Source organism: Diabrotica virgifera, chromosome 6 (genome assembly GCF_917563875.1).
Source record: "Diabrotica virgifera virgifera chromosome 6, PGI_DIABVI_V3a".
In the NCBI taxonomy this organism is placed as follows: Eukaryota; Metazoa; Arthropoda; class Insecta; order Coleoptera; family Chrysomelidae; genus Diabrotica; species Diabrotica virgifera.
The window spans coordinates 118,902,120-118,974,208 of NC_065448.1; the positions used below are offsets into that span (position 1 = coordinate 118,902,120).

Sequence of the window (72,089 nt, forward strand, 5' to 3'; positions counted from 1 at the left end):
ATGCAAAAAAAAACAAAGTTATTAACATTTATAAATTACTACAAAATAATTATTTTTGCGATAATCTCGGTCAATTTTTTATATATTTTAATTTAAATCTCGATAAACTGAAGAACTTTTGACGCGACGGATTCACAGTTAACTTAATTAGTTGGTTCCGTGTTGAATTACTATATTCTGTATGAGTTTTATCGCAATTTGTGAGAACCAAAAAATGCACACACAATGCACAACATTTACAGATTTAAATAGTCACAGAAACAAGTTATATTTTTATGGAGAGAGTAAAATGCATAAAGTATCACCCTAGTAAATTTTCATCTGTTTTTAACATGAAAATAAAGGAAGGCACATGTAATTTATTTACTAGCGCACGGGGAATCTTGTTCGATTCCCTGTTGTAATTCGATAATTGGAGACACATTTTAACGATGGTATTTCGAAATAACTATAGCGTTAGAGTTATCTTTACATAAAAAGTATTTCTTTACATCCCAAAAAAATTGTTTATAGTTCAAAGTTAATACTTAATATTTATATATAAATAACAATATTGGTACTTACATATATCTAGACTATACAGTATAAACTATATTATGTACTAAATTTACAATCAAGATGCAGTAGAAATAAACAAACCAAGACACGTTAAATGCTACTAGGAGCACTCCCGAATCATAATTTACAATGTATATAATGTTACCGGCCAAACCTGATTTCAAGACAAACTAGTATGTCCTATCACGCGTAGGCCAAACTAGTTTATCCTGATATAAATACACACACTTCAGGCCAAACTAGTTTATCCTGATATAATAAAGACTCACACTTCAAGATAAACTAGTACGGTCTAGTCTAAACCAATTTAGCAGAGTCGAAAATAATTTAGCGAACATGTAAGGACTTTTACATGCGGGGAATTCCCAAAACACGTCCCAACAGGCATGGCAAAAAAAATTATACATCGATATATTGTATCATATATGATTATGTTACATCGAATAAAGATATTGATACATGCTATAAATTAATATATTCTTGTATAATTTAATAATATAAAAAATAATAAATAAAAGGATGAGGTTTTCTCCAAAAATTAAAAGAAAAGGTGCGCTGACGAATATAATCGAATACGAATTAATATTGTTTTCACCAATTTTGCCTGAAATCGGGGTTTTTTTTAGCTTTATGGCATAGACTTGGGTGTCAATTAGCCAGTCACACCTTTTTTGTTTTCTATTCATACATAAAGAAGGCAATGAGGTCCTTAGAGTTTCATAGCAAACTCTTCCACAGCTCTCTACAGAGTTCAAAAGCTGCAGCTGGCCGCTATGGACTATCCAAGTTGCTCACCACATTTTTCCATTATACATCTTCTTCTTCTTTTTTTTTCATATATACATAATATACAAAATTATCATAATATAATAATATACATTATGTTATTATAATAAATTATAGGTTAATTTTAGTTTCACAGATAAATTTCATTAAAAAATCATATATATATATATATATATATATATATATATATATATATATATATATATATATATATATTATAATGATATATTATTTTTGATATTTATAATGGATATTATTGTGAAATAGGGTTTTTGTCGCGGTTCTGAAAGAATTAGTGTGTTAAATAGTTTTTTAAATGTTTTTATTATAATCTAAATTTAACATAAAATTGAATATTTAAATGTGATAACAAAAAAAAAATAGAAATCTAAATTTGAAAAACAATAATTTTAACTTGAAAAACTTCCTACAATTAAATAAAACAAATTCCAGTACCTTCTAATTTCTGTCACTGAATGCCTTCTTATTATTATTTTATAAAATTTGAATTGTTGGATGGCTGAAAAATTATCGGATGTAAGACCAGGTCAATTGTCACTGTCAAAACTATCAAATAAAATATTTCTTTTCTTTCTTCTCAATATTTTAATTCAACTTTCAACTCCAGGATCAGGAACCAGGATACTATTGTTAATATATTATTTCAAAAATTATAAATATTTACAATTATGGATACTTCACAAATTCTTCTTTATATTTCTAATAAACTATCCACACTATGCTGGTTCAAATTCAAGATACATAGTATTTTTATATATTAAAGGATACTTTACCAAATTATAAGTAAGTTTTCTTCAAATATTTATCTAATTTCTTTTCGATTATACCAAATTTATCATGTTTATGCTAAGTTATTGTATTTTCTGTTAATTTTCAAATCTTTTTCTCTATCAAGTTTATAGCTTCATTTCTAATTTCTTGACTGCCTTCTTTTGTCATTGTGACACCTCTTTTTATCCAATTTTTGTTCCAGAACATTCCAAACGAAAAACAAAAACATTATGCTAAATAGAAAACTTCAATTCCTTCTTTTTTTTAACACACTATGTCAAATTAGTATGTCATCCACCATCCTATAGAGTTCTTTTTGTTTTATTATTTATTTTAATTGATTTTAAGGCATTTCAGATCAGAATTATTACTTCTGTATAAAACTAACATCTTAAATGTTAAATATTATTATTTTAACCTATAATTATTGTTTGAAATGTTCATTTATCTATTTACATTATCTCAATTATTAAAAAAAAACAAATATAAGTCCCTACATAAGGTTTTAATAAATTTCTTATGCTAATTTTGAATGTCCTCATATAAATGATATGATCTTTAATAATTTTTATACTATTCTATGGTATATTTTCTATAAATTACATCTACAATCGCCATTTCAGTCCATTTTGGTTTCTAAACACTTTAATCGGATACTACGTTCTCTGATCGATCTTCGACATACTCTGTTTTAGGACATAGTCATATCGTTACAATTACCCCAAAATAATGTTAAAAAAATTGAATGTAATTAAAATTTTTTCGAACATTAATTTTCCTTTATTCTATGCAAATTCTTAAATCTAATATTAATCTAATAAAATAACTGAAAAAAAAAATTCATAAACAAACTAATACATTCATCTGCTATCATCTAATACTCTTTTATGTAAAAAAAATGCCTCATGACGTAACACAAATAACCTGACTACTAACTGTCACTCATGGAACTTACTGAACATACCTTAAATTATTTATCTATGTCAAAATTGTCAATGTCAATTCAGATGCCATTTTGTGTTTAGTATTTAGTGTTTACATGTTTACATTTACATTTTGTATGTATTTACATCTTCTAATGCTTCTAACTACTGTATTTTTATATTTATATCAATGCAAATATGTGATATTTTAAAACCTATATCATTCTGTATTTTTTTAAACGCTGGACTGTGTCGTTCTTAGCAGTTGGAATTACAAATTTTATACAGAAAATCTCTTCCAAACAATGTGATTTATAGTAAGTATTACATACTTTTAAAAGTTATTCAGTCTCATCATGATAATATTTGAAAATATCATTAATGTGGAATATGCCTCTAATTTTATTATCTGCATCCATCAACACATAACTATTTATTGCATTCTGATTTGCTTTGATATAAGGGCCTTCAAATAAGGGTTGAAATTTTTTACATAGATTTTCTCTCAAATTTCCTCTTCTGAGATTTCTGACTAGTAATTGTTCTCCTCTTTGAAATGTTATTGGTTTCTTTATTTTTCGATTATGTTTTCTCACATATTTTTCAGCTTTCCTCATGATTCTTTGATTTACTTTTTGTAACACTGCTTCATACTTATCTTTATTATATTCACTAATCCATTTTCTGTTTCCTATATGTCCAAACATTAAATATTCTGGTATTTCTTCTGTATTTAAATTATGGGTATTATTTAAAAAATATTCTACTTCATGTACATGCTGCTCCCAAGTTAGATGATTTTCATAACATACAATCCTTAAATATTTAATTACTTCTTTAATATATCTTTCTGCTGGGTTTGCCTGTGGATGCCTTATACTTGTAAAATGCATCTTGATACCCTTTTTCTCACAAAATGTTCGAAGATTTTGGTTGTTAAAATAGGTAGCGTTATCAATGATACAATTTCTAAATGGTCCTATTTCTTCAGAAAATTGATTAATATATATCTTTAATGTTTTAACATTTGTTCTTGAGCATGGATATAGCTTAATAAATTTTGTATATAAATCAACTATCACTAGTATATGCTTTTTTCCTGTTGGACTGGGAATTAAATTTGAAATAAAATCCATGGAAACTGTGTTTAGTTTTTCATATGAAACATTAGACTTATATGTGTTTTTATTTTTGAAATTCTTTTCTTTATTTAATTGACATACATGGCACTGTGTAGTGATTTCTTTTGCTATGCTCAGATCATTCTTTGTAAAATAATTATCCCTAAAGAGCATCCAAAGCTTTCTTGATCCTATATGCATGTAATTGTTATGTAAATCTTTCATTATTTCCTTGGTCAAACTTCTACTGATTACATATACTTCTATTCCATTGATTATTTTATAATACACCCCATCTTTACTAAGTTGCTTTTCCTTTTCCTCAATATTGATTTGATCTCTCATTATCTGTTCTTTAGAGTATAACCCTGTGCTTTCTACTAATTGATTTATTCCAACTTTTAGTGTTCTTTGTCCATTTTGTGGTGTATTTTCTAACCTTGACAAAGCATCTGCCACTATGTTTGATTTTCCTGAAATGTATCTGATTTCAAAACTATATTCACTTAGTAGTAGGCTCCAACGGTGGACTCGATTGTTTCCATATTTGTTTTTTAATATAGATGTTAATGCTTGATGATCTGTTTCGATGGTAAAATCATTACCCAATAAATAAAATCTTAATTTTGTGACACAGTGTATGATACTTGCTAATTCTAATTCTGATACTGAGTACCCCTTTTCGTGTGGCTTTGTAATTCTTGAAATAAATTGTATCGGGTAATCTACTCCATTATATGTTTGTAATAATACCCCCGATAATCTCTCAATTGATGCATCTGTTCTTAATGTGAATGGTTTTGTATAGTCAGGATGGTATACTTGTAAATTTGTCAGAAAAATATTTTTTATTTCTTGGAATGCTAGTTCTCTCCTCTCGTTCCATTTCCATCGTACATCTTTTCTTAATAGTTCAAGTAATGGAATTTCTTTTTTACTTAGGTCTGGCATCATCCTTTTATAATAATTAATTATACCAATAAATCCTCTTAAAGTTCTTAAATTGTGTGGTGTTTTATATTCTTGAATAACCTGTATTCGTTCTGGATCCATCTCTATTCCTTTAGTGTTAAGTTTATAACCTAGATATATTACTTCTTTTTGAAAAAATTTACATTTTTCTTGATTTATTTTTAGTCCAACTTCATCTAATCTGTCAATTATAATTTTTAAGTGTTTTTTGTGATCCTCAGCCGTTTTAGAAAAAATTAATATATCATCAATGTAGTGAATTACAAAATGTTCATATTGATCCAAGATATCATGAAGACATCTACATAAAGCACTGCAAGATGATTGAAGTCCAAATGGTACTACTTTGAACTGATAGACAACTCCATCTATCTGAAATCCTGTATACTGTCTACTTTTCCTTTCTAGGGGAATTAACCAGAAACTATGCCAAAAATCGATTTTTGTGAAAAAAGACATTCCTGTAATTCTTCCTAATATTCCATCTATACTCATTGGTGCTTCAAATTGCTTTTCGGTGATATTGTTAATATTCCTTGCATCTAGACATAATCTGATTTCACCTGATGTTTTACGTACTACTACTATTGGGTTTATAAAACGTGTATCTGCCTTTTCAATGATGCCATCTTTTAGCATGTTCTTAATTTCTCTGTTTACTTCTTCTCTATATTTATATGGTATTGGGTATGATTTTATTCTAAAGTCTTTTTCTTCCTTAACCTTTATACTATGGGTATAATTTTGTACAATTCTATTTTCTTTATTGATAAGCCCCTTGTGTTGCCGCAATATGGAAACGACTATTAATTTATATTGTTCAGGGCAACTTAAACTTTCTATAACTTCTTCTTCTTTACAAATAAAATTATTTTCCATTATAAAATCATTAGTCCTTCCTTCCAATTTTACGCACTCCGCCCCGTAGACATCCTTCTGCTCAAATTTACCATTCCTTAAATATTCATTATAATTATTATTCTTTTTAATATTATTGGACATTTCCCTATCATAATACATTTTCTCTTCATCAACATAATTATTTTCTTGTAATATTATACCATCAACTCTTATTCCTTGTTCCACCTCTTCTCTCTCCATAAACCCTATTTTTTGCCCTTCCAAAGTTACCATTTTTTCTTCAAAATCTATCTTTACTTTATTCTTTTCCAGTTCGTCATTTCCCATTAAAATGTCAACACATAAGTCCTTGACAATAAATCCTTGCATACTAATTTGTTTATTAAGAATATCAATTTTAAAATTAGCCAGTTTATTAATTTCTCCCAGCTTCTTATTATTTGCACCTATTATTTTAATTTTTGGAATCTTGATTACATCTGTTAATTTTAATGTATTAAAAATAAAATTTTCCGAGACTAGAGTACTTTCTGAACCAGTATCAATCATAACCTTAATCATGTTATTTTGGGCCATAGCATTTATATAAATTAAATTAATAGATTCAAAATTTTTATATTCATCTAAAGAAATAAATTCCGAAGGTTTTTCATAATGACAATGGCCCAACTTGAAACTCAGAAAGTCCTCTACATAAAATTTGGATTATTAGGATTGTCAGATTGTGTCTGATCATTTGGATCTAATTCTCGATGTCTTTCACTGCTTTCACTTCTTCATATTTTCTTGCCATGTACTATTCCGTTGGCTGTCTTCGCAGCTTTGACCCCTTACATAATTTACCTGTCTGTTGTAATTATATCTTTGTGCATTTCTCCTGGTGTTAAAATCTTGCCTATTATAATTATTATTATTATTAAAATTCTCTCTATTACCTTGTCTCTCTTGTCTATTATTATTTTTGTTATTAAAATTTTGAGAATTACTACCATACCTAATATTGTTATATGATCTTACTACTCTTTGAATAAAGTTAATAAAACTGTCAACTGTTTGAATGTTTTGTACTGTGACTGTTTGCACAACGTCCGCATCAAAGTGTCTAGAAACATTCAAAACTGTTTCGTCTTCTCTAAGTGGTGGTTCTAAATATTGTGCAACAGTTATTAATTTTAAAGCATAATCTACCATATTTAAACTTAAATTGCGATTATGCTTTCCAAAATATAAAACTTCCCTAAATCTAGCTTGTTCTAATTCACCCCAATAATAATTTAAGAATTTATTTTCAAATGTTTGCAGATTATCTAAATCGTTTTCAATGCTGGCAAACCAGGTTGCTGCATTGTCACTTAATGTCATTCTAATATAATCTTTTATATCATTAATATTATTCACTGATCTTAATTTATGTTTTAAACTATTTATGTATACTCTAGGATGTAAATTTTTTATGTTACCAGATAATTTTATACCTGTCTCATTTGTTAAATTCAAGTAAGGTCTCCCTATGTCTCTTATTTGTGAAATGTCTTCTATTCTATGTTCTACATTCCTTATGTGATGGTTGTTTGTTTGGATATTTTGTAGCATATCATCAAATTTTTCTTCAGTCTTTCTCCTTTCTTCGTAAATTTTGGCTTCTAAGTTATATTTTTGGATTTCTATGTTCCGTTCCATATCTATATTATTATCTTTAATAATCATATTTATTTCTTTCCTTTCATTTTCTATTATTTTCTTGTAAGTCATTACGTATATCTTTTATTTCACTTGCTAATTTTTTCTCTAAAGCATCAAATTTTTCATCCATCTGTTTTTCTAATCGTTTCACAATTTTAGCATTATTTTCTTCCATTTTTCTGGAATTCTCTTCCAATTTTTGTTCCATTTTTTTCATATCTTCTTTGGTTTCTTTAGAATTCTCTTCCCTGTTATATTCCATTTTTTTCATATCTTCTTTGATTTCTTTAGAATTTTCTTCCAGTTTTTTGTTGATCTGCATCATTAAAGACATCAATGCTATCATAATGACATTTTCCTCTCGTTCTTGTGTTATTCCTGTTGTCTCTTGTAGAACTTGAGTTAAACTCTGCTCTTGTTCCGCCTGCTGAGTTTCTCCGTCCACTTCCACATTTTCTTCCACTTCCACATCTTCTTCGTTCTTTTTGTTTCTTAAACCTTTCCTTCCTTGAGACATTTTTGAGCTCTTACTTGTTAAAATCCAATTTACAATAAAATATAAAATTGATTCTAATCAAAATTATTTCAATTATATGAGAGCATTTATTTTAACAAACTAATTCTTTTAATTAGGAGGTCCTACGTTGTGACGCCAAATTTAAAATGATATATTATTTTTGATATTTATAATGGATATTATTGTGAAATAGGGTTTTTGTCGCGGTTCTGAAAGAATTAGTATGTTAAATAGTTTTTTAAATGTTTTTATTATAATCTAAATTTAACATAAAATTGAATATTTAAATGTGATAACAAAAAAAATAGAAATCTAAATTTGAAAAACAATAATTTTAACTTGAAAAACTTCCTACAATTAAATAAAGCAAATTCCAGTACCTTCTAATTTCTGTCACTGAATGCCTTCTTATTAATATTTTATAAAATTTGAATTGTTGGATGGCTGAAAAATTATTGGATGTAAGACCAGGTCAATTGTCACTGTCAAAACTGTCAAATAAAATATTTCTTTTCTTTCTTCTCAATATTTTAATTCAACTTTCAACTCCAGGATCAGGAACCAGGATACTATTATTAATATATTATTTCAAAAATTATAAATATTTACAATTATGGATACTTCACAAATTCTTCTTTATATTTCTAATAAACTATCCACACTATGCTGGTTCAAATTCAAGATACATAGTATTTTTATATATTAAAGGATACTTTACCAAATTATAAGTAAGTTTTCTTCAAATATTTATCTAATGTTTATCTAATATCATGTTTATCTAATATTTATCATGTTTATGCTAAATTATTGTATTTTCTGTTAATTTTCAAATCTTTTTCTCTATCAAATTTATAGCTTCATTTCTAATTTCTTGACTGCCTTCTTTTGTCATTGGGATACCTCTTTTTATCCAATTTTTATTCCAGAACATTCCAAACGAAAAACAAAAAACATTATGCCAAATAGAAAACTTCAATTCCTTCTTTTTTTTTTAACATACCATGTCAAATTAGTATGTCATCCACCATCCTATAGAGTTCTTTTTGTTTTATTATTTATTTTAATTGATTTTAAGGCATTTCAGATCAGAATTATTACTTCTGTATAAAACTAACATCTTAAATGTTAAATATTATTATTTTAACCTATAATTATTGTTTGAAATGTTCATTTATCTATTTACATTATCTCAATTATTAAAAAAAAAACAAATATAAGTCCCTACATAAGGTTTAAATAAATTTCTTATGCTAATTTTGAATGTCCTCATATAAATGATATGATCTTTAATAATTTTTATACTATTCTATGGTATATTTTCTATAAATTACATCTATAATCGCCATTTCAGTCCATTTTGGTTTCTAAACACTTTAATCGGATACTACGTTCTCTGATCGATCTTCGACATACTCTGTTTTAGGACATAGTCATATCGTTACAATATATATATATATATATATATATATATATATATATATATATATATATATATATATATATATATATATTTGCTGTTCAGAGACAATAGATAGGATATATTGAAAGGTGGAAAAACATGACATTTTATTAAATCTTCGATTAAATTAGGTGTATGGAATGTATTTTGTGCACTCAAAGAAGGTGTGATTCAAATCACCCGCCTTCTGACATTCAGGAGAAAGATTTGAATCAAAAACTTTAATTCTTGCTAGATGTAGAGGGAAACATGCATGTCCAAACTTTATTCTGATTAATGTTAATGTTGTTATATATCTTCGAGGTACTACATAATTTTTAAAGCAATATATATTTGGAACAGAAAGTTGAATCAGTGAATACTGAGATTTGGATTGTTTACAAAGATCTCGCCATGATTGACTCCACTGATTTTTAACTCGATGCTTAATAGTGTTAACTAAATCAGATATGCAAAACTTACGATTATTCATTATGCGTTAGTCCTCTATGAGCCTTAACCCATAAAAAATTCACTCTTCTTTTATTTTTATGAATTTCAAAAATATATTTCTTAATTAGTAGGATATAAATATTGGAATTGTCATTGGGAAATTCTATTGTTTGAATAGCAAGATGAACAGAGAGTGAATTGGAAACAATTGTTGCAGATATATCTCCTGTTTCTTTAAAATATTGCAAGGCCTCTTAAATTGCTATGGCTTCAGCATTGAAGATAGAAAAATCATGGCCTAACTTAAACATTTTTTCTGTTTTAGTAACAGGTATGTAAAAGGCACATCCAGTGCCAACTAACGTCTTAGATGCATCTGTATATATATTTACAGAGTCTGGCCAATTCTCTAAGAATGTTCTTAAGATGTTAGAGCTAATATCACTGTTTTCATGGTAACTTGGTTTTATTAATTTAACTGTATGTAAAAAGAATGAAAATATTCAAGTCCAAAGCCATAAATCACGTTATAATCACAGTCAAAATTTAACAGATCCCAAAAAGCCTCGAAAAGTGGAGGCGAGTTCTTTAGCTTCCAGTATTCATTAGTTAAATCCGCTACATTCAGCTTGTTAACATTTTGGTAAAAACCGATATTTAGGTAACGAACTTCCATTAAAAATTTCTGACTGAGATATTTCCTCTACAATTGAGTGTAATTTCTAAAGCTTCTATATGTAAAGCTTTATTTGGAGTTGATTTCATAGCTCCCAAACAGATACGGAGTCCTAAGTTCTGTACAACGTCTACTTTGTTTAAAATATGTTTAGAAGCTGAGCCATACAGAATATATACATAATCAATTATAGATCTAATATATCATCGATAGAAAATCAAAGAAGTTTCAACATCAGCTACCCACCAAGTCCTTGAAATTGCTTTAAGAAAATTTAGACCCTCATTACATCGATTTATCATAAAGTCAATGTGTAATTTCCAAGTAAATTTACGATCCAAAATCATTCCGAAATATTTAATGGAAAAAGAAAATGAGTAGTCGTAGCCATTAAGTTTTAAATTCTATATTTTTGGGATATTATGTCGAGATAAAATATAGACAGTAGATTTATTTTGAGCTATTTCAAAACCGTTTTGATTGAACCATGAACTAACACAACATTGAATTCGTCCTAAGGTTTGTACCGAGTTATCATAAGTTTTGGCCGGTGAATTCAGAAAAAAATCATCAGCATATTCTATTACTTGAAATTTAAAAATGTCAGTAGGGACTTCATGCAAATCCGCAGTATACCTATTAAACAAAAGAGGGCTCAATACTGATCCTTGTGGTAGTCCTAAATTATTATATCTAGGACCTATCGGTTTATTATTATTAGTTCTCAGATATATTTTTCTGCAGGAATAAAAATTATAAAAAGCTTCAGCCAACTGACGCGGTATATTAAAAAAATGTTTTATCAATTTTTCTCTTAAAATGTCAAGACTGATATTGCCATATGCACTTTCAATCATCATCATCTTCATCATTCTCTTTGCCTTATCCCTATGCGGGGTCGGCTTCCCTAATTGCATTTCTCCACACAACTCTATCTTAGGTCATAGCAATGTTAATCCCCTTTACCAACATGTCCTGCCTTATCGTCTCCCCCCAGGTCTTCTTTAGTCTTCCTCGCCTACTCTTTCCAAGAATCTGCACTTCAGCTATTCTTCGTATTGCGTGATTAACGTCTCGACGTTAAACATGACCAAACCATCTTAACCTATGCTCTCTCATTTTTGCATCAGTTGGTGCCACACCTAGACTTCCCCTAATATACTCATTTCTAATTTTATCCTTCTTTGTCACTCCACTCATCCATCTAAGCATTCTCATTTCCGCCACATGCATTCGTTGTTCCTCTTTATTTTTCACTGCCCAACATTCAGTTCCGTGCATCATAACCGGTCTTAGGGCTGTTTTAGGGAATTTTCCCTTCAGCTTCATTGGAATTTTTCTGTCACACAACACACCACTCGCTTCTTTCCACTTCATCCATCCAGCCCTAATTCTACTGCATGCATCTCCATCTATTTCTTCATTACTCTGTAATACCGATCCTAGGTACTTAAAACTATTGCTTTTCACAATCATTTCACCATCCAAAGATACCATTTTATTTGTAGTGACTCCATCTTTAAATGAACATTCCAAATACTCTGTTTTTGTCCTACTAAGTTTTAAACCTTTTTCCTCCAGAGCTTGTCTCCATTGTTCCAGTTTTTGTTCTAAGTCTCTTTCACTATTTCCTATTAACACTACATCATCAGCATACATTAGGCACCATGGAATACTACCCTGTAGTTTAGCAGTTATGTGGTCCGAAATTAATGAGAATAAATAAGGACTAAGCACCGAGCCTTGGTGCAATCCTACTTTCACCTGAAATTTATCAGTCTCTCCCACACCTCTCCTAACACTAGTCGTTACTCCCTCATGCATATCTCTCACAATCTTTACATATTCACCAGGGACTCTTTTCTTATTGAGTGCCCACCACAGAATCTCTCGAGGAACTCCATCATATGCTTTCTCAAGATCAATGTATACCATATGAGCGTTGGTCTCTTTATTCCTGTATTTTTCCATCAGTTGCCTTACAATGAAAAGTGCATCTGTTGTTGATCTGCCCTGCACAAAGCCAAATTGATTATCGGATATCTCGGTTTCTTCACGTATCCGTCTATCAATTACTCTCTTCCATATTTTCATGGTGTGGCTAAGTAGTTTTATAGCCCTGTAGTTTGTGCATTGGTGTATGTCTCCCTTGTTTTTGTAGACAGGTACTAATATACTGCTTCTCCTTTCGTCTGGCATTTGTCCAACTTCCATAATTCTATTAAATAGACCTGCTAGCCAACTTATTCCTGTCTCTCCCAATGCTCTCCATACTTCCCCAGGAATATCATCTGGTCCGACTGCTTTTCCTTTCTTTATTTTTTGAAGCGCTTGAGCCACTTCCTCGTTTGTTATTCTGGTAACCATTGCTGTTACTGTCTCCGTTAGCTCCACAGGCTGTCTGTCAAATTCTTCATTTAATAAACTGTCAAAATACTTTCTCCATCTCTTTTTGACATCCTTTTCGTGAATTAGTATTTTATTATTTTCATCTCGGATACATCTAATATGATTAAAATCTCTTGCTTTCTTTGCTCTCTGTTTGGCTATTTTATATATCTTTGCTTCGCCTTCCCTGGTATCAAGTTGATCGTATAGGTTTGAATATGCTTCTGCTTTAGCTTTTGCTACTGCTACTTTCGCTTCCTTTTTGGCGACCATAGAGTTTTGAAGATCTATGTCCGATCTGGTTTCTTGTCACTTTTTATATAATTTTCCCTTCTCTTTTATTTTTCCTTGTACTTCATTTGACCACCACCAAGTCTCTTTATCCTCAAACTTCTTTCCTGACGTTTTCCCAAGTATTCCAATAGCCGTCTCTCTAATAATATTTGCCATTTTTCTCCAAATTGTGTTAGGACTTCCTTTGATGTTCCAACATATTTTTCCTACTATTCTTTCCCTGAATAGACCTTCCTTCTCATCTTTTAGCATCCACCACTTGACTTTTTGTGGTCCTCTCCGATATTTTTGTTTAGTTTCGCTTTTTACTTCGATGTCCAGAACAAGCAGCTTATGTTGTTGGCTTACTGGCTCACTAATTATTACCTGCAGTCCTTGCATTCACGTATGTTTCTTTCCTTATCATGAAGTAGCCTATTTGCGATTGATGTTGTTCACTTTTGTAGGTAATAAGTTGAGTTTCTATCTTTTTAAAGAATGTGTTAACAATCGCCATATCCAATGCTGTTGCTAATTCTAGCATGTCATCTCCAGCTTCATTTCTAGTTCTAAAGCCTAATCCCCCATGTACTGTTGGCCCACATGTGCATTGAAATCACCTCCTATTATAACTTTCTCCTCTGCTGGAATATCACTCAGTACGTCTCCTAATTGGTCATAGAAAGCTCTTCTTTCATTCTCACCCAGACCTGTTTGAGGAGCACACACACACACAACATTCAATACCTCTTTATCAATAACAAATTTCACTGACATCATTCTATCACTCGTTCTTACAACTTCTACTACGTTATCTTTCATTTCACTATCAGCAATTTTACCAACTCCATTTCTAGTGTTACTACTCCCTACATACCACAATTTATATCCATCACCTAGTTCTTTCGCCCTTTGTCCTTTCCACCTAGTTTCTTGAATACAAGCAATTTGAACTCTTCTTCGTTTGAGTGCCTCCACTAACTCCAGACTCTTACCTGTAAGACTACCAAGATTCCAAGACCCTATCCTGATTTTTCTAACCTGCAATGGTGTTCCCCCTGAGATAGTCCTCACCCGGAGATCCGAACGGACGCTCATTTTACTTCCGGAACATTTTACCTCAGGAGATGCCATCATTTCAGTATAATTTTTTATTGCATTTGGAGGTCTTTTCATTATTATGGCCTGAAAAGATTTTTGGATATTTGATGCCTGAATGCCTTTTCTATCAGCACCATACCCTGCCCTGCACGTTTAGCCAATACACCACCAATGCAGCCAAAGTGCAGTATTACCCCACACCCGCCTGCATTTTTCTGTATAGGCCAGGATCCCTACTGTAAGGACTGCCCTATAAGCCAATGTATTGTTGCCCGTATCCCGCCACTAGGAGGCACGTACTTTATTCGGGATACCATATGCACTTTCAATGTCTAAGCATATTATAGGTAAACAAATGTTGTTGGAAAATGTGTTTTGAATATCTGTTACTAGTGTAGAGAGTGCATCTAAAGTACCACAACCTTTTTTATAACCAAACTGAAAATCTGGAAGAAGTTTTTTTTTCTACGCACCATTCCAACCTGTGTTTTATCATTCGTTCTAGAGATTTCAACATGCAGGACATAAGAGAAATCGGTCTATATGTCTGAGCTAAATTTGAGTTTTTACCTGGTTTTAATATTGGTAAAACAATTACATCGTGAAATTGATCAATAACTGATTTATTGCTGATTACACGATTAAAAATATCCAACATTAGAAGTTTGGCAATTTTAGGGAGATGTTGAATCATTTTAATATTATCAAATCCTGGACTCGTGTTGTTTCGATTTTTTAGAACATATTCTAGTTCTGTAAGATTAAAAGGTTCTAGTAAAAAATGGCTTTGCTTATCTGGAATATAATTATGAATATTAGGTGGTTTTACAGATGGCGGAGCAATTTTATCAAAGATTTCATCCTCTAAGCTAAGGTGTTATCCAAATTGTATGCCTAATTTGGAATTGATTTTCTATTTAGTTTTCTGGCTTGCTTCCACAACGTTTTAGTTTCAGTATTTTTGTTTAGAGAAGACATAAAATCTTTCCAACTCTTTTTAGCTATCAATTTTAGATTCTTCTTAGTTTTAGCCATGCTAGCTTGACACTTTATATAATTTTCAAAATTAGCATTTTTTTATATACTGCCAGTGCGTCTTGCCTTTCTTTAATAGTTGTATCACATTCTGTATTCCACCAAGGTGGGGAACAACGAATTTTATTTTTAAAAGTTTTGTATTGAGGGAATGAAATGTGCGCAGTGCGCAGCATGATTCATACTATCTATTAGAAAGCTATATTTATCAGATGTACTGTCCATTTCGTAAACGCTATTAAAAAAATTTTCAACTGAGGTTGTGTATAAAGTCCAATTGGCTTTACTAATGTTCCACTTACTTCTGGGTATAAACTCTTCAGTTGTAGTACTATCTAATATTTCCATATTGATAATAAAATTATTAGAGCCTAGTGTGTCAGAATGTATGTACCAGTGGATTTTATTAGCTATGTCAGGAGTAATAAAAGTTACATTAATTGCTGAACTGTTTTGATCTGGTCGAGTTAGAACAGCAGGCTCACCGTTATTTATTACGATAAGGTTGAGATCATCTGCAGTATTAATAAGTTGTGTTCCAACTGTGTCATTGTAACTAGATCCCCAAATAGTATGGTGAGCATTCAAATCTCCTCCTATAATTGCTGAATTATTAACTTACGAGAAGATGTTTGTCCAATCATTTACTGAACTTTTACTTTTAGGTGGTCTATATATAGATAAAATATTCAGATCGTTTGTTTTATATTTAGTTGTTACACCACACCACTTCCACCAACTTCTATTTTCGTATTAAAATTAGAATTTAAAGTTAATTCACTAAAAGTAACTGAATTGTGGATGAGAATAGCTACACCACCGAAGCCGTCATTTCTGTCTTTTCTAACCAAATTATAATTTTTAAAATTATAGTTAATATCTTTTTGAACCATATTTCACTAATTAGGAGGATGTCTATACTTTTATTATTTAAATAATGCATTAAACTACCTTTGTTTGATATAGCAGATCTGGAATTCCACTGACTTAATTAGTTATGAACTGTTCTACTTCATTAATAATTATTTTGTTTTCTAAGGTTTTTATGTCTTCTACTGTATGAATAATTTTTAAAAAGTTTATTATAAATGTTGCTACAGATTTAGCTAGTACAGTTTTATTTTAGATATTAGTATTCGGTGTATAAGAATTAGTTGGCAAGGGTTGAGACGGTCCAGAACTGAAGGGGAACATTGGCTTATGAGATGTTGATTCTAAAATAGGTGAATTTGCTTTTCTTTTCTTTCCTGAGTGTTCATTTGAATTATTTATATTAGAGTTTGATTGAGTCAAAAATTGAAATCTTTTTATTTTTACAGTTGGCCGAGTTGGACCAAGATTTCTATTATTATTATTAATTGGTAGGGATGGAAATTAAATTCTTTTTCATTATTATTTAAACTAGAGAAAAGTTGGGACTGATGAGTGCCGAAAAGGAGTTTTCACATATTAATCTAGCTTCCACAAAAGTAGTTTTTTGTTCTATCATAATACTCTTAATTTTCTTTTGTTTTTCGTAAAATGGACATTTTTTGATATTGTCACATGTTCGTTATTTCTGCAATGTATACAAAACATACTTTTCTCAAAATTATGATCTTTATTTTTAATTTCACTGCACTGTATACATAGTTCCTGTGTACTTCGGCATTGTTTTGAAACATGTCCAAATTTTAAACACTTATAATATTGTACCGGGTGTCCCAATAAGAATGGCTCTCGGACATATCTCAGGAACTGTTTATAGTAGAGCTTTGAAATAAAAAAATTTATAACAAAAGTTGCCTCAGAAAAAGCCCGGAAATTATTTTCATAATTGTGGGACCACCGCTAGAGGGCGTAATTGAATATCAAAAATTAAAAAATCTAAATTTTACAAAATTTTCCTAATGAAGGGGCATTGGAAATCCGATCTTCGTATTCTTCATAAAATTCTACGCATATTTGATTTCACAAGTTTAGGTCTACCTTTAGAAACAAGAGGTGGGGGTGAGTGGGAACCTTGTTATGAAAAACTGGCTGTGAGTCCGGTTCTGCTTAATCAAATTTTGCAAATTTGGTCTTGTTGAAGACAGATCTTTTTCGTCAATGTAAAAGTTATGATTTCGAACCAACTTACTGAGTAATATGCCAGCTAGAAGGCGTTATTTAATTTTTTTCAGAAATCTAGTTTTCTTTGGAAAATATTAACTACAAACATGCATTTTTAATACAATATTACAAAATTAGACAAAATTAGCAACAGAATAGCGGAAACCGCATGTTAATATCTTTTTTCTATCTCGAGATATCTTACAAAACGTGTAAATTTAAAAACATAACTATTACTGTCACCGGTAAACGAAGTTTAGGAAAAGTAGTGTGCTATGGAAACAACAAAGAAACATTTTCTAGCTGTCAACGTATATTAGGTCTTTTCAACGCTTCTCATTTGTTTCGAGCCTCGTTCATATCTCGTATATTAATATTATACACGGATTATACGGCATATGACAGAGGCTCGAAACAAATGAGAAGCGTTGAAAAGCCCTATTACAAAGAAATAAAAACAACTATTTAGTGATGACATAAATGTTCAAATTTTTGGCCATCATTTTCGTTGCAAACATTTACTCTTTCAAGAGTAGATTGAACAGCAGTCTCAATTTCTGCTCTCGATATGCTTTGAATGGCGTTTAGTATTCTCTGTTTAACGTATTCTAGAGTAGTCTATGATGGGCAACAATTTGAATATTTAGGTCGTCACTAAGTAGTTCTTTTTGTTCTTTGTTATATTTAATTTTAATAGTATTGTTTCTCTTTATATTGTTGTTTTAATTAATTATATTTTTATACGTTGACATCTGGAAAATGTTTTTTTGTTTTTTTCCACAGCACACTACTTTTCATTAACTTAGTTTACCGGTGATAGTAACAGTTATGTATACAATTTACACGTTTCTCGAGATATCTTCAGATATAAAAAAGGTATCGACATGCGGTTTTCGCTATTCTATTGCTAATTTAATCTAATTTTATAAAGTATCATTAAAAATGCATACTTGTATTTAATATTTTCCAAAGAAAACTAGATTTCTGAAAAAAATTAAATAATGCCTCCCAGCTGGCTTATTACTTATTAGGATGGTTCAAAATTATCACGCTTACACTGAAGAAAAAGATCTGTCTTCAACAAGACCCAGTTTTCAAAATTTGATTTAGCAGAACCGGACTTACAGCCATTTTTTCATAACAAGGTTCCCACTCACTCCCACCTCTTATTTGCAAAAGTAGATTTAAACTTGTTAAATCAAATATGCGCAGAATTTTATGAAGATTACAATAATCGGATTTCCAGTGCCCCTTCATTAGGAAAATTTTCTAAAATTTAGATTTTTAAATTTTTGATATTCAATTACGCCCTCTAGCGGTGAACCCACAATTATGAAAATAATTTCCAGGCTTTTCCTGAGGCAACTTTTGTTATAAAATTTTTTATTTCAAAGCTCTACTATAAACGGTTCTTAAGATATGACCGAGAGCCATTCTTATTGGGACACCCGGTACAACTCGGCCAAAAAACTGTTCAAGAGGAAAATGTTCTCAATTAAAAGCAACATAATTCGGTAAAATATTGCCTTCAAAAGTTATAATTATAGTTTTTTTTTGTCCACACACTCAATTTTGTCTTCTTTTTGTACCTTACGTTTAGTCCTATATATACTTAAAACATTAGAAGGAGTTTCGATGTTATCCATGAGATATTTCACATCATAATATCTAGTGTCAACGTCTTTCACCACCCCTTTTATTTCTAATAAATAAGTAGAAATATATGCTTTCAAATTTTGTTCTTAAGTGAGCTGTTATTGACGAGATTATTTGCCTCTAACCGAGAAGTAAGCAAAACTTTTACACGGTCCTTCCCTATACTTTTAATTTCTCGAACATTCGTAAGTTTTAATTTTTTAAAAATAAGGTGACCAATTGTTATTGCATGTAATTTTCCCAAATTAAGATCATCACCAATCCTTTCAATATAAACGCAAATATTATCAAGAATATACTTATATGAAAGCAAATTGAATTGTTTAATGTTCGATTTCTCGTTTTGACCATCATCTTGCATATTAAATTCCATTTCACTAATAATATCACCATTATCCGCAGTCACTCGCGTCAAAAGGGATGTCCCTGACTCACTTTTATCCCCCATTTAGGGGGAATAAGTTTTAAACCACTATATACTGAAATGTTTTTGTTTATAAACACTAAATTAATTATTAATCACTACTGTATATTCCAAAAAACACCAAAACTTTTATCTTTTACGGGAGCAGATCAAAATATCAACATCAACTTTGACAGTTATTTAATTGACAGTTATGAAATCGGGTTTGACCGGTAACATATATATTGTAAATCCCAAATCATGATTTCCAAAGTTTATACATTGTAATTATGATTCGGGAGTCCTCCTAGTAGCATTTAACGTGTCTTGGTTTGTTTATTTCTGCTGCATCTTGATTGCAAATTTAGTATAGACTATATTATAGTATATATCTAGATATATTATCTAGTATATTACCTAGACTGGACTGTACAAGAACTGTACAGTATAAATTGTGATGTTATGTGTTAATTTATAAATGTTTTAATTTTATTGTTTGTTTGTTTGTTTGTAAAACTAATGACATATCTTTTTGGTAGGGGAACCCAAGCAGAGATTTTTGCAGTTACTCGAGCGCGTCAGTTTATCACATGGGAAGAAACCTTGTACCCTGTAAATGTACGTCTTCCATATATTGGTTCTTAATACTGGGGAGTTCGTTAAGGGGGTCTGAAAAAAATCTATCCTTAAAAAACTCAAATTCGTCAGATTTTTTTTCATCTTTTAAAGAGGGGGTCTGGAATCTTCAAAAGACATCTCAGTCCAGAACGCCGCCTGACTGACCTTAGTGCAGGATTCATTCCTCGTAGCTCCGGCGATAGTTCCCGAGATACTTTAAAACGCTCTCTCATCGCCATGCTACGCCGAATGCCTACCTGCTAAACCAGACCCTCCTCTGTCATCTACCGCTCCGAAAGCGGAATGGCCGCTGCAAGGAGGACATCGGTTCCGCAGCATTTTACCTTTATTTATCCACAGACTGTAAGCAAGGCGGCCCTTCCTTTTCCCCGTTTCTCCCTTTTTTGGTCCCAATATTGTGTTTTTTTGTTTGTACATTTTTTTTAGAACTTCTTTCCCACAGTGTGTCTTATATAATCTAACTCACCTATTCGCCTCTCATCAAAACTTATTCCCTCTACCTTCTACTTACAATATATTTCCCTCTCCCCCTATCGTTGGTATAGCTGTTTTTCCTCCTCTTCTTTCTTCTTGATCACTACACGGATATAGTTGTGTATACTAGTCCAACCAGATCTATTTTCAATCATTCTCTTAATCATTTCTCGCACTGTCACAAAATTCACACCTGTCTCTCTTTCCATTCTGCTCCTTTCTACTATCCAACTGTTGCACTCTAGCATGGTATGTGTAATAGTGTCCGGGTGTCTGTAATATAGATATTCATCAGTGTCAGCCTTTTCAAACCTAGAAAGGCAGGCTTTAAAACTCCCGTGTCCTGTGAGTACCTGCGTTAGGAAATAATCCTCGCCTGTGACCACAGTCCATCCAATTTTTTAAGTTCGGGAGCAGCATCTTTGTCCACTGTGCCACATGCTTCATGTTGTTTCATTCTTCCTGTTATCTTTCAATTGACCTTTCCATTTCCTGTCTTCTCTCGGCCATAGTGAGCTCAAGATCTCTTCTCTCCTATAGTTCTTTTCTTTCTACTACCAACACATGAAGCGGAACACATCCAGTGATGGCCCAGAAGGCTACGGCAGACACAGTCCTGTAGGCGCATGCCACTCGCAGCAGACTTGTTCTGTTCACTCGTGCAATGATCCCCATGTAGGTCTGTATCTCTACCGCCTCACTCCAGACTGGTGTCACGTAGAGGACGATAGACAGCACAACACCGTGCAAGGCCCTCCTCCTTTCGGATTTGGGTCCTCCAATGTTGGGCATCACCCTCCCCAACACAGCCGCACTTTTTACATACTTCCGGGTCACCACAAGCACGTGCACCCCCCACTTTCCATTCTGGTGCAACGTCACTCCTAGGTACTTTACGTGTTTCTTGGGTATTAGACGCGCCCCTGCACATTGTAGTTCCACATTTTGCCTGTTCTTTTTCCCCTTCAGAATGATGGCTTCGGTCTTCTCTGCTACGAGTTTCAGTCCTTGCTGTGTCATCCATTTCTTCACGACGCCACCTTCGTTCCGTACACGGTATTTAAGATCAGGCTCGTCCCGCGCCATTACTAGCACAGCGAGGTCGTCCGCGAATGCGAAGGGAGTCGTACCCTCTCCATATTTACAGTTCATAATCTCGTCATATGCCAGGTTCCATAGCGTCGGGCCCAAGACAGATCCCTGGGAAACAACTGCCGTTACATCCACGATCGTGCCTTGGGGATAAGCCTCCCAACCTCCCAATCATGCCATCGATACGTACCCGCAGCATTCTTTCATACAGCATACCGACGCACGGAAGAAGACATATGGGTCGATACTTTTCCCCAGCTTTGAGCAGCAGTACCAACTTCGTTGTCCTCCAAGGCTCAGGAAAGTTCTGTGCTTCCAGCAGTGCATTCATGTGCTCCAGAAGAAACGCAGCCTCCGCCCGTCCTAGATACCTCACCGCCTCAGGTGATATCTGATCCAGACCGGTGGACCTTCGCGTCTTAACAGCGCCCACCTCGTCTCTCCGTACTCAATGCCATCTGCCAGGCGGGAAAGAGCTCTCGTGTTACCTAGAGCTTCTTATCCATAGGCATTTCATACGACATGGCGATCCTGTATCCCTGACTCCAGATGTCATCATCCAGTTTTTCACATAATTCTCTGCAGTGCCTTCTTTTTTCTGTACGAATTTTCCTGTAGAGTTCCCTCTTCCGTACGCGGTACTCCTACTCAATCTCCTCGATGACCTCAGGATCGACTCAGCATTCTGTTAACATCTTGGAGACCCATTCTGCTTCCCTCCATCGCTTCTTTAATTAACCTCTCCATGTTTTTGACCGTCGGTGTTTGACCCTGCATCATGCTCACTCTCCATTTGATCAGCTCCTCGTATATTTTTCAATCATTTCCATCGCCGCATCCGCCCCTGACGTACCAGACGCACGGACCGCGTTAGTCGTCCCCTCCCCGACTATCGAGAAACCGATATACTGATGCTCCGTTCCGGTGTCGTCTGGCAAAACGTTCCAGCCTCTTGCTTTCGTCGCTATTCCTTGTGTCGCCATAGTCACGTCGATGTACTAACCCGTACCTCTCCTAACAAACGTAGGCTCCAGACCTGTGTTTAGTACTGCCAGATCCAGAGTACCCACTCAGTCGGTCAGTTCATGCAGCGACTGTCGGTGATAGGAGATCCCCACTCCTCTGATTTTGCATTTTATCTCCCAGCACTACGCATTCTCCTCCTGTGTTCCCAACTTCCTGCATGATTTCGTCCATCTTCCCCTCGTAATCACCCACTCTTATGTTCGGAGAAGCATAACAGCAGACCAGCTGCATCCTCTCCATCCGGACGATCACGTATCCTCCTTTCGGTTTAATTTCATGCACTCGCAGCTTTTTATTGTAGATTCGTACAGCGGCCCTCCCGGTCGTATCCAAAAACTATCCTCTTTTCTTAGCCGCTGTAGGGTTTGGCTTTGCCGTCACCAGCACGTCGATATTCTTTTCTAGTGAACCGCGAGATCATGTGCTAATCTAGCCGTTCCCACGTTCTTTGAAAGTACTCTCAGCTTTCGGATCTTGTTTACTGTGTTCGCCATTTCTTAGACTCGGACTTCTTTCGCGATCTCTTTCATACTATTTCCACTCGCGCGCTCTTCCTGGGACTAGTCCTTAGTGGTCCCTACTTTCAACCAGTTGGTTGAACTTTGGACATCTTCTTGAGTTCGCCACATGCCCGGTCACATCGCAGTTGAGACATCTGATTGTTTCTCCCTTGCATTCTGACGCCCCTCTTTGCCGCATCGGAAGCAACATCCTCTTCTGTTCTGCCCTCTACAGTGCCATTGCTTGTGTCCAAAGGCTAGGCATCTCAAGCATCTCGGTATTTCTCTCCTTGCTTCTATGAATCGACAGGAGGCATACTCTACCTTTATTCTTCTCATTCTTAGGATTTTTTCGGCTGTGTCTTCATCCACATCCACCACGGCATTCATCATATCTCTTACTCCGCTCCGTGTCTCGGTCCAGGTGTTTACGATGTCACATGCCCGCTCTTTACCTGCTGCTTCTTCTGTGGCCTTTTGGATCACCTCCTCCGTTGTGTTGGGTGGGATGTCCTGCACCAAGATTCTTTTCTTTACGACGCCCCCTTTTGCCACTGCTCTTGACACGCATGTGCTACCAGAGAGGAGTTCCTTCACTTCCTCCGATATTTAGCTTCCTCCGCCCAACTCCAGTGATATTCCTTGGTTTCTGGTCTGTCTGATCCTTTTTATGTCGATGGTTTTTCTTCTTGTGAGGTTATTTTTCACTTTTGTCATTAGGTCTGCAAATGATTTTTCCTTGTTTTTGCTAATGAGTACTACTCCACTTTGTTCTCTGGGCTTGGTGTTAATGTTTGCCCACCCTCTTCTTGAATTTTTTTGCATATGAGCGTGATCGTCACACCCCTTTCTCTTGCAGCTCACTCCAGGATTCTCCTCGATGTCTCAACTCCTAGTGATGTTGGCATGTGGATTCCCACTCTTTATCTTCCTAGCTCATTCAGCTTCTGTACCAGTTTCCTGCACGTCTTGAGGAACTTCACCGACTCGAGTTCTTCCTTTTTGTTTGGGAGAAGTTTGAATCCATATTTCTCCTTGTCAATCCACGTTCCATCTATATGAGCAGACATCGTCACTCTCACAGTTCCCAGGCCGCCATCCTCATCCACCTCCGCTGGAACGCCTGGTAGGTCAGGAAACATTCCTTTCACCATTTCCGTGGCTTTGTTGTCCTCGTCGTTGTTGGTAACAAATAATGCCACGTCTGCTGCTATTTCACTCTGATATTTCCTCGTACTCGGATATTGCCATTTTTTTCGTGATGGCATTCACCCTTCTTTTAATGGCTTCTGGGTTCTCTAGGTCCACTTGAACACCCATTGTCGCCATCTTATTTCCTTTCAAGGGCTCCATGTTGGTCTGCACACCTCTAGATGTCGTGCAAACAGACTTCTTTGGAACCTCTTCTTTCTTCTTGCTTTCTTCCTCTTCCTCGGTATAATCGAACAACCGATTTCTCAGGTTGTCGACCTCCTGCTTTATGATAACCTTTGTATTTGTCACCTCAACGATGAGTTTTTCAAGGGCCGCTACACTATCCTGGAAGCGTTCCAACTTTGAGCTTGTATTGCAGTTTGGTGTTTACTCTTCTTCTCAGATTAGTTAAGTACATACATGCGCAAGAATGTAGATTTCAAAAATCTGATGGTTTGAGTGGGGCGTAAGGCAAATGTGAGTCACAAAGTTTCACAAAAAAGCGAATATTTTGCGAAATGAAGGTCAGATCGAAAAACTAAGAAATACACAATATTTTTTTTTAAATCTATCGCATGTCACCAAACACGGTAGTGGCGGCCGTAGCGAAGTGGCTATGTTACTGGCTTGTCAAGCTAGAGGGCCCGTGTTCGAATCCTGGCACTGAAAAATTTTTCAATATCTAATTTAACTGAGCAGCCACCGTGCTTCGGAGGGCACGTAAAGCCGTCGGTCCCGGCTACGTAAGTAGTCGTGTTAAGTCATATTAAGGGCGCTTGTGCGACCTGAAAACCCTAACACTAGACCTTAGCCAGAAGGTTACACGAACTTTACTTTTTACCAAACACGGCCTCCCACGTAGGTGGGGTGGGGGGTTGCTTTAAAATCTTGAATAGTGGCCATTTTCGAGACATTTTTTCGTATTATGGTTAGTTGGCGCTATAATCGGAAAAAACAATTATTGTTGGAAATGGAAAATTTAATTATAAAATGGAAAGTCCCCACTTTATCGAAAACTTAACTTAACTATTTTTGGTTTAGGACCTACTCTTCAAACCCATTAGGTCCCCATAACGCTAGAATAACTGCAAATTTAGCATACTTTCCTCCCCTACTATAAAAATAGTATGTCTGAAAGGATGAATAAATATTATTATTACTATAGTTGGATCTTTCTTTAATTGTTGTTTGGTAATGAATAGATGGGTTGAATTAAATTTCTTATATGGAAGCATGCGTAACTTAAACATAAATTATTGATCTTAGTGCTATGTTTGGTGATAAATTTACCATATACAGGGTGTAACAAAAATGCAGGTCATAAATTAAATAACATATTCTGGGCCCAAAAATAGTTCGATTGAACCTAACTTACCTTAGCACAAATGTGCACATAATAGTACATATATTATTCAACGAGCATGTAATGACAGTTATTACTCACGATGATGAAGTTTGCGACAGGAGCCGTAGGTGAGTGTCGTAATTCATCGGAGTGAGTAATATCCATTAGATGCTAGTAGAATTGTATACTTTTTCTACGACCTTTTTTATTTGGATTAGTAGAAAAATATAATTATCAACTACTAACATTATTTAAAATCAAGGGATTTTATCTTTCCTAAGAAAACATATTTTATATAACTTTGGAAAAACTGTCATAATTACCTTTCTTGAGCTTATGAAACAGTAAACAGTTGTCATTAGTGTCATGGTATATAATGGCGGTGACTTTTAAAAATAAGACATATTATTATTTTAAGGCAATTACGTGAAAAAGAAATTTTGCTCCCAATAAAATCTATTGTACAATCAACAGTAAGTGAAACAGAATTTATTGATATAAATTTCATATCCGAAAACCCTTTTACGGAATTAGTAACCATTGTTTATATTTACCTTTTAATTACGTCAATCTTAAAATGTGAAATGTTGAAATTTAAACGTAAAAAATATACTGATGCATTGTTACAGTTAAAAACCGTTTAAGCATTTTTCAAAGTTAATTGTTGATGTAAATAATTGCAATGATTATTTTATTAAATAAACAAGTTTAAGTAATTATATTTGCTAATAATATGTTTAAAAGTGCCATGCACCACTTGAATCTAACTTCAACCCGTGAGTAATGACCCGTGAGTAACTTCAGCCAGTGAGTAATGAACTATTATTCACGGGTAAAGTATTAATAAAGTAAAGTGTTATTATCTATTCAAAAATAGTGAATAATGAGCATATTATTAAACGGTCGTAGAAAATTAGTATATTATTCAACGAGCTTGTAATGATGGCTATTACTTACGATGATGAAGTTTGCGACACGAGACATAGGTGAGTATCGTAATTCATCAGAGTAATAACCATTACATGCGAGTAGAATACTATACTTTTTCTACGGCCTTTTTTATTTTAATTAGTAAATAATATAATTATCAACTACTCGAGATTTAAAATATAATCATTTACAAAAATTCCTAAACGCTGTTTACCCCCAATAAGTGGCTAAATAATTGGTTGCCTACTATTAATAAATTCTTATGTATTATAAAAAATACAACAAGAAATAGTCAATCCAAGTTCTATTCGTTTCCGAAAATTTATAAGCATAAATTTGTAAATACTCTCAATGAATCTAATAAATAGGAAATGGCTATTATCGGTGGATGTATTTCATTAAAGTTATAATGTATATTTACATTTAACTATAATATAATATAATGATTTAACTATATAAAATATGTTGTAACATATTTTTAACACTATATGATTTAAAAAATGAACACAATATTAGTGAATTCCAACTAACACAAACAAAATGCGCTAATGTCACTGTCACTAAAATAAATTAATGATAAACGTCAAAATTTTTAGTAAACAAGATATAAACGTAAAAAATATACTGACATTTACAGTTAAAATTCCTTTAAAAATTTTTCGAAGGTAATTATTGATATAAATTATAATTTAATAATTATTATTTTATTAAATAAACAAGTTTAAGAATTTTTTTTTGCCGTTTATATACCAATAATATTAAAAGTGGCATGCACCACTTGAATCTAACTTCAGCTCGTGAGCAATGACTCGTGAGTAACTTCAGCCCGTGAGTAATGAAATACTACTCACGGGTAAAGTAATCGGTGCTATTCTCTATTAAAAAATAGAGAATAATGTGCATGTTATTAAACGGTCGCAGAAATAAGTTACAACCCTCTGAAGTTACAAAATTAAAATCGATTTTTTTCAATATATCGATAACTATTAAAAAATTTTTATTGAAAATGGTCATTGTAACACAAAAGAAAGACTTCTGTTGGAGAGAATGTAAATAGAGTGATAAACTTCAACTGAAATAGAAAACGAAAAACAGATTAACGTAGCTAATGGAACAAACAAATGAAGGGAGTCTGGCTAGTAAGAGATGCAAGGACACTCTCCACTTGACACTCAAGGATGGATACGGCCAATTTGCATGCCTGTCAAAGACGGTAGCTCAAAGTAGATAGTGATGATGACTAAGAATGGAAATATTAAGATAATAACACTGTACTGAAAATGAATAAAGATGAATAATTGCTAATGCAGAATAAATTGAATAAAAACAGACAAATCATGGGCGTCAGGAAATGATCTTTCATCACTTTCCCAGGGCCTCGATTTTTGACCCTTCGCTTCGTTATCGAACGTATTCGTTTCGTATACTAAACAGATACGAAGCGAATAGGTTCCATAACGAAGCGAAGGGTCAAAAATCGAGGCCCCAGGTATCTTACACTGCTGTATAATATATTAAGTCAGTAAATGTAAACATAAAGGAATAAAAATAATGAATGATATACCAAAAATAAACAAAATTTATTAAATATAACTACTTATATTTTCACAATCTCTGAGTTACAAAATGAATATTACGTGACTCTAAAATGACAAAAGTGATGTGGTTACAATATTAAAAAATATAATGTAATGTAACAATAATGTTACATGCTACATGTTACAAAATTAAAATACCTCTTACTTACACATAGGGTACAACTCACATGAGACTACCTTTACCAAATGATTATAGTACGCCTGCTACATTCAACTAAATTAAAAACCGACAAATATGAATATATTAATATAAATAAGCAGGCACAAGCCTGACTACAATAAAATGAATTAAGCAAAATGAATGTTAAATAAATTGAAGTGAAGATAAATATACAAACGACTTGAATTGGCCGAATAAATGAAGATAAGCAAATGAACACCAAAATATCTGGGAGAAAAACAATTCATATTACAAACTATATTTACATAATGAAATGAAATCAACAAAATTAACAACAAAATACAATAATACCTTTTTGGCAGATACGCCGAGCTCAACGAAGAGCACCGCAGGATTATACATGAGTTTGGGAACTTACTAAACTTATATATATATATTAAAAAAAACCAAATAAATTCAAGCTAAATCTTAACAATTATAATTACTAAACATAGTGCATTAAACCAAAATGTCTGTGATGTGAAACACCATATACAGAAAGGTACTGTCACCAAAACTCACTGTTCCCAAACAAACCCAAATAACTCATAAAAAGTCCGCTGCTGCATCCTAAAATGAGCACCAGGATGTTGCCAAACCATGCCTTCTGATAGTCCAGGTGCAAAGACGAAAATGGAGCTGGAACGCTCCAAAAACTTGTTCCCCCAAGTGACTATTGGTTGGAACTGGTTGCCTCTCGGTGTTGTGAGGTGTTTTTTTAAGTTTTCACATGAGTGGCATTCTTTGGCTCCTTCTAAACACTACTAAAAAATTGAGTGAACCACATTTCGAACTTCCAATAATTTAACTGAAACGAGGTATTGTTAACCTCCAAACTTGACCTAAATTTGCCACATGTCACTCAAAAGTTCCAACCAAAAGTAAAGTCCGATCTTTCCGTCTGTCACAAGGACGACCTCAGAATACGAAGTAATATTAAGCGATACCAACCCAAGAAACTAACACGTAGTTTTAAGTGTGTTTAGGTATGACGTCATTAAAATAAATATTTGAAAATATTACTCCGATTTGGACGGTAATTTTATAACAAACGTCATTAAAATTAATGGAAAATAATGAAAAAATAATTAACGATTTCAAAAATACTTGAATAACGGGACGCACCGTTACAACATGTGCCATTCTTATGGTAGGAGCACGTTATAAAAAAATAACAGTGAAATTTGTAAACCCCATTAAAATTTTATGGGGGTTTGTTCCCTTAAACCCCCCAAACTTTTGTGCACGTTCCAAATAAGTTATTATTGTGGTACCATTAGTTAAACACATGTTTTTAAAACTTTTTTGCCTCTTAGTATTTTTATCGTATGTTCAAAAGTAACTTCATTTGTGTTGGTATTATTATATTAGGGGCTTGGATAAACTTTTAAAATTCAATTATAAATACATTTCATCTTCTACACTTTCTAAGAATTCCACCACTAATTTGTCATTAAATACTTCCAACAATGTCTTGTTTATTAATATACCTGCCTTTTCTCAGAACATATTTCTGAACTCCAGCTTTCCTCAATTTTTAGACAAGAAACGTCAGAACCATCTTAAAACCCTTAAATCCATCAAAAATAAAGTCAAATCTAATAAGCTAATAATAAGTAAGACAGACAAAGGCAATTGTTTGGTTATTCTAGACCAAACTCTCTATATTGACAAAGTCACTACTTTTCTTTCTGATATAATAATTTCTTGTCACTTCCAGAAGATCCTTCCAAGAAATTCATTAACAAACTCAAAGATAACCTCGAACCGTTTGCCGAATTTGTTTTCTGAACAATTTGCACATGACTATAAAATACCCAGTAATCCCCTAACACCAAGACTGTATGGTTTACCTAAGATACATAAAGAGGGAATCCCCATTCATCCAGTTGTTAGCTTCATAAACACTCCTCTTTCCATTCTTTCAAAATTTATACTCAATCTTATTAACAACATGACGAACTTCACCCCTCGATTCTCAGTCAAAAACACAAGTCATCTTGTCAACAATCTCCAACAAATCCAGCTTCGCCCAAACATTACCATGCTTTCATTTGATGTTAGCAATATTTTTACTTTAATCCCAAAACAAGAAACTATTAATCTGGTACACTCTCTTCTAAGAGCATTTGGGGATATTGCAAATATTATCAAAAGATTAGTAGATAACATCCAAATTTCTTATAAAGTATTCCAACAACTTAGGACAATTTCTATCCAATTCCAAAGATAGTATCAACTACATGAATCGTAGTGGTGTTTATAGACTACCATGTTCTGACTGTGATGTTACTTACATAGGAAGAACTTGTAGATCACTTGCTTCTCGCTCTCTTGAACACACCAAAAGAGAGAACACCTCTACCTTTTCTCAACATCTTAAACATAAAAATCATACTTTGAATGTCCCAGATGATGTCTCTCTACTTCAGAACATTCCACAGAATGACTTCTTAAAAGTGGACTTTTACGAGGATATGACAGCCCTGGCATTAAGGCTATCTTCTCCCGGTGAGGGTGGTTATCCCTTATCCGAGGGGTGGAATAATTGATACGCTTTTACTTGTTGAGTTGTTTTATTTACACTCGCATGGGCATAAGCTGGTAGCACCGCACCCAAAGAACATCTCGTGAAGAAAGAGACACTATCTTTAATGTGGAAATATTACGTCTGATCACCAAAATAGAATGACGAATGTCTAATATAATAATAAGAATTCCCTTGTTATAGTTTTGCTGTTTATATATTTAGAATTGCCTATTCAGCATCGACCATGAAAAGTGTTTATAATTGACTCTGCAATTATTAGTGAATCGTGATCTAGGATAACAATATTTACATAATCGAATGAAGGTTGTAATATTGTTATGATGACATAAATAACTGAAAGTAATTATCGTAGATAATTACAGGGTGTTTTAAGATATATCTACTGAGTACAGATGAATTCTTGTACACCTTCCCTTTTTAGGAATTTTCCGACTACGGGGAGGGAACTTTTCAAGTCGTGCTACCAACCCATACTGTGTTGTAATCAATACAAAAAAATTTATTTTATATACAAACTTCCTAAGCCTACGCAAATACATAAATAATATAAAATGTTCGTTTAACAACATTGTTTCGTAACACTTGTCACTCACTGTGTTTTCGGAGTGTAAGCATATAATCTATTCTTATGTATTTCCCTGATTTTATTGTTTTCTATTCTGATTTTACAATTAACGTTATTTACTTCTGTTATCGTGAAAGGACCTACATAAAGACTATGACTATCAAACTTACCATTCTCTTCCGTTTTTACCAGGACTAGGTCTCCTATTTTAAAGTGTTGTGATGTTGTTTTGGGCTTATTTTCTTCTTGCCGCTCTTTTTTGTCTTCCTTGCTTTCATTGCTTCTAGTGAGTTGACCTATCGTGTTTACGTATTCTGTGTCCTCTGGTTCCGAAGAAGTGTCCGATATCACGTCTTCTTTGACATGTGTTCTATTCGGTTTGTTAACTTGACATTCATGGCATTGTTTAACGTATTTTCTTACGTCTTTTTCCAAATTTTTCCATCTAAATCTTGCTTTTAGCTTCTTTATTAGTCTATTTTTCTTTAAGTGTCCTCCGAACATCGGGTGATTATGGTATTCTTCTATTAATCTGTGTTTTTCTTTGTCATCTTTTATTGTTTCTGGTACTTCACATATGTATATTTCTATATTCTTCAATTTTTTATTTCCTTCTTTAATAAATTCATCAATTGTGCACATTTTAAAAATAATATCATTTACGTATATTTTTACTTTACGTACTGCATTCTCTACCGCCAGCTTATCAAGCTGTACCAACGCTTGGTTTAAATCGAAACGATTCAATCCTGTGGCTATGCTTTTGCTGCATTTTATTTTGTTTTTGGCCCTAATGCTCAGTCTTGGTGAGATTAGTTCTGCTCCAAAGGACAAAATTGGTAGTCTATGCGCCTCTAAATTATTTAGTACCTTCCTTACTGTCTGTTTGGTGGCTTGTGGCTGTAGTGCGAGTTCACTTTCAGCCTTTGTTTGTTTTGCTTCTTTCTCCTTTTCTTTTGCTTGAGCTCTTGTTATAGCTAGTATATGGGCGTTGTCTATGTATAGGTTTTTTAGTTGATGCAATGTTATTCTTGAAAGGCTGTCTGCGTAGTTACTTTTCCCTGTTATATACTCTATGTCGAAGTCATATTCTTCTAGGTCTAATCTGATCCTCGTGAGTTTTGAGGTTGGTTCTTTCATTGCAAATAGGTGTGTCAAAGGTTTATGGTCTGTTTTTACTTTGAATGTTGGTGCTCCATATAGATAACATTTAAAATAATTAATTCCCCAATGAATCGCTAGTAATTCCTTAACGATTATAGGTTTATTACATTCTCCTTTACTAAAACTTCTTGATGCATATGCTATAGGTAGGTCAATTCCGTTGTAATCTTGACTTAGGATTGCTGAACAACTCTCATTGGATGCGTCTGTTGTTAAGATAAACTGTTTGTTGAAATCAGGATATTTTAAAATTGGTGGTTTCGTCAGAGATGCTTTAAGCTTTTTGAATGCTTTTTCACACTCCTCGGTCCACGAAAATTCTACTCATTTCCTCGATAATTTGTTGAGTGGTCTGCATATTTCCGCAAAATTTTTAATAAAACGTCTGTAATAGTTGCAAAATGCTACAAATCTCTTTGTTTTCTCCGCTGTCTGAGGTGTCGGATATTGTTCAATTGCTGCATACTTCGCTTTGTCTGGTGATACTCCCTCTTGAGAAAGATCATGTCCTAAATATGTTACTTCCCTTCTAAAGAATTGACATTTTCCTGGGTTAAGTTTCAAATTGAATTTTCGACATGTCTCGAATGTCTTTTTCAGGTTGTCTAAGTGATGTTTTTCGGATATTCCAATTACTACGATATCGTCCATGTAAAGAAATGCTTTGTCTGGTGTTAATCCTGAAAATGCTATTGACATCATTCTTGAAAAGCTATTTGGGCTTACATTTAATCCAAAAGGTAATCTGGTAAATTGAAATGCTCCATTTTCTGTGCTGAACGATGTGTATTTTCTCGATGATTTTTCTAATGGTATCTGGTGAAAGCCTGACATTAAGTCTATAACTGAAAACCATTTTGCTCTTCCTAGTTGATCTAATATCGAATCTATTCTTGGTAATGGAAATTTGTCTGTAACTATCTTCTTGTTCAGTTGTCTAAAATCTATGCATAATCTCCATGCTTTTCCTCCATCTATAGCTTTTTTCGGTACCAGTACTACTGGGCTGTTGTACTCGGATGTAGATGGTTCTATGATTCCTTGGTCTCTTAGGTTTTGTACTTGTCGATTTAATTCCTCTGTTTGCGCATGAGGTGTCCTATAATTCTTGATATATACCGGAGTTTGGTCTTTAACTCTTAGTTTTTGTTCGTAGAAATTGTTACAGGTTAACATATCATGCCTTAGGGCGAATATGTCTGAATATTCCTCGCATAACGATACTAAGTTGTCTCGTATGTATTCTGGTATGTCTAATTTCAGTGATTCTCGTAATTCTTTTTTTCTGTCCTTGCTGTCGTTGACTAGCCTATATATATTGAATAGTTTAATATCCAACGTCCTGATTGTGCTTGCGTCTACATTTACTGTTTCGTACGTTGTGTTCAAAATTTTGATGTATGGATTATTACTTGAAATAATTGCTCTTGCTATGAATATTCCTGGTTGTATTTCTTGCTGTTCCACTATCCTGTCTTTCTTTAACGTTTGAAAAATTTTTACGATTCTGTAAATTTCACATCTAGGCGGTATTATTATGGTGTCATTGTCTATATTATCCAGAATTTTCGTACTAATGTAACAATCGTTGTCCTCTTTAATGTGCATTTTAAGGTTTGCGTAATCTAGTATACATTGAAAGTTAGAAATAAAGTCTCTCCCAATGATTCCGTCTGTTGGAATTGGAAAGTTAGGTTCTACCAATTGAAAGATGTGTTCGAATCGAGTTCCTTTTACTTCGAGTGTTGTCTCAACTTCTCCCATTGTTTGCAACTCTCCTTTAGTGACTCCTTTTATTTTCGCCTTTGTGTTTGGTTTCACCTGTTCCTTCATAAAATCTTGTGAACATTTTAGTATTGAAATGTCAGCTCCTGTGTCTATGATAAAAGTGCTTGTGTTTTCAAGTATTCCTGTTTTCATTCGTACAAAGTTCGTTAGGTTTAGGTCGAAGTTGTAAATGTTATATTTTATTTCTCCCTGTGTGCTTCCAACTTCTTGTTCATTCAAAACCCCAACTGCTGGTTTTCTTGCTCTTCTTGACTGTCCTTTATTTCTAGTAACCTTACGTTCCTGTTACGTCCGCCTCTCTGGTTTCCTCTGTATGTTTGATTGTTAAATTGTCTGTATCCTCTGTTCGAATAATTTCGTTGATTGTCCGTTGCTTCTCCTTCGTTCCGTTGTCCGAAGTTATTTCTTCTTCCTCTGTCATATTTGTTATGGTATCCTCTTCTGTATTGCTGCTGTCCTCTCCTATTCTCGTAGTTTGTCCTATAATTTAAGACTCTTCCTTGTGCATTTTCTTCAGTCGTATCGATCGACAAAAATTTAGATACTACTTCCTGCGGTGATGTAAAGTTACCTGCTTCCAGTATTAGCTTAGCTTTCTCTGCATTAGCGTTTCGTTTCATTGTTGTTACTACTGCTTCCGTCGTATATTTCTTTGCTAAGTCAAGTGGCATTCCTTCCGCTATGTATGCTACTTTTAATTGTTCTGCTAACTTTTCCACTTCAGATACGTACACTGCTGCATCTCTATGCCCTTGCCTTTTTTTGGCTAATTTGGCTATTAAATTCTTCGGATTATCACCTTTTAATTCTTTCTTTAGTGCTTCAGCTATCCGTGGAATCGTATCTTCTGTGGTTATTAGGTTCCTAGCCTTATTGGTGAGTCGCGTTTTTATTAGCGTTACAGCTGTGTCTTCATGACCTTCTGCCAATTTTCCAAGTAGTTCTAATGCGTCTAAAAATGGTTGTAATTTCCCTGCGCTTCCATCGAACTCGTTGGGCAATATCTTGCTTGGGATATTCAAAAATTCATTGATTGTCAAAGCCATGTTTAATATTGTTATATCTTGTTTTATGTCACCTTTTTCCTCTTTTATTCCGTCGTTAATTATTTCTTCTTCTATTTCCTCATCGCTTTGTTCCTCTTCAACTTCCTTGTCGATTGGTTGATGTATTGAACTTGGAACCACTGTTCTCACATTTACTGCTTGAAATGATCGTATAACTTTGTCTCTGAGTTTTCCAAAATATTTGTTGCACGATTCCCTTTGTTTGTCCGAAAGTGCTTCCCAGTTTTTCCTAGTCAATTGCGTGAACTTGTTATAAGCTTTAATTAGCTGTGTCGTCACTTCTTCCTTTATGTCCTTAGATTTCGGAACTTTTTTCTTTAAGACTCTTCTGCTTTGCCTGTCTATTTCTTGTGCAATTTCCTCAACTATTTTGACAAAATCTTCCCAAGTAACTTTGTTGCTACTCATTTATACATAATTTTTTTCTTTTTTCCAGCTTCTGCACTTCTTAGCGAAAATATAAATTCGATAGTCTTACGGTGTATATAGATATGTAGTATATAGATATATAGTAAAAAATATGGAGATAAAATAATACGTCAATATATGGTAAAAATATGTAAAAATTGCAGTGGTAATAAAAAATTCAAAAATAAATAACGTTATATTAATATAACCCTTGTAAATAAGTAGTTAGAATAATAATTTAAATGTATTATGCCTATAGCGTATATTTTTTATATATCGTATATTTATTTTGATAGATATATTTACGATAGCAAATATTAAAATCATAAAAAATTGCAAAAATGTACTAAAAATCAGTAGTCAAATAATAAATGAATAAAAGTCAGCAAGGATAAAGTATACGTTGATAAATATGTAAAAAAATCATATAAAATTGTATCATTGCGTCCTATAATAACTTAATATGAGGGTAAAAAAAAATCTTTGTATATTGATAAATATTGGTAATAGAATAGAATAATTAAGTAAAAATAGGTAAACTTGAAACATATATTAATGTAATTAAGGTAGCACATAATGTTTATACTTTATACTTTATATTAATCAGGAAATACCATAAAAATAGCTAATATGGACTTACCACTTTTACACGTCTTTGTTCGTATCACAAGTCCTCGCTGCACGTTCCATAGCATTGTCCATTTTCCATTGTCCCACGATGTTCCATCTACATACTATTCCCTTTTCAGCTCCGCGTCGGCCTGATGTCTCCATCCATTTTACATACCACACTGTTGTCTAAGGTGGTCTAGGTGCCTGAACATTGACGTGTTTTCTCATTTCTCGTTCTAGACTGCTAGGTCTGAGTTCTCGCCTGGTCTTGGATCGCCATATGACAGCCCTGGCATTAAGGCTATCTTCTCCCGGTGAGGGTGGTTATCCCTTATCCGAGGGGTGGAATAATTGATACGCTTTTACTTGTTGAGTTGTTTTATTTACACTCGCATGAGCATAAGCTGGTAGCACCGCACCCAAAGAACATCTCGTGAAGAAAGAGACACTATCTTTAATGTGGAAATATTACGTCTGATCACCAAAATAGAATGACGAATGTCTAATATAATAATAAGAATTCCCTTGTTATAGTTTTGCTGTTTATATATTTAGAAATGCCTATTCAGCATCGACCATGAAAAGTGTTTATAATTGACTCTGCAATTATTAGTGAATCGTGATCTAGGATAACACTATTTATATAATCGAATGAAGGTTGTAATATTGTTATGATGACATAAATAACTGAAAGTAATTATCGTAGATAATTACAGGGTGTTTTTAAGATATATCTACTGAGTACAGATGAATTCTTGTACAAGGACCTAGAAATAATCAAAGAAAAATAAAAAAGTCCGAACTGTGTCAACCGCCATGTTTAGTTCAATCGGAACTTCCAACCACTCCATCGACAACTATTTTCTTAACACATTTTTCACCCCCCCCCCCCTTTTCCTGCTTCGTTCAGATGTTCACATTCACACTTATAATTGATTTGGTACAATCCACAATAATCTTCTTTTCATCTTCACCCATCAAACCATTTTCATCTATCCATAACATACATATAAATTACAAATATCATCATCCACGCATATCCACATTATCTAAATTTTCATCTATATACAACCCACCCTCATAATTCTACATATGACTATTCTCACCCCATCTATTCAATCTGCCATTATTAACACATAACACTCATCTATATTAAAACCAAATCAAAAAGTCTTATTTTTTTTCTGGGTCCCGTTCATGTTCCATTCTCATTAATTTCCTCATAGACATCTCATACTTATCCTCTCCTCCCCATACTGTCAACTTCATCTTATGACGTTTTGGTTTTAATCCCTTAGGCATCCGGGCAGCCTGCAGGGCCCTTAGGAATTATTCGCCTAAGTCTGAGCTTGTGTTTTCTTAATGATATATCCCCCTAGATTATTTACGACATTTTTACACTTCAGTCACCCCTACTGTGACCTCTTTTTAAACTTACACAAATTCCAACAGCTACCAATAAGTTAAATAAATTCGATAACTTTAAATCAACACAAAATTGCTTTTTTAAATCTTGGGTCTATTGACAATAAGATTTGATTACTGATTTTAGTTTTCGAATAAAAATTTGTGTAATGTGGTTTGCCTACCACCTTCATTGACAATAAACGTGAATACATTTTTATAACTACAACATCTAGTTTATTTTATTTTAATTGATTATTTATCACAGTGGACTGGGTTTTGTTATATTTCTTAATTTAACAGGCTGCATTTGAATAGTATTCAAATATGACGTTAAATTAGTAGGAAGTCACTTCTGTCATGTCATCGTTCAGGAGTCCCCATCCATTTCATCGTCACTTGCTACCATACTGTCATCATGTAAACAAGTCGAATCAGAGCTCAGATGGTACCTAGAGCGTATTACATAGAATATTTTAAGCATCCATGCTTAAGTTCGCATTTTTCATCGATGTTTCCTTGACGGATTACATTTAAAGGGTTTTTACCCACATATTTTTGTAATATTTTATTTTGGTGGTTAGCATGTTAGATCACGTGAGTATAACCTACAACTTTTCTTAACCGGAGTCAAAATTTTAAAATCTTTGCATTATTTTATTAGGTTATATTCTTTTTAGGTAAGCACTGATGATGATTGGTCAACCAATCGAGAACTAGTTCTGTGATATAGCCCTTTTTAGGGATTTTAAATATATACCTTTTATAAAGGATTTTATTGGTTTTTTCGTATTATATGGTATACAGCCAACTAGAGGAAAACTTTTTCCTTGTGGATTAATAAAATAAAGGTTCTAGTACAAATTTGAAATTAACGTACATTATATTGAAATATTAAAATTAATATTATTTCTACATTTTTAGATTAAAATTTACAAGCGCATTAACAGTTACATTGGGTAAAACTAATAATAACTTTATTGAATTTAAAATCTATTTTGAAAATGTTATCTAGTAAAAAAATGCAAAAGTTGGATATGTGAGAAAAAATCTCTCGCTCGACGATTGATAGGCCTGGATCCCGCGTACCAAAAAAGTTGATTAATAACAAGCTGACAATTTGTTAATAGCTTAACGGTGTCTATAGTTTAATTCAATAAGCCATGCAGGGCATGTAAACAACGATCAATTTAACAGATAATTGTTAAAGATGTTCCAAATGAGTCTACTCGTTCCGATATGCAACAGTATAATTATGACACTTTATTATTTTTTTCTTTTCTCAACTATTAGTGTTTATTGCATAGTAAATAAATTATTGTAATCACTGAATATATAGTAAGTGACAAAATAATTCGATTTAGAAAATTAATGAATAGCTCATGCGTACATGCAAGTAACAGTTCTTCAAGAATTTTAAAAACTAACCGAAAGGTCCATCTTTATTTTGTTACTGCCGACATCGTCGGCAACTTATACAGGTTCGGACAAGATTTAGGTAGGTATAATATTTCGGTATTGAAATTTTGTAATTTGAATCGATTTGTTAGTTAGATTAGTTAGATTATTATACAAAATTATACTAAAGCCGATATGGAGTTATGGTATAGAGTTATGGGGCTGCAGCAAACCGAGCAACACTAAAATATTGCAAACTTTTCAATCAAACTCGCTGCGGATGATAGCGAATGCACCATGGTACGTTTCCAATATAACTATCCATAATGATCTTGGGATACCATTCATCGAAGATGCTATTAAACTACAGGCAAACAAAGCCCAAGAAAGAAATTCCGCCCATGAAAGTCAAACTATTCAACAGCTCTACCAGCCGCCACTTGTGGGAAGAAGACTGTAAATGACATGGCCAGAGGACCTAACTGATTATGTGTATTGGAGAACCATCGATGGATGGTGCCCAAAGCATGCCAGGATTCAAGACTTTGCTACTATTTGCTAAATACTATGTGTTGTAATTAGAGTAGATTGTAAATTTGCACCTAATAAAATGATAAAAAAATATTTGTTAGTAAATTTTTAGTCGTCTTTATGGTTAAAGGACAATTATGTTTATGCTGTTAATGTTGAATTAGCAATTATTTGTTGTGCGATTTAAAACTACTTAAGTACAGTGCGTCCATAAAGTGACGCATAAATTCATTATTTTGTAAACAGGCGACTTTACCGAAAAATCCCAAAACAGGTCGATTTTTATTTTTAAATGACGATTTTTTGACATATACATGCATCTGGGCGTGATGACGTTATCGATGATTTTTTTAAATGAGAATAGGGATCATGTAATGGCTCATTTGAAAGGGTATTTAATTCTCTATTCAGCAATATCAACATCAACATAATTATTTATACAGGTTGTCCAATTTTTTTTTAATTAAATTAATTGACACAAAAATATGAATGTATGTAATTTGTTTAATTCTAAATACATGTTACAGCTGTCAGAAAACATAAAAATGTTTTATTTAAAAAATAGGAATTGATTTTCGCTTAAACGAAATGTTCAAATTTCCAAGAGGCAGGTGGGTGGAAGCAATATTTATTTGTCAAATAAACATGTTTTGCCTATTTTCTGACAATAGTAAAACGTATTTTGAATTAAATAAATTACATACATTCTTCTTCTTGCCTCAATTAATTTAATTTAATAATTTTTTTGAACACCCTGTATAAATAATTATGTTAATGTTTATACTAATAAATAGAGAATTAATAACCTTTCAAATGAGCTATCACGTTCCCTATTCTTATTTAAAAAAATCACCGATTACGTCATCAAGTCTAGATGGATGACGTCACTAGTATGATATATATGCCAACAAAATTGTAATTTAAAAATAAAAATCGACCTGTTTCGGGATTTTTCGTTAAAGTCGCCGGTTTACGAAACAATGAATTTATGCGTTACTTTATAGACGCACTGTATACATTTTTATCTGTATAACGACCGTATCTACATGTGATTGTAAACAGTAATCACATATTTCAATAACAGTTATTGAAACCAAAAATGTCGTCCACTGATTCTGCTGATGAATTGGTTGAAAATACATGGAGTCCTCCTCGTGAACGAAGTAAAAGAAGCCCTCTTAGTGTTGAAGTCATTTTAATCATAATATAGAAATCATTTTTAATGTGAAAGACAATAAGAACATCCCGGGTTATGGTTGAAGATATTGTGAAAAAGTGGCCAATAAAGTTGGAGTTTGTAATAGAAGTGTGTTTACGGAGACAACAGTAGTACAAACAACTAAGTATATCAAAAATTAAAAATAAAACGTATATTTTTTGTACATAAAATTGTTGACAAAAAAATTAAGTCTTGGTTTTCTCGCCCTGTATAATATGGTTCCTATTATCGGATATCAACTAAAACAATCAGGTTCTTTGTCGAGCACTTTTGCAAAATTAAAATATAAATTTCGTATTTTATAAGATAATATATATTCTAACTAAACAAAAAGATAATCCTAAATGCTACCCTGTTCCTAAAAAGCGGGGGAAATTGTGACCCCAGCGTATGTTTTTCTTTAATAAATTCAAAAGTATTTTCAATATTTAACTCATTATTTTTTTATTTGACTTTAATATCATTCTAGATATCCTCATATTTTGAAATAAAAAAAAATTCCCTATACTTTACGAATAAAAAATGTATTCTGAAGTTGATATTTAGTAAAATACCGTATATTATGTGTAATACCAAGTAGTTTTACGCTAATGACGTATAATTTGCAAAGTAACAAGACACTTACTCAACATACACACTACACATGACACTAATACTCATGTTGGGACTGGCTGAATGACATAAAGTCCATGCCATAAAAAATATAAAAAAAAATGTAGTAATGAAACAAAGACTTACTCACAATCATTTTAAGTAAGTAAGTCTTTGTTTCATTACTACATTTAATATGGACACACATCGCTCCCTTAGTATTAAAAGGGCACATCTCGAAAATCGTTACTTTTGGGAAAACGAGATTAAAGATTAAGCAACTTCATCGTTTTCATTTACTCACCTATAACATTTTTATTTGAAAAGATAGATAAATAAAAATCTAGGTATACAATTTACAGTATTTGTACTCTATAATGGATAATCGAAATATTACAAAAAAAATAATTTAATTAAAAAAAAAACGTTTCAAAGAATCTCTTCCAAGATAGGCCCCTCTCCCACTAAATTTCTTTAAATTTTGAAGACATCTTACGAATTAAGCCTTTTAATGATTAAATATACACTATTTTTTAAGTTACAAATCTAAATATGGCTGTGTAATAATAATGTTTAACTACTTTCAATGATAAAAGTGCCTCTTGTAAAGGAATTAATAAAACATTAAATCGTAAAAGATTAACAAAAAATAACTTTATTCTCAAAAACCAAAAAGTAGTAGGCATGTAGCATACAAATCCAATAACAAAAACTATAACACTCTTTTTGGGACAGTCATATAAAAAAACCAGAATTGTCTTAACGTTTATAATGTAACACAAAACTAAAATAGTTCTCACAAAAAATTACTGAATTTACTAGACAAAAAAATTAACAAATTTTCTCAACATAAAATCATTCTTCTTTTGTGCGAGCGCTTAAGATCTATCATATTCATTTTTTACAATCAGTCGTGTTTGAATAGAATAGAATAGCTAACGACTGGAATAGTAGCTAAAGAACTATGAAATATAAAATAGCCAGCAGGTTTAAGTTTTAAGTAATAGTCATAAATCATTTCAAAAATAAAACAAAGTATTAAAAATTACAATTAGAAAACAGTTACATTAATATATTATTATAGTAACAGGCATGATAAGGGTCAATAAGTCTCTTAGAAATTAATTCTTTGAGATCCTGTTTCTTATTTAAACTTAACTCAAATGGCGCACTATAAACTGTTTTGATAGATATTTCTTTATTATCCAACATTTTCTTTCTTTTGTTTCTAACATTTATTTGTTTAAACGCGTCTTTGTATGATGTCTTATATTGAAAAAAGAATGGGTTTCCTTTCGTAAATTTCATAACTTTGATGTGATTCCATACGATGGTATTCTTCTCTTCATCAACGTTGAAATTATATCCCCACTTGACTTGTAAATCTTTCAAGTCGTAAAAGAAATCATGATTCAAAGTATGAACGATAAAAGGTTTCCCCGTTTTCCTAGCTCTCTGAATTGCGGTGGTGTATTGAAGTGGTGTTAAGATTGGACCAGCTTTTAAATCTCTTGATATTTGTTTCTGTATCAGCATGTGTACATTGTCGGCTTCATTTTGCGTATGACCTTTTATAAGGAATTTGTGAGTTATACCCTTTAAGTTTTTTATAGTAGTGACTGCAAACATGTATAAAGAAGCTATGTATTTATTTTTGTTTTGACCACAACAATTATCTGTTACAAATGTTACGTTAACTTCATGTTCACCTGCATCCTCACAAACCTTCTTTAAAAAGTCTAAAACGCAACTTCCAATCTCCACTGCACCTCTTTTTCCTTGGGTCTCATCCCAGAAATAGCAATGCACGTCACCATAGCCTTTAAAATCGTCTTCATTCTCTGGTAATTTATTTAACACAGTCAAAGTAAAGTTGTAGCTATTCAATTTGGATTTATAATAAAACGATGATGTTTCTCCATTGGGACTTTGCATTATCGCTTGAACATCGTAGCAAACGCATAAATTATATTTGTCAAGAGTCATTCTATCATTCTTTTTTTCGGCTCGGCTTAATTCCTTTTCTTCTAGGTGAGTATCATATTTGACTTTGAGAGCAAGCCTCTGATCAGCAGAAGAGTTGTTATACTGTAAACAAAGATCGCATTGATCTTTCTTGGGTTGAAAAAAACCCAAATTAAAATGGGTAGTAAAAATCTCATAAAACAAATGAAACTTTTCAGAATCTCGGGAATTATTCTTCTGTTTTTCTTGAAAGTCTCTAAACAAGTCAGTAATACTTTTCGATCCACTTATGAACTCTCTTGAGGTCGACGCTCTTAAATAATGCGATTCAATTCGTGGTATTAGATTGATAAATCTAATGATATCTTCTTTCAGATTGTCATCCACGCGTCTATGACTATTATGTTTGCCTCTTCTATCTTCTTCAACAGAATTGCAATTGTTAGTCTTATATCTTACTGTGCGAATCATTTTACTTGTTATTCCCAACGTATTGATAAAAAATGTTTTGCAGACTCTGATTTTGGCGTTATCATCGTACAAGTAGAAAGCAGCATTTGGTGCTCTGGGATGTTGAGCGTTTGAATACTTATATTTAGGTTCAACTAAAGCCATTCTTGCTTTTATAAACATAAGCTGTAATTGCAAATCTCCTAGTGCCCAAAAACATTTGAAATGTTGAAGTCTTTTAGCCTCATCAAAATTTTCGCTGCATTTCAATCTGCATTTCTGATTGCATGGACTCTTCATTTGACGCGCAGGAACAACGTTTCTAGTCTTAGTAGAAATGTATTGTTCTCCTGCATTTCGTTTTATCTTTTGGTTATTTTGCTTCCATTTAGTAGGATCAGCTTTACGTTTCTTCGATCTCCTGGGCGATGTTGCAACTACTTCAGAAGTACCATCATCAGAGGAACTTGAAGATGAGCTTGGCGAACGTTTTCTACCTTGATGTTCATTATAAGTGGGATCATTGTCACTAATATCAGCATCACTCTCTTCTGAATTCATTGGCGATATACGGTAATGTACAGCTGGAGTTCGTGGTGTTAAAATTACGGATTCTAGTATTGAAGGTGAAGTAGTTCTAGATGATAAAGACTGAGGCTGGGCTTCAATTTCTTTACCTTTTAAGATATGGGAAACAAATCGTCCTTGTTCCAGTGAACAACATCGAGAGGAAGAGCTGCTGCTAGAAGATGACGAACTGCTACTGTTGACGCTAGAAGACGAACTGGAACTACTAGATGACGATCTCGACGAACGTTTTGATGTTGAACTTAAAGGGATGTTCTCTTTTTCTTCATTGCTGACCTAAAAATGCAAAATAATATGTAAGTAGTTTATACATGTTAGTAAATTATAAACTTACGTTTGGGTCCTTATCGCAACTGTTTTCCCATTCATCAGGTAGATGTGAAACATTAAGAAGGTTCATAATTCTTCGCGATCGTGATGACATATTTCTTCAATTTTTTTGCAATGTATCTGTAAGAGGTTAAGATATGGTTACCCTCTTATTTAATACTTGTTAGTACATAAAATAATAACAATAATTAAGGCCTTAGTACCAAAAAACTTTGTAGTTTATGGACACAACTAAGAAACTCGTTGAATTATTTTAGTATTACAAGGATTTAACTTTCAATGATATTGTAAATCAAACAGATATTTTTGTAATAACACGAATCCTTTAGATATAGTTCCAAAAATCATACAATAGTTTTAGTAATATAAAGAACTCTTTTTAAATAAACCCATAAATTTTCGGAAGTTTTAGAAATATACAGCATTTAATCTTAATGTGCCTTTATAAAACAAAAAATATAAAACAACACGTACCTCAAGTTTTGTAATAGAAGGGCTCAACTCGTAATGAGAGCGCTCACTAACACACCTGCTTCGACAGACATCGGCACCTTACTGAATGGGTCTATCTCGCGGGAAGATGTGTTGGCGGAGAGGGGAGTACGAAAGGGTCACATTATATCGGGACTTGCTTTATATTCTCCGTTTTCAATTTCTGTCAAGGCCAAGTTGTAGTACTAGTAGTTTTGTGCCCATTTATGCCAAAAACTCAGAAACGCTAATTTTCGAGATGTGCCCTTTTAATACTAAGGGTGCGACATATGCAACCCATTCAATATTTCAATATAAAAAAAAACTTTATTTTTTTGTCAATTGTCATTTTTGACATTTTTGACCTGGGGTCATTTCCCCCCCCCCTTGGTCATCCGTGTAACAAAAAAAAGGTTGGTCATCGTAAGGTTAACAAATTTTCAGCTTGCTACTAATCAACTTTTTTTTGGTACGCGGGATCCAGATCTATGACGTGACAGCCAACCTAGCGACCAATGCCGTGTTAAGTATCTCTTACGCAGGGATGGGCAATGTCGATAATGTCATGTCGACAATCATGTCGATGTCGAGTGATTTAAAGTTGTTGCCAATGTCGACAATGTCGAGTATGTCGACAATTAGCAAACGATCAGAATGACGTTCCGTGCGCACTAATTTGAAATTTTAGGTTAATCTGGCTGCGCTGACTTATTGAAAAAGTATGCATTAATGTTTCAACAAGTTGCAAAGAGACCAAATAATCTCAAACTTTTGAAACTTTTAACCTCACTATTAACTTGCGATTGTCAAATTCATAGGATATTCCATAATTGTTTGATTGCAGGTTTTTCAAGTGTAAATGAATTTTAAATAGATTCATATAGAGACAATTTATTATGTGCAAACCTCATGATAGAGTAATGCAATGTAATGAATCTAAAATATTACCATATAGATGCAAAACCAGAAAAACCAGCAAAACAAATTTTCATAGATTTTTAATTTTCTATCGTTACTCGTAAACTCGTAACATTTACAGAAAGGTTTAAAAAAATTAAAAAGAAACGTAAACCTAAACGTCAGTAAACGAGGTAAGATTCAAAACCACAATCAAACATATCTCAGTACATTGAAACCTTACCTTGTTTCCTAACATTTCGTTTACTTTTTTTTTTAATTTTACTAACTCTTTATTATAATAATTATAGTATAATAATTACTGAAACAGTGTTGAATCTCTTCGTGCTTTGGCAGAGACTGCATAATAAAAACATTACAACATTTTGCGGTTTTGCTAATTTTTAACCAAAGAAAACATTTAACCAATAATACATCAAATAGTTGTACTTTCCCCGTCCATATCTACAATTTCTTCCTCGTCCAGGTCATAACTATTTTTATCAGGATGATATTTTCCTTTTAATGAAACATAAATATGTACCAATTTCTTGGAATTAGTGAACGTTAATCTATTTCTTATCAGACTGTGAATGTGTCCCCAATTTGAAAAGAGTCTCTCGATTTGAGCTGAGGAGGCTGGCATTTTTAGAAGTCTGAGAGCCATTTTAGCAAGAATTGGGCATTCCAGTTTGACCACTCGCCAAAATACTAGAGGCTTTTCAACTCCTTTTTCCCAAAGTGTTGAGAATATTCCTGAAATTGTAAACCTAATATATTAAAAATCAAAAGAGCGATAATTTTGTCTGAAAGACTTACCCGATTTAGTGTTAAATTTGTCCCATTCTTCTATGCCCTGATTGCACAACTTTCTGAGTAAGAACTGAGTTATTATACCAGTGTGCTCTGACGTAAGCTTGGAATTTTCATATTTCGGATGCAGATAGTACGCAGTTAATGCGTACACGTTTAACGCCATTTGTTGTCTGTGTTTCAATTTTTCTTTAAGGTTATCTGGCAGATTCAAATTGAGCCACAGATGAACGGCATCTGCTACAGATGTGTCAGATTTCTGACAAACATTGATCAGATTACAAATGGGTTCATAAATTTCTATGTTCTGTTGAATCTCATCCACAAATTCATCGTTGAAGATTAATTCCTTGACTTTCGGCTTAATCTTTTTTTTCGTTACAGCGGCTACTTGTTTCATATATACCAGATCACATTCAAAGTTTACAACTGAATAATTTCATAACATAACCTCACTTTTTTCCATTATGGACACGTTGCTGACATTGTCGACATTGTCGACATTGTTGACACGTTCTCGACATTGTCGACACGTCTGTGTCGACAATTAAAGTCGACGTGTCGATGCCCATCTCTGCTCTTACGTTACAACATAATTTTCGATTCTTACCTTGTTATCAATTATACCTATTATCATATTATAATATTCTTATCGTATCATATTATAATTATATTATATTAATTCTAATCTCATTATCGTCTTAGGCTTAGGATCTGCTGGTGCAACCAGGTATAATTTCCACATATTAAAATTAAGTTTCTGTACATGCAAAAAGGTTAATGGTATAAAAAATAAAAACTCAGTGAGATAGACGCCTATCAATATGTACTACAATGAAGACTGCTTAACATTACATTTTAAAATAGCCCATTAATATAACTGAAGAGCTGCTAAAGGCCTAATTTTACAATTTACTGCCCATTAATCCTGGGTCAAAGGTTTAGTGAAATAGTTAGCCCATTCTAGCGTTATGGCAGTTAATGCAGTGTGATTAAATTGGGTTTATGTATAAATCGTTAATTTTAGAAATTTATCGGTTCGTTTTGGAATGAATCTGTTTCATTTGTGTAATTTTCTTACCTACTATTTACAATAAGAGTGGTAGCATCATTCGCGTGAGCTTAAATATTTATTATGCAAAAACGACTCCACAACGACCAACCACAGTGGAAATAATATGAGTACATTAATAAATACACAAAACATAAAGAGCCTAATAAAACAAAAAAAGGCACAATGTAAATTCGTACAGGTTAAAACAAATTTTATATCAAAATTTAGGTGGGTATAAAAGATATTTTCAAGAAAGTGTCCAAATCATACAAGGGGATCATTGTTTAAAAAATTAAAAAGGGGTCATTTTTGCAAAAAAAAAATTCTTTTTTTACTGCTGAGGTAATTCACTTATTAATGAAGGCCTATGGGATATAGTCCTGCAAAGTTGAAGGGTAAATATTTCACATAAGACTTACTAAATTAAATTTGGCCCCCTATTTATTTAAATAATTGTATGTAAATCTTTATAAACAAGTTTGCAAAAAATTATTTTTAACGTTTTAAGTAAGCACTATAAAATATCTTATTTTACAGACTAAGTTGCGCTATGTTACCAGTATTAAGCAAAAAAAATGGTCGAAAAATATTTAATATTTTTTGAGATATTCAAATTGTTTATTAAATGTTACTATATTTTCAATTGAAAAAACGCGGTTGCTGTCAAAGAAATATTCACCTGCATTAAATCTTATTATTTTTATTTTTATGTATATTTCGATAAATTTGAATTAAACTCATCCCTAAAATGGCATTTCAAAATTATTTATAAGTTTTTTTTAATAATGTCGCGGCATTAAGTATTTTGAAATGCCGTTTCGATAATTGGGTTCCTGTGAATTTTTTACTAATGAACAACATTTTTTGTCGTTTTTTATTCTTCTTTTTTTTTTAATTATATTACTACGGGCCCTTTTAGGGTTAAATTTAATTTGTCGAATGTCGAATCTCTGAGTTGTAGATTTTAGACCTAAAAATATTAAGATTTAACTAAAATCTCTTAAATAAAATGTGGCTACTTACTGAGTTACAGGGTGTTTTATTTAAAAATTTAAAAATTATTGTTACCAAGTACTTTAAAACTTTTTGATGTATCCTTATCATATTTGGCAGAAAGTGTGGCTATTAGACACCCTACTAAACTGTGATTAATAAACGTTTCTAGCTAGTGCCAGAGGCGTAAGACAGGGGATAGTGAATTATTGACTCTTCCGAAATTCTACGCTACTGAGTGAATTACTATTTTAGCGAAATTTTTCGATTCTCCAATACTTTGTATGTAAATAACTTTATTGGTATCGATAAAGTTATCAGTTTGAGAGATATTGGAATTTTAAAATGAATGAATGAATGATTCACAATAACTATGCCGTTTCATTTTTAACGTCCAATATCTCGAAAACTAATGACTTAATCGTTACCAGCAAAGCGTACATTATTTACATAGAAAGTATTGGAGAATCGAAAAATTTCGTTAAATAGTAATTCCCTCAGTGGCGTAGAATTTGGGAAGGGTCAACCATCAACTATCCCCCGGCATACGCCTCTGGTAGTAGCTAGAAACTTTTATTTATCACAATTTAGTAGAATGTATAGTACCCACACTTTCTGCCAAGTATGATAAGGATACGTCAAATAGTTTGAAAGTACTTGGTAAAAATAATTTTTAAATTTTTAAATAAAACACCCAGTAAGTTTAACTCAGTAAGTCGCCACATTTTATTTAAGTGATTTTAGACCAATCTTAATATTTTTAGGTCTAGAATCTACAACTTAAAGATTCGACATTCTTAATGAAATTTTACCCTAAAGGGCCCGTAGTAATATAACTCCAAGAAAAAAAAAATAAGAGGAAAAAAGACAAAAAACTTGTTAATTAGTGAAAAATTCGCAGGAACAGAATTATCGAAACGGCATTTCCAAATATTTAATCCCCGCGACGTAATTAAAAAACAAATTATAAACAAAGTTTAATAATTTTCAAATGCCATTTTAGGGGGAAGTTTAATTGAAATTTGAATTTATCAATACATTTATTGAAAATATACATAAAAATAAAAATAATAAGATTTAATACAGGTAAATATTCCTTTGGCAACCACCGCGTTTTTGCAATTGAAAATAGAGTAACATTTAATAAACAAATTCAATATCTCAAAAAATGATAAATATTTTTGACCAATTTTTTCTTTGTTACTACTGATCACATAGCGCAACTTCTTCTGTAAAATAGGATATTTTATATTGCTTATTTAAAACGCTAAAAATAATTTTTTGCAAATTTGTTTTTAAAGTTTTATGTATAATTATTTAAATAAATAGTGGGTCAAATTTAACTTAGAAAGTCTTATGTGAAAGATTTGCCCTTCAAATTTGCATAAAACAATCCTATAGACCTTCATTAGTAATTGGATGACCTCAGCAGTTAAAAAATATTTTTTTTGCAAAAATGACCCCTTTTTAATTATTTAAACAATGATCCCCTTGTACAATTTGGATACTTTCTTGAAAATATCTTATGTGCCCACCTAAACTTTGATATAAAATTTGTTTCAACCTGTACAAATCTACATATTGATTTACATCGATTGTAATTTTCTGTTACTAGACTAAAAATGTTAAACGGAATTTACAGTTTATTACATAATCTGAATAAAAATGAATTCAAACGTGGTTGTGAACCTGCTTTCTTGTGGTATGTCTAAGTTAAGTATTTATATGAGATGCAGCGAAGCCACGATTATTCGTATAATGAAAATTATATTTTTAATTAACTAATGTTTGACGTTGCAATTTCCCAAAAAAATTATTCTAAAACCTCTGGGAAAATTTTATTACCTGGTTTTGTTAGGTTATGTATGTCTTTTCAAAAAACGACCTACTTGGCCTAGATCTTGTAGGTCAGAGCAAATGTGTGGTTGAAGAAAATTGTTTGAGTGTCACGGTATTACTTAGGCGTATTAAATTCTGACTGGTTTGGTGTGTTATTTTGTGATAATACCAATCAAAATGTATTTCAGAAAAAAAACGTACTAAAATGGTTTGACTAAAAATAACTACCTGTTACCATTTATATACAAGGAATTAAACAAAACTAAAGAAAAAATTAAATTTGTGGTAAAACAAAAAATTGGTAATAAAAATTTAAAAATAAAAATTATAGAGATTTGAAGAGCAGAAAGTTTTAATTATTTATTAGCAATAATCATGAGAAATCCACGAAGTGAAAAACAAATACTAAGGAAAGCTAACACTAAAGCTCTAGAAGTATGGTAAAAAATATATTTATTAAAACATTTGCTATAAAACAAGTTAAAATAAGTAGAATTGAAAAAAGTAGGATTGAAGAACAAGACATTAACTACTTAAGCAGCCATAAAAAGAAAATAATATAACCTGAGTGGTAAAAGCTCATCGAGGCATTGAGAACCAGAGCGGACCATCCACATAATAACTTCATTGAAGATAAATGCGTTTAAGAAATGTTCTATTTTTCATAATTTTTTTAATGCTGGTAAAATCATAAGAAAAGGTAACATTTTACTACAACATTAAAAATATATCACAATTTGCAAGAAAGAAGAAGTTTTTGTGGCTTGATCCTCTCTGACTTTATTAAAAGTTTTTGTTTTGTAGTGGACCAAAACCAAATAATACAAATATTTTAATTTCAATATAATTTTATTACAAAATAAACATTTTACGGCATAGACTAACTTAAAAAATCATAATTTGTTAAGTATTGAAAACTTTATTCAAAATTTTTATCAACAGTTATTAAATATCAACAATTCCCATAGTTACTATGGGAATTTCATCGTGCGCTGCTAATGAACATTTTAAAGTAATATAGTATATCAGGCATGATCCCATCTCTTGGGCTCCAAAAGATGTAATCGATGCATCCTATATAAACGTGGTGTCTTTATTGTTCTGAAAATTATGAAGTCCCAGACAGAATGTTCATAATTGCCTCTTATAATAAGTTATACCTGTAGCGATGACGGGTGTAGATAGGGTTTTCATAAGATCAGAGGCGGTAACTGTAACATCTTCTTTCGATGGAATTTTTGCAACCTGATCCATAGCATCCCGTAGTTGTTGAGCTTTGCGCAGGTGAAGTTCTAGTTTAAAAGTTAATTCATTCAGTTTTGTTTGATCTACTTCATATTTTATTTTATTCCTAAAGAATCGCAAGTTTTGCAGAAGTCTAGAATGGGTTTCTACAGACACATACGAACAACTAGGTAATGCCATACTTTATACTTTTCAAATGTAATGCTACTAAATAGTCAAAATATTAATACCTACACATAAACACGTGTAATTTATATCGAACCAACCCACAGTAAACAATAATTGAACTATCTGCCAAAGTGGACTAAGCCACATAATAGAATAGAATAGAATAGAAATATGCTTTATTGTCACTGAAAATTTTTACAATTTTATGGACAAAGCTTACATACAGTCAAAAGAAAAACATAATATAAATAACAAATAACAACTACAATTTACTAAAATTAGACAAATATTCAATAATGTACAGTATAAGATATAAAAGCCAAGACAAAAACAATTTATTGCAAAATATATATAAATTGCAAGTTGAACATACAACAAATAAAATAAAATAGGTACAACATAAGGAACTGACAAGTTTATGCTACTGCGCATGGAACCCAATTTTCTTAGTTATTCATTAAGAAATTCTTCTATTGAATAATATGGTCTTTTGGATAGATAGGCTTTTGTCATTTTACGGAACTTAGGGAAAGATGTTGCAGATTTAAGTTGTAACGGAAGATGATTGTACAGTTTCTTTGCGGAATATAATATAGATTTCTTTACTAACTCAGTGGATGGAATCGGTAAATAAATATCAAAGATTGAATTTCTGGTGGAGTAAAGACAATTGGGCCTTGATGGAAAGACATGAAGGTGTTTACGAATTAAACAAACCGTTTATAGAATATATAAAGATGGAAGTGTTAAAATTTCGTGATCTCTGAAGTAACTTCTGCAATGTGTATATCTTCTGAGGCCAAACAAATATCTTATTGCTCTTTTTTGCAATCTAAAAATGACATCAAATTGAGCAGCTGTACTAGAACCCCAAAAAGGAAGACCATATCGAAGATGATACTCGAACAACGAAAAATATGTTATTTTAGAAGATGCTAAATTGAGTTCTTTTGAGACAGATTGTATTGCATAGCAAGCTGAGGTGAGTTTCTTACTTAACGAATCGATAAAAAGGGACCATTTGAGGTTACTGTCTAAAAAAATACCAAGAAATTTTACAGAATCAACGGTACTGATCTGGCTGTTATGAAGTGGCAAAGGTTGAAGAGCTCCTTTATAGGATAATGCTACTGTTTTATTTACGTTAAAAGAGAGTAAATTAGAGTCAGACTAGGTCTTTATCGTCAGTAGATCCGAAGTTATAGTTTCATGAAGAGATGCAATAGTTGAGTTGCTCCAAGTGGAACAGTATAGGACCCAATACTGAACCTTGTGGTACTCCACATACAATGTTTTTGAGACTAGAGTCAGTATCATTTGCTCTAACTAGTTGTTTCCAATTATTCAAGTAGGATTGGAACCAATTCAAAGAAATACCTCGAATTCCATAGAAATTTAGTTTTGTAATCAAGATGTCGTGATTTACACAATCAAAAGCTTTGGCATAGTCGCAGAAAACAGTGGCAGTATAAAGATTATTGTTTAGTACTTGGCTAAACCTCATGTAGTGCAGAAAACATGGCATCAGTGGTACATTTATTTGTTAAAAAGCCGAACTGATTTTGTGATAAAATGTTGTTATCAACGATAAAGGACATAAGTCGAGTTTTAATGAGTCTATCAATAATTTTGGAGAGTACCGGTAGTAAGGCAATAGGTCTATAGTTGCAGGCATCAGATTTTTCGCCACCCTTATGAAGAGGAATAATAATGGCTGTCTTTAGGCACTCTGGAAATTTACCTTTTTCGAAGCAATCATTAATTAGTGAGAGGAGGATTTCCAACACATTTTCCGTGAGATTAGAGAAAATTTTTATAGATAGTCCATCAGTACTACAGGATGATTTGCTTTTGATACTATTGATTGTTTGGATAAGTTCAGAGTTATCGACTGGTCGTAAAAAGAATGAATTCGAGACCTGTCTTGAATTAGGAAGATAGGAAATGGGATCTTGTTGCGGCAAAATTGTTGATGTTATATTTTTACTCACATTAACGAAGTAGTCGTTTAGACTTTCAGGATTTGGAAGGGAAAATGATTGAGCTGTGTGAGTTTTATTTCGAAGATCGTTTATTATAGACCAAGTTTCTTTTGCAACACTTTTAGAGCTTCCCAGACGATTTTGATAATAGGCTTTTTTAGCTGACCTGACAAGTTTTAGATATGTTGTCCTGTACTTCATGATATATTCAGTGACAGCAATATTGGTAGTAAATTTCTTGATGTATAGTAGTGAACGCATATTCTTAGCTGATATGCGAATACCTTTCGTAACCCAAGGTTTCCGATGTTTTGGCTTAATAGGAATTAAAGGAAATGCCTTATTGAAGATGTGGAGAAGCTTATCTAGAAAAACACTGAAATTATACTTGTATCTGAAATCATACTGAAATCCAGTATGAAATCGACCAATTATTAAAATCAACCGACTGGACCAAACTTTTCAGTAGCGGCATCTATTATATAATAGTAGTAGCTCACTTAGTCCATTCTGGCTTTGATAAATGTGTTTTCTGCTACTGAAAACACGTAATGATGCATTTTTTAAGATTTTGTGGGATAGTCCGCTTTGGTTCTCAACGCCATCCAACTTAATTAATATAAGTAGAATTGAAAAAAGTAGGATTGAAGAACAAGACATGAACTACTTAAGCAGCTATACAAAGAAAAGTGTATAACCTGAGTGGTAAAAGCTCATCGAATGCGCTATCTGGGACATGTCATGAAAATGGGAGTTACAAGTTATGGTTCAATACCGAAACAGGCATAAACAATTAAAATTAAAAAAAAAAACAAGAAGATCAACATATAGATAGCAAGACATAGTGGAAGAGAAAGAATCTTAATACTGACAAATAGTCGGAAAAAAGTCGCAAACTTTTTTATTGAATGTTAATCTCCTCAGTTTGGCAATTACTTCTGCTAATTCTTTATTATACTGTTCCGTTATTTCTCGTTTATAAAGGTCTCATCCGGTACAGTTTCTGTTGTTACGTAACCAGATATTCTCTAACAAGAATAATTCTGCTTTCTATCTATCTCTCCTTTCATTTGTTGCTAAAGATACCTGTCTGTTATCGGTATAGGGACATACGGCTTAAAATGTTTTAATTGTATGTTTATGACATGTTTAATATATGACAAAACACCACATGTCAAAGCCCTCTATCATCTCGTAACGTGCTAATTTCCAATGTACACACTTCTGTTCTGTGGAGAAAGATAATACATAATATAATATTACCATTATGATTCTATGTATATACTCATATCAAGGGTTTCAGAAGTAAGAACATGTCGCAGGTTTAAGAAGCTGGTTCTACACCATTTAGGCGCTTATGGTGTCAGTAACCAATCTGTTATAACCAATGCAATATGCACTTTTTTATGTCAAAAAATTTATATTTTTCTTTACATCAAGTACTTCCTCCGCCACCTGAATACATATTTAAATATAACCTGCCAAAGCAAGATATTTCTACTATCGTCAGATTAAAAACTCGACACGGGAAATATGAGGCACATCTGCACAAATTATCGAGAATGCAAAATTAACGAGAGATATATAAATCAATTATATTACAATTTACGACAAACACAAGTTCATTTTCCAATTAGTATAGAATATCTACTAAGTTGTCATAAACTGGAAATATTTAAATTACTCATAACCTACTTGAAAGAAACAAATATAATCATTTAAGTGAAATACGTATAAACATAACAAAACTAATAAATTGACGTAAAGATAAAATAAAAATCTGTGGCTAACGGACTCGCATCCAAGCCATTTTTTCACACACACACACACACACACATGCACTTTTTTTGTCAAAACTTTTTCATAATCCACAAAATATAAATGAGAATATCTTTGTTGACCGCAACACTTTTGTGAGTACAAGTAGAATAAGATTAATCTTTTTTTTCTCTGATTCTGGCCTTGGTTTAGAACTAGAACCTTTAGCCACGTAATTGTATAACTTATCACTAACTCAGGTGTAATGTGTGTGTTGAGTAAGTGTCTTGTTACTTTGCAAAGTCAACGTCATTGTGTTTGCAAAGAGATGCTAATTGTATCCGAACGTCTGCGATCCCTCCGGTGAGTACCGGTCCAACAAGGACAGAAACTATTTTAACTTATTAATTTATAATAAATGAAAAAATTCCTGACCCTGGTGGGATTCGAACTCACTACCATTCGGAACTTTCGATCCAAAGGTTAGGCGCTCTTACCACTGAGCCACAGAGGGGGTTATAAGACTAATCTAATTTCCTTTTTATTTAATAATGATTAATTTATGACATTATTACAGCCAGCCTTATGTTTTTTATTCTATCGACTGTTTCTATTAACTGTGTGAATATTTAGTTTGCCTGCCCTATATCTCGTCCATATACATTTTTGGGCATGCTATTTCTTCTCTGCATATTTATTGTCGTTGTTTGTTCGTTGTCATTCACTTGCTGGTAGGTATAGGTTCTTCTCACTGCTCGCTTTGAATATATATCATAGTCTAAGAGCTAGCGAACCCTCCGACTAACGGTCGTCTTGTAAGGCTAGAAATTTTTCTAGTGATAATTCATAGCACCCCAAGGCTAAAAACCATGACCTGGCAGGCATCAGCGGTGCACGTTTATCTACCAGGTGAATCGAAAAGTGCAAATTTATGGGGTAAAATAAACTTTCTCCTGTAAGGTTTAAATTTAAGTATGTGTTTGAGTAAGTCATTTAGAAGAAATGTGTACAATGACAGGCGATTCTGAAGAGCATAAGACCTTGCCAGGCGAGGGGAAAGATTAGGGGTTTTTCCTAAAATGATTATTTTTGCATCGAACAATTTTTTTTTAGGTTTTTTGAATCATTCCAAACAGAAAAGGTCTTTAGTGATTTTTCTCTTAAGTTAATAGTTTTTGTTATTTAAGCGATTGAAAATTTTGAAAATTGCGAAATCGGCCATTTTTAACCCTAAATCGGACATTTATCTAAAAATTTCAATATTGCCAAGGTAGGTAGATATTCTTTAAACATTGATTGATGAAAGAGTTTTTTGCAATACAATATCGGAAACGCCTTTGCATTATCTCGAGAATGGGTAAATTTAAAGGAAATCCTCAGACAGATCGATTTTTATTTTTAAATTAGGACTTTTTGATATATATATATATATATATATATATATATATATATATATATATATATATATATATATAAATATATATATATATATATATATATATATATATATATATATATATATATATGAAACTTAAAGCTAAAATCAATATCAAAAAAAGAATTAATATTAAAATTAAACTCACCAGGCTTCCGGGTTGAACCGCGTCGTTGGTTTCTAGGCCGAGCTTTCGACGTCCTCTCTGACGTCATCTTCAGGGCTTCCGGGGTCTCAGTCTCCTGAGGCTCCAGACACTACACTCACTACTCACTACTTCACTACTCACTGCAATACTGGTATTGCAATGGTGCAATTGCTGGTATGGCAATACAGTATTGCAGTGAGTAGTGAAGTAGTGAGTAGTGAGTGTAGTGTCTGGAGCCTCAGGAGACTGAGACCCCGGAAGCCCTGAAGATGACGTCAGAGAGGACGTCGAAAGCTCGGCCTATAAACCAACGACGCGGTTCAACCCGGAAGCCTGGTGAGTTTAATTTTAATATTAATTCTTTTTTTGATATTGATTTTAGCTTTAAGTTTCATTGTATTAACCGCGGAAACCTTTCCGAACATTATATATATATATATATATATATATATATATATATATATATATATATATATATATATATATATATATATAGTGACGTCATTCATCTGAGCGTGATGACGTAATCGATGATTTTTTTGAATGAGAGTAGGGGTTGTGTGATAGCTCATGTGAAAGGTTATTTAATTCTCTATTCACTAATATAATCATTAACATAATTATTTATACAGTGTGTACAAAGACATTTTTTTATTAAATTAACTTTGATTAAATTTGACAAATAGAAGAAAGATTTTTTTTGTACACCCTGTATAAACAATTATGTTAATGTTTATATTACTGAATAGAGAATTAAATAACCTTTCAAATGAACTCTCACACAACCCCTACCCTTATTTAAAAAAATCGATTACGTCATCACTCCTAGATGGATGACGTCACTAGTATTATATATATTTCAAAAAGTCCTAATTCAAAAATAAAAATCGACCAGTCTGAGGATTTCTCTTGAAATTTGCCCATTCTCGAGATAATGAATTTATGCAAACTCAAACGTCCTCACTTATACTACAGTGTCGCGCCCGCTTGATTAGCAGTTACAAAACAAAGGGGTTTTCGATATTTTATTGCAAAAAACTCTTCGGGATTTCATCAATCAATGTTTAAAGAATATCTACGTACCTTGGCAACATTGAAATTTTTACATAAATGTCCAATTTAGGGTTAAAAATGGCCGATTTTGCAATTTTCAAAATTTTCATTTGCTTATATAACAAAAACTATTAACTTAAGAGAAAAATCACTAAAGACCTTTTCTGTTTGGAATGATTCAGAAAACCTAAAAAAAATTTGTTTGATGCAAACAGAATAGTTTTAGGAAAAACCCCTAATCTTTCCCCTCGCCTGGCAAGGTCTTATGCTCTTCAGAATCGCCTGTCATTGTACACATTTCTTCTAAATGACTTACTTAAACACATACTTAAATTTAAACCTTACAGGAGAAAGTTTATTTTACCCCATAAATTTGCACTTTTCGATTCACCTGGTAGATAAACGTGCACCGCTGATGCCTGCCAGGTCATGGTTTTTAGCCTTGGGGTGCTATGAATTATCACTAGAAATATTTCTAGCCTTACAGGACGACCATTAGTCGGAGGGTTCACTAGCTCTTAGACTATCACTGTATTTGCTTTTTAACATCAACTATGGAATGATTATTCACACTGCCGTTGAATAAAATACTGCTCCAAATGGTGGTGTAGAATAGCATTATGTTGTTTTATATGCCATTAGAGTGAAAACTTAGTCTTAAAATAAACTTTATTTCTTAAAGAAAATTATAAACGCATGCATACTAGGAAAATAATGTGGACGTTCTTACAAAATCTTTTATAGGCTGAATTACAAAAAAACTTGAGCATTAGTAACTCAGAAATAGTAAAATATTACTTTCCACTTAAAGGTAGAATAACTGGAAGAACTTGCTACCATAGTGATAATGAAGAAATGCACTGGACTGCTTTTAACTATAGAAACGTAAACACTAACATGTGGTACGTGATACCTTAAGAAAACTTTACGTCAACGTAGCTCAAAGACTAAACCATACGTAAACTGAAGCAGTTGAAAGCAGGTACAATAATTACACACCATTTAAACGTACATAGATGGTGTTCTAGAAATCTTTCATAAAACACGTTTAACAACAAAATTTATTTTCGGTAAGGTATAACTAGGCATATCGGTTGTTAAGGGATAATATTAAACTAAGCGTCAGTGTAACTTGTGTACTTTGAGACAAAAAGCACGAGACGGAAGTTTTATACTTGTTCCTAGTTAAGGAAGTGTTTTAGGGGAGTTTAGTTACAAAATTTGTATGTAAAAAATTGATAAGCGCAGAAGAAAGGATCCAGCAGAAAGACGGCTTGTCGGTTGATCGGTTTGGTTTTTAATTTAGTTTAGTGCTGTCCATTTATTGAACAAACTATTGTAGAAAAGACAAGTTTCGACAGAGGTGACCTAAAAGACTAATTAACTTATGAGTCTTGACACAGTTTACTGGCACAATTAACTGTCTCCTTAAAAATAATTTGTATAGTTCTTATGTAGTCCATTGAAATGTTACATTTTTTAGGCCATACCTTGCATTTGTTAGAGGAGTCAATTTTATTTTTTTTTAATGTGTAGGGGGATCAGTAGAAGCTTAAGTTCACGTTTTTGGGCTCGCCACCCCTGTCCCCCGGCCCCCATATTGGGAAAGGGGTGCAAAGGGGTTTCGCGCTATATCTCGTAAACTACCAACCCTACGGAAAATCTAATGAAACGTAAAATGTAGCAAATTAAATTTTGTTTCTATTACTTTTTATCGTCAAGTGATCAAAAAAAAGATATAAACAAAAATTAGTAAAAATTATTTAACAAGTTCCCTTTTGGAGGTTATAACTTTTTTCAGTCCATTTTACAATAAAATAACATTATAGCAATTTTGTATAGGGTTTTTCAGCGAACAATTTCCACTATAAAGGTGTTAAATTCTATTTACTTATCTAGGTTTTACAGCACTCCAAACTTGACCAGATTCTCGACTGCTCATAGGGATACAATAAAAACAAAAAGTTAGGCCCACTTTTCTATCTTAATATTTTTTGTTCATACAATTTATTATGATTTTAACATTCCCATGCTATTAATAATCTATTTTTTCTCCCCACTATAAAACTAAGAACCCTAAGCATATTATTGTGTATCAATTTGGCAATCAAAGATATAATAAAAATTTAATTTTTTTAATATAACGCGGGTACATAAATTTGATACACCCTGTATATTGATTTGTAAATATTTATTAGAAGTTAGCTTTCAACGCAAAGTGGTTTCTCCTTAATGAAATTTTCCATGAAGAATTAAAAACATTTTTGTAAATAAAATTGGAGTGAAAGTTATTTAGGATTATAATTTTAAACCGATTGTTTATTACGGAAAAGGGAAATCCACAGGTAGATGTAACTATTAGTTTTTAGAAAAATAGAGGTAAAGAGAATTGGAATTTTAAATATGTTTGTTTAATGACAGGAATATTTAGATAATTTCCGAAAAGTCATTAGTTTTGAGTAGAAATATTGTTTGAAAGAACGACTGGGTTTTTCGATTGAAACAGAAGGAGGTGGAGAGAAAAATGTTCCTGATTGACTTGGCAATTTGGAATGGGGAAAGTTTTGTTTGAATGTTGAGATAGTTTTGGAAAGAGGAATCCATTGTGTTATCGGCATCCGAAAGGGGCAGTCAAAAGTTTTCGTGAGTAGTTCAGCAGCAATTACTAGTGTTTTGTTTTGATAGTGGGAGTAGCCGAAAAGTGGTACGAGAGACAAATCAAATCGAGAAGAAATACCTCTTTGATTCTGTAAAGTCCAAGAGAGTAAGTTACAAGAATTATAATTATTAAAATTATTTGTGACACCAAGTAAAAAAGATACTTGAGTCTCAGGAGATTATTGTTGAGAGAAAGAGAGGAGAGAGTTTTGGAGTTTATTGAACGAGTACTGGCAAAAAAGAGGCCTGGCTTGTGTTTTGAAGAAATAGTTGCTGGTATCCTGCTGGATTGTTTGCTGAGAAAGGAGAGGGCTTTGATTGGTAGCCTAACATAATCAACAAGGAGGAGCTGTTTGGGTCAAGAGGAGACATCATTGTGTGTGAATCAAAAAGGTCAGTCAATAACCTATGTGATAGTTTTTTTTTATAATCAGCAGTTAAATTTTGTTACATAAAAGCATATGTATTTAAGATTCCAACATTTCAAAAATTTAATAGGAAGTATAAGTAATTTGCGAATACCAAATTTGTTTGTTTAGCTTGTTTTATTAATAGTATCAAGAACAAAGCGATAAATATTTGTTTGAATTAGATTAATTTATATAGTTGAAGTTTCTTTTGGAGAGTTATGCCCACAGGATTTAATTAATAAATTTACAGAGCATTGCTTTTGATAATAAAGGTAATTGTATGTGTTTATTTATGATTTTTCTATTTATCTCCTTTTCCTATTTTATTCCGATAAGGATCAACTAAGAGATACTGAAACCACGAGAGAAGATAAGTATAACATAAGATAATTTAGACATTTTTTTTATATTACAAAAAGGCACCCTGAGATTCTTTCTTAATTCTTTTTTGTATGATTTGCGTTAATTAAATAATTTGATCAAATAAATAATAATTAATATAAAAGTAATAGTGAGCAGATCATAACAATATATAGAAAAGTCCCAAGAAGTTGTTTGAAGACAAATTCGCCGGTCCAGAAGAAGAATGACACAACCGCAAATGCAAAATTCTTCAGAAGAGCAAAAAATCGATTTATAAATATTTCAAATAGGGATTAAATGAAGAGTAACCGTCCAGGAGCATCGGTATAGCGTTTGTTTTTGACAACGATGGCTTTTATTTTGATCAATATTGATTCGGCTTTCATTGTCTTAATTTAATCGCCCCATTTTCAACCCTATATACAGTTGCGTCATTATGCATCTGAAACAAGGTCTAACATATAGAGCGTATTTCAGTAACGACGCAATTTCCCTATAGTGCCTCAGCACATTTTTACGGTTCGGTCTTTTTGTATCATCTTTACATAGTATTTTAGAAATTAATTGCGCAATAAACAGGAATTGACAAAATTTGCAGTTACGTAATTTTTCTTCCGTACCGGGCTGAATATCTGCTGCTATTACTTTTATTATTATAATTTATCCTAGGTGGTACAGCAAGCGGCCTCCTCTACTTAACTTATTCTTACAGTTGTATTACCTATTTTGCCACGTGCAGTCGTATTAAAAATTGTGAAAAGTATTTTGAGTTTTATAGATAATACTATTGAGGGTCTTGTGGGTAAAATATATATTTTTGTGATTAGATAAGCATTTTGTGTTTTTTGTAAGAGCGCATCATGACTGGTGATTTTTTATTTGTAAGAAACCTCTAGCGAAAATTATTTTTTGTCAGTGGGAAAGTCGAGGCATATTTACTCACTGTTGTCGGCGAACGTTTTTGTCTCTTTATATGGAGAAAATAACGACGATTCTCTGAAAACCCTGATATACAAACGATTCGCTACAACAATGACAAAAAATGCATTTAATCTCTTCTCACCTTCTTGAACACAAGATGCAGCGCGTTTCCACAGACTTCGACTATATCAATAGATTCAATCACGGCTCGGTAAACATTGTGATCCAGAAAATTGGGGCTGTAGAAAGCATGGAAAATTGTGGATATCAATCCAAACTTCCAAGCCTCCAGTACCCCCGAGCTTATGAAATTTATCTTTATTAAATGCAATGGAAACTGGAAGTGCATGTGGTTGCCGAAAAGCAGAACTCAAATGTACAGCAGTGTACCTCTATTATGGTGGTGAAAGATGCAGCAATATCGTGGACATATCAACATTGATTATTGAAGAAAATGAATTGGTAGATGAATTACCAACAACTCTACCTCTCCTCTCTGACGCCAACTGTAACTCTCATTATACCACAAAAATTCACCTCGGATACTGACTCAGATCTTCACTCGCAGCCTGGACAATTAAAAAAAAAATGAAAAAAATAGCTTAATAATAGCATAGGAATGTTGAAATCATTATATATAAATATTATACAGGGTGTAACAAAAATACAGGTCATAAATTAAATCACATATTCTGGGACCAAAAATAGTTCGAATGAATCTAACTTACCTTAGTACAAATATGCACATAAAAAAAGTTATAGCCCTTTGAAATTACAAAATGAAAATCGATTTTTTCGAATATATCGAAAACTATTAGAGATTTTTGATTAAAAATGGATATGTGGCATTCTTACGGCAGGAGCATCTTAAAGAAAAATTATAGTGAAATTTGTGCTCCCCATAAAAATTTTATGGGGGTTTTTTTCCGTCAAACCCCCCCAAACTTTTCTGTACGTTCCAATTAAATTATTATTGTGGTACCATTAGTTAAACTCAATATTTTTAAAACTTTTTTGGCTCCTAGTATTTTTTCGATAAGGTAGTTTTTATCGAGTTGCGGCTTCTTTTTTAATATGTTTACATAAAAATTTTATGGGGGTTTTGTTCCTTTAAACCCCCCAAATGTTTGTGTACGCTCCAATTAAACTATTACTGCGATACCATTAGTTAAACAAAATGTTTGTAAAATTTTTTGCCTCTTTGTATTTTTTCGAGAAGGCAACTTTTAACGAGATATGGCTTCTTTTTTAATACGGTTCAAAATATACCTAAAAATGTAAATCATACATAAATTTTCATATTTTTACCACGTCTCCATAATCGTACTTAACCATATACAAATATGTGGTGGATTTGACAAATATTCAAAATATCTCGATAAAAACTGAATTTTCGAAAAAGTACTAAGAGCCAAAAAAGTTTTAAAAATATTGTGTTTAAGTAATGGTATTAGAATAACAATTTAATTGGAACGTACACAAAAGTTTGGTGGGTTTAAAGGAACTAAACCCCCATAAAATTTTTATAGGGTCTCCAAATTTCACTATAATCTTTTCTTAAGATGCTACTGTCATAAAAGTGCCATACGTCCATTTTCAATAAAAAATCTTTAATAGTTTTCGATATATTGGAAAAAATCGATTTTCATTTTGTAACTTCAAAGGGTTGTAACTTTTTTTATATGCACATTTGTACTAAGGTAAGTTAGGTTCAATCAAACTATTTTTGGTCCCAGAATATGTGATTAAATTTATGACCTTTATTTTCATTACACCCTGTATAGATAGAAAAGTAAGCCCAAGGTTTTGTTCTTATTATATTCCTATGAGAATTCGGGAATCTGGTAAAGTTTGGAGCGCTGTAAAACCTAGATAAATAAATAGAATTAAACACCTTTATAGTGGGAATTGGTCGCTGAAAACCCTGTACAAAGTTACTAAAATATTTTTTTATTGTAAAATTAACGGAAAAAATTTATAACCTCCAAAAGGAAACTTCTTACAAAATTTTCTCTTTTTCTTGTTTATAACTATTTTGTTGGCAACCTGACGAAAAAAAGTAATAAATAAAATTGTAGAAAATTTAATTTTCTACATTTTATGTGTAACTAAATTTTCTGTATGGTTGCTAGTTTAGGAGATACAGCACTTTCCAAGATGGCGGCCGGGGGACAAGGTCGGCGACGCCAAAAACTTGAGCTTAAGCTTTTACTGAACGTCCCTACACATTAAAAAATTAGAATTGACTCCTCTAAGAAATGCAACCCTAAATGTAACATTTCAGCGGACTAATGGTTAATATTTACATTAGATAAACTTTGATACTTTGTAAATAGTTTTTTCGTATCAACAGATCATAGATACAGGTCTTCATCTCATTTTTGTCATCTGTTACTAATTTCCTTTACGGTGAATATGTAATCCATTGTACCTCTTTTCTTTCGTAAGTCGTCATATGATTATAGAAATTTATATTAATGCAGAATATACAATATTTTTAATTCACTATCACCAATATTGAACATAAATATGTACAGAATACCAATAATTTCTATCACTCAGTATTTTGCATCATCCATAATAGCAGAGGAGTTGACACGAATCCAACCCTGTTAGACAAAAGGTTTCCAGCATCTATTCTCAATTCGGTATATTCGCTATATCGTTGCCTTGCCATTACGACTGATTGCTAAACACTGATTGGATTCTGACTCTGATCCCACCAATAGTCCTTTTTATATTACTATTGTGCCCATATTGTTGACAAACGGCAGCTCCTTCCTGCTATACCGGGTTTATACTGTAATGGAATATATGGACTAAATTTTGTTTACATAATAAAAATATAGATTTAATAAATAAATAAAAAAATGTAGATATATATATATATATATATATATATATATATATATATACAGCGTGTCTACTTAAGTTGGAAACATAATATGGGAAACTTTTTTGTTATTCATTTTACGAAAAAAGTTATTCTTTACAAAAAGTTCTGCATGCTCTAAAACCTAAGATTCAATCATCATATATCAAATTTTGTCAATATTATACGAGGTATGTCAAAAAATATGAACTTCGTTCAAGAGTAAAGTACCTTTATTTCTCTCAATATCGAAAATTCTTATTATGAAAAGTTGTTTGGAAATAAAAACTAAGATCAAATATGCAATTACATGCTTCTAATTGGAAAAAAAATATTTTCCAAATTTTTCTCAAATTTATTGATACTAACTTCGTTTTTATTTATTACACATAAGATAACTCTTTTATTATTACTTTTACGAAAAAAAGGTATTCTTTATAAAAAGCTCTGTATGTCCTAAGACCGAAGATGCAATCATCAGATATCACATTTTATTAATTTTATACGAGGTATGTCAAAAAATATGAATTTCACTCAAGAGTAAAGTACCTTTATTTTTCACAATATTGAAAACGGTTATTAAAAAAGTTGTTTAGAATTAGAAACTATGTTTCAATATGCAATTACATCCTTCTAATTGAAATATTGTGAAATATAAAGGTACTATAATCTTGAGCGAATATCATATTTTTTGACACACCTCGTATAAAATTAATAAAAGTTTATATATCATGGTTGTGTCTTAGATTTTAGACCATGCAAAGCTTTTTATGAGGAATAACTTTTTTTCGTAAAATGAATAATAAACGAGTTATCATATTTGTAATAATTAAAAACAATGTTGGGTATCCATAAATTTGAGATTTTTTTTTTTCAATTAGAAGCATGTAATTACATATTTGATCTTAGTTTTTAATTCCAAACAACTTTTTATCATAAGAATTTTCGATATTGAGAGAAATAAAGGTACTTTACCCTTGACCGAAATTCATATTTTTTTACATACCTCGTATAATATTCAGAAAATTTGATATCTGATAATTGAATCTTAGGTTTTGGAGCATGCAGAACTTTTTATAAAGAATAACTTTTTTTCGTAAAATTAATAATAAAAAAGTTTCCCATATGTTTCCAACTTAAGTAGACACGCTGTATATATATATATATATATATGTATATATATATATATATATATATATATATATATATATATATATACTCACTTGTTTAAAATAAACTGTGATTCTTGTCTACGAGGTATAAGGTACATCCCTTGATTACTTCTTGATATTACTTTCACTTTTTAAACACTTTTATAACTGTTTTAATTACATCAATTTAAATTTTGCCGCGCTGCACTGCAGTTGTCAGTCACTCTTTGTTATAAATCTTTTAAAGGTTGCCTGCCTCTTGGCGAGATGTCAGTTTACACCTGATAATTCAAACTCCATTTTCTTTTGTGTGTCCGTTGGGCTCGGATGACCTGCTGGTAACTATTTAACTTTAAATTTTCAAAGTTGCATATTAGCATTCTACTTATTTAATGATGTTACCTAAAGTTAAAATGAAGTATGCTTAAATACTACTAAGTTTTTGGAAGTGTGAATCTGGTTTTTTCTTGGTTCATTCTTGACTTTAAAAAAAGCAAGCCGGCTTTTTACACTTGTTTTTTATATGTGACTGTTACCACATGGTCTTGTCTTTGGCTGTACTAAAGTTTTTTAAATATTAACTATACACTTAAATGTTATATAATTTTACATTACGTTGGTTCATGGATAAGGTTTTTTTACTATGTACATCTTATCTTTTGCTACATGTCTTTTTAAGGTAACGCCTAGTGCTTTTTTACCTCTCTTTTGGATGTTGTTTCTTATACCACTCTTTTTGTAGATGAACTGATGATGTCTACTGAGCAGTAGACGAAAAGTCTTCAATAAATAGATGAAGTAGCTGAATTCTTTGTCTCTTTTTTCACCCACTTGACCGATAAAACCCTACACTTACGAGTGCTCCTTTGTTATATATATATATATATATATATATATATATATATATATATATATATATATACATCCCGCTATCATTATGTCATCTTTTCATGTTGCAGTCATTTGGCATCACCAAGAAATACTATCATTTTTGAATTTTAATTCGTGTATGTTTGTTGAGCGCATTTTTTAACGCCCTGTATCGTTCTCAGTTTTCTAAAATGTTAATTTTAAAAATTTAAATTATATACAAAAATTTTTACACTTCATAACCATTTTGACTTCCACCACATAAAAATGTGTATTTCCCATCATTTTGCCGCTTTTCGACGTTGCCACGAGTTAAAAATACCGATCTTTTGAGGACAGGTAGAAAAGGTCTATTGTAAACTTAGAGGATGGAATATTTTGGTAAAATATTCCATCCTCTCAGATTATAAACTACATAAAAGGTAGGTTCTTTACCTGTTCAGCTGGATTACCAAGCAAGGGTCTAAATATTTTACGAGTTGAATTGTGTTTATTTGATTTCATCTGTTAAATTAAAATTTCTCATACCGACTTAAAATATTTGTTTGAAAAATTCATTTTATATTTTCGTTTAATTTACTTAGGGTTTTTGGTCAGAATTTTGAAGAAACGCTTGGTTTGACATAAAATTTGGGACACGTACCTATAGCTAATATGTTAAAGAAAAAAAGTGATATTGTGCCGATATGTGCTTTTGATCTGGAGGTGAGTTTCGTCGGTTATAGGGTATGAAAACAAATACGTTCAAATAAGTCCGGAATTGGATAAACTGACTAATTCTAAGCAACTTCTATTTTATAGCGTTTTTCACTAAGTCAATACTTTTAGAGATATTTGCGAGTGAATATGTTCATTTTTCAACAAAAAAAAAAACGTTTTTATACGGTTTTTCGCAAATAACTCAAAAAGTAGGTACTTTATTGAAAAAAAATTAGCAAATAGTAAATATAGCTTATAAAAAAGTGAAAAAATGGTATATGTGTCAGGTCTGTAGACCCAGTAGAAGCAGAGTTATTGCTAAGCTTTGTTTAAAAACCAAGAGGAGTAGGTAAACTAAATGGCAGATTCACACCCAAGAAAGTCACTAGAAATATCATCAGATAAATCTTCTTTTTTGGTTGATCATATCGGCCTTTGACGGTAATCTTGACTAAAAATCTAAAAATAAAAGGAAGAACGCAGAAAATACAAAAATTGCTGATAAAATAAATAAACTGACCTATGAAATGCCAATAGTGTCAAAATTTGATATGAGTAAAATTGCCTGAGGTTGTACCAATTACAAACAAGGTGTACGGCGTGGGAAATTTGAATGACTCCTCTTGTTTAAAAACAGACTATAGTGAAAAATAAGCTCTTATATCTCAAATTCCAAATCGAATATTTTAACGTGAAATAGAAAAAATGAAACACTTTTCTGGGAAAACTTATTACAACTTTCTTAAAGTGTTTAAGAAAACGTTTATTTTTATTTTTTTTTTAAGTTTCCAGCAGCAAGAGTAAGCAGGTTACGCTCAAAATACAGTTGTTCCTTTTTTTTGGTTAAAAATATTCTAAAAACTCCCTCTAATTAACAGTCCAAATGGAATTAATCGTTACCACTTCACAAGTAACTTTATGTATTGTTTGTGTTTGTAAGTTTCATCAGTTCAAAGTGCTTATTTGTGGAAAAATTTGGTTTTAAAGTAAATTTTTTTAAATCTTTAATTTTGAAAAAAAGACTTTTGTCAACATAACTTAAAAATTATTAGTGATACCAAATATCTTAAAGAGTAAAAAATGTAGGTGTTGCTTTTTTAAATATTTGGAATTTTTTGATTTTCTGGAAGACAAAAATTGGTTAAGATATGGCTGTTCAAAATTTGCATATACATTCTCGTGACTAGTGATTCGTTCGAGGCCTTTCAACAAAACCCCTTTCAAAAATAAGCATTTTGAACCAATGCAACTTACAGATCATATACAGGGTTTCCCCGAAAATAGTGCGTTCCTTAAAGGTATAGATAGAAAGCACAATGTAGAGCAAAAAAGTCTTATAACATTTTATTCTAAATTCAGCCGTTTGACCAAAAAACGAAAATACATTTTGATATGCAAATTGATACTCAATTAGTAAATAAACAAGGGGTCCCATTAGATTAAATTTCACAGTCACAGGTTCTTCTACGCCATGTTGCCAGGTCATATAAATTTATGAAAATAAAAATTTACTCTTATGGAGAACAACGTAATTTTTGTTGAAACGGTTAACTTTAGGAAAAAATGTTACAACACTTTTTGTTCTAAATTGTGTATTATATCCACACCTTAAAGGAACGCACTATTTTCGGAGACACCCTGTATAAACAATACATTTATCTAAAGTAACGTGTGAAGCGGTAACAATTAATTTTCATGACTTTCTTTTGCCAAAAAAAAAGGGAACGATTTTATTTTCAGCGTAACTTGCTTACTTTTCACGCTAGAAACTGTTTTAAAAACACCAAAAAAAATTTTTTTTAAACACTTTAAAAGAGTTATGATGAGTGTTTCCCGAAAAGTGCTTTATTTTTTTGGTTATTTTACGTTGAAATATTCGATTTGGTATTTGACGAATAAGAACCTATTTTTCATTAGCTGCAACCCTGCTTCTACTGGGTCTACAGACCTTATACTGACACCTCTTTTTCATAAGCTATATTATTGCTAGGAATATTTTCTTCGATAAAATATGTACATACTTACTTTTTGAGTTATTTGCGAAAATCCGTCCAAAACGTGTTTTTATATGAAAAATAAACATATTCACTCGCACATACCTCGAAAAGTATTGACCTAAAACTTTTATAGAACAAAATTTGCTTAGAATTAGAATTAGTCAGTTTATCCACTTCCGGACTTATTTTGCACGTATGTTTTTTCACCTCCAAGAAGGGGTGAAAGTCACATCCAGGACAAGAGAACATATCGGCATAATCTCACTTTTTTCTTTGGCATTTTAGCTACGTGTGTGCCAAATTTTATGTCAATCCAAGCGGTTCTTTAAAATCTGGAGGTTTTGCGATATTTTATCGTGAGTGAATGGAATAATAATTATTACAACGGCAATTATTGCCGTTGTCACTTTTAGATAAGAAGTCATTATCACAATGATATAGTCAGGTTAACTGAATTGTATAATTATTGTTTTTATCATTAAATGTGAAAACCTAGAATTATCCATGTCTGTCCGTCAATAAACACAACTCGTCTATTAGTAGGACAGAAAGAATGACAAATAAGGTGTCAAATGAAAGCCTATAACCAAAATATGATATTACATGTGAGAAGTTTGACCTCGGACTGCCTGTTCCAGAGTTGCAACCGAAAGTACTGTTTTAAATTCGTCGAAATAGTACAAACTATTGGTCAACACGACTAAGAAAGACCAGAACAAATACATACTTCCGGTTTCATGCCTGTCTGTTCGTCCATATCTGTAGGTGAACAAAATTCATCCGTCATATCAGCTGACAAAAAGTTACACGAAGGGTTCAAATATCGACTGCCGGTTCAACTTCCGGTCACTTTTTGTGAAAAATTAGAACTTACGATGTCCAATTGCTTGTTACAATTTTTTTTATAAGTGTTCTACTCTATCTATTCTGACTTTTCATTAACTTACTTAGATCACATATAATTTAATACAGTTTT

The 72,089-nt window shown here is 32.3% G+C and overlaps 1 protein-coding gene across 1 annotated transcript; it reads right to left on the reverse strand.

Annotated features, from left to right (window-relative positions):
* Positions 1 to 24,673: 24,673 nt before the first annotated feature.
* On the reverse strand, positions 24,674 to 46,068 carry LOC126886171 (uncharacterized). The gene is made up of 4 exons (XM_050653023.1): positions 45,791 to 46,068; positions 45,321 to 45,436; positions 43,313 to 45,262; positions 24,674 to 24,997 (listed from the first exon to the last, which is right to left on the reverse strand). Exons 2-4 carry the CDS (start codon positions 45,408 to 45,410, stop codon positions 24,674 to 24,676), a joined length of 2,364 nt encoding a protein of 787 aa, XP_050508980.1. The 5' UTR covers positions 45,411 to 45,436; positions 45,791 to 46,068.
* Between the last annotated feature and the right edge of the window lie 26,021 nt (positions 46,069 to 72,089).

What these genes read in the sequence shown, in the direction of transcription:
- LOC126886171 (XM_050653023.1), bottom strand. Translation starts at nt 45,410, where the DNA reads ATGTCATCACGATCGCGAAGAATTATGAACCTTCTTAATGTTTCACAT. An exon ending in GTTGCGATAAGGACCCAAAC is followed by an intron (nt 45,263 to 45,320) that starts GTAAGTTTATAA and finishes TTGCATTTTTAG; the next exon opens with GTCAGCAATGAAGAAAAAGA. An exon ending in ATGAAGAGAAGAATACCATC is followed by an intron (nt 24,998 to 43,312) that starts GTATGGAATCAC and finishes GAACGCTTCCAG; the next exon opens with GATAGTGTAGCGGCCCTTGA.